Consider the following 66,357-nt stretch of genomic DNA (forward strand, 5'->3'; position numbering starts at 1 on the left):
AAACAGTTACCTGTTTGCACATCTGTCTGGCTTTCATTTTGCAGTTGTGTCAAATTAAACTCAACTCACTCTTGTGTGAGATATCCTGCTCTTCAGTTGCTAAATGCTCCACTGTGTTCACAAGCTGTTTTCCTGCTTTGACTGTGTGCTGTTTTAGCAGACCACTTAAAGTGTTTTCCAGAGCTTTTTGACTAAAAACAGGGTTTTTTTGGGGGGGAGCAGTGAATCAAAACTGTGGAGCTGCCAGCTTTAAAACCCAAACGGTAAGCTGAAAAATCCTAAAATGAAGTTAAAACAGAGGTTTGTGACTTCTTCCATTAGAGATAAGTGCTATGAAGACTTTCACAGTCCAATATTAAGGTGATCTGTAAATAACAGAAAAAGATTGTCTTTGATGAATATTTATGGGCTTGATTATAATGTAGATTTACTCTGGGTTAGATGTGCCACAATTACATTGCTGGTCTTTTTTATAAACAATTTGGATTGCAGAGTCATTGTGAGAGGTGTCTCTTGGCAACTTCTGACAATGGCTCCTGCCTCCTTGTTCTACTCATCGAAGGTCTTCAGACACATTGCAGAACAGTATTGGCAGTTTGCATGTAAGAGGAATCTAAAGTGGCTGTCATAAGTCCTTGGGCCTTCATGTTGGAAATAACATGAAGCAGAATACTGGGGGTCCTGACATATAGCTGTCCTTTAAGTCAGTTTGGAAAAGAGTCAAAACCATTGCTCTGTGTAGTGCCTTGGCTAGTTTATGACAAAACCAAGAATTATAAAAAACATTTTTATTTCTGTACTACGCTTGACAGCATGACATCAAATGTGAAGTCATTGGCTTGTCACTCGAGCAAAGCAGCTCTAGCAAATAAACAGGAAAATGTCAATTTTACACAGAAGCACAAGTTTAGGATTAGGCAACCAGTTCCTGCAGAGCTAGTCATTCTGACCAGCGATAAGGTTGGACACAGCTGTCACGAGTTAAGTGAGGCCATAACACATTATCACGATGGGCTGAAGTGCATGCAGAGTACAAGAAGAGAAAAACATGGATCTCCTGTAAGAAATAAGATGTCAGACCTCGCTGACATTTTATTTCTTACAGATTGACGGATGTCTTAGTGTTAGTGCTTCTCAATGTGGGGTACAGTTATTAATCGACTTTGGATATGTGGATGGACTTAAGCGCAAACATCATCAATCATAGTGGTACTAAATAAATAACTTTTTTTAATATGAACAAGCATTTTTGAGAGCTAGCAGAAGCTATTTGAAAGCAGCATCCCTCCCAAGAAAAACATTTCCAGAAGTCTTCACCTTGACTGATTTATTAAAACAGGTGTCACCATCATCACGGCGAGCATTCTCATCTGCTCTACTGGGCACACAATGCAAGCCGTTACTAACTATAGTCAGTCGTACTAAAAAGTCATAAGAAAGGTCAGTTAATATAAGACATTTCTAGCTGTTTGCCAGGATTAATGCAGCATGTGAAATATATGACATATGGCCGTGCTTATAGGTCTTTGCTTTGCACAGACATTTTTCATTCATTCTGTGATGAGTCACCTGAAATTTGTGTCAAAGGATCATGAAATCTGGGCTATTTAAAGTAGAGCAGCTAAAGGATTTCTGTGCATATAAAGTGTGTATCTTTTTTTCTCTGCACCACTGAAAAGACAGACGCAAGCACAAGGTTTGAGCTTTTTTTTTTAATGATTTAAAACACTCGTGAACATTCAGTTTGACTGTTTCTGATTTTTATGTCAATAAAGAGGATCGTACTTTTAAACAAGTGTGGATAAAACAAACATTTCTCACTGTTTTGCTCTGCTTTGTCGTACAGAAGCAGTTCGGTGTTGTTGTTTTTTTACCAGGAAAAGACGACAGTTCTGTATTGTGCGTTGAACCGTTAACAGGAAAAAGCTGAAGAAAAAGAAACTTCTGAGCCCCTTTCTCTTTGTGTCTTGGAGCTGTTTAGGAGAGAGGGAGGGGAGGTGCGTGGAGGGGGAGGAGGAGGAGGTAGGTGGAGTAAGGTTGGAGTTCCACACAAGGGGCGAACTGCTGGCAAAGGAGCTGTTTTATACTGTGCTTCTCTAAGCTGTCTATGCCTTCTCTGTTTGTGTTCACTGGGAGTCTGCGTGCACCTGTGTGTTTGAGCACTGGTGTCTGTCATTCCAGTTGGTTGTTTATCAGTGTTGTCATGTTAGCAGCTCATGCAGCAGTCAGTAGGAGAGAAGCAGAACCGGACCTGCTAATAACAAAAACTCAGAGCAAAGGAACGGTGTTTGGAGAGTTTCTGCCTCCATCTTGAGACGAAAGAAATCTGAGGAACAAACTTGCCTAGCTGGAATGAAAGACTGACAACAAGCAGACTTGTGGGGAAAAGGGTAAGTTTCACAAACAGCTAAAGTTACTTCAGGTTGTTTGGTTTGAGCCAGGATCACTGTGAAAGTTTTCACCTTGTTTTTTTTGTTTAGTTTTGTTCCAAATTCTGTTACAAACCTCAGTAAACTGTACAGGATTATGGCAGCGATACACTTTTCTTTGACTTGAGCTTCTGTTTGTGCTCTTTGTGTATCTGTGTGTGCCAACACGTTTGTGGGTGTGTGTTGAATGTTGTGTTGTCTAGTTTGTAGTTAATCTTAGCTGCTCTGCTTCTTTCAGGATATGTCTTCTTTTGCTTTTCATTTGTTGCGACATCTCACATGTCCAGAGGTAAAAAAAAATGTTTTAAAAAAGAACTGCACACACGCAACAGGACAATGTGATGGCTTCACTCCAGAGCAGACAGCATTTACCCCTGCTGGCTTAAATTAAGGCAGTTCACTAGAAAAACATTAATCCATTAACCCTTACTGAAATGATGCTCACATGTTTAAAGCGAAAAAAAAAAAAAAGTGTTGTTGCTAGATTATCTGCATTTGGAGATTTCACCATAGGGCCAGTCTGCATTGTAAAAATGGCCCTTGCCTGACCATGAGCACAAATGACATGATATCACAGCAGGAGTGGATCAGAGAGAACTGCTTTGCTAACTTTTCCAATGATGTTGCTGCTTGTTTAAGGACTATAGTGTAAAACATTATTGGTAGCTTAAATGGATGCCAGCAGACAAGGGCAGAATTGATCAACGTGGCAGCAATGACTATAGAAGGTGGCACGAAAAATTAAAGTTAACTCATGGTTTAGCATCATGTTTTTGAATTGTCTTTTATGCACAGTTATTTAATATGTTGCCCTTAATTATGTAATACTTGATACTTACCAAAACAATCACATATGATGGATTTTGATATCTGTGGGAAAAGTTAGGAATTAAGGATTCGTTCTTTACAGTTCGGTGTGTCTGTGCATTTTGTTTTGATAACGTGTGAGTTTGATCTTTCCTCGGTGTCACACATCATTTCCCCCCGTGAATTCATTCATTTGATAAGCTCCATCACGAGGAGTCATGAAGTAGTGACTAAGTAAAACTGTTGGGGTAATGGGTTAGACCGCCTGACTGTTTAAAATATTGATGCTGCTTGTTGACAGTATATTGATAACTTATAGCAGGAGGAAGCTAATGCCGAAGCAAAGGAAGTTGATATTGCCTTGCTGATATTGTTTCACCCCTAGGTAGGGTTCATATGGTTACAGAAAACTTTTGGTCATGGAATTGGAAAATGGCAAATAAATATACTGGGAAAACTTTTGAAAAGCCAAGACTGAATTTGTGCAGTACCTGGAAAATGCTAAATCAGGTTTCTATTGTTAAGTTATAGGGCATGACTTGAAGGACCAGGACCCAGGATATTAAGTGGAGACTATGTAGACTCATTTGGTGCTCTTAGCATGAGATAGCTAGCTAGCCATGTGAATGTAGATAAGCTTTGGGTGCCTCGAGCATATTAAGTCTCTTCTCCAGAACTGTCTTTTTTTCCCCTTCCTGGTGTGACACCTGCTAGCAGCTGCACCGTTTCCTCTTGCCCACCATGAAGCAAACCATTGTGAGTGATGTGTCCAGAAACTTACCCCAGTTTCCAAAGGAACTGTGGATGCTAAAGGTGGCTAACAGCTACACTAATTTAGCTCTTACTTGATATCTTCTCTGAAGATTGTTCCATCACAAGGTGGGCTATTTTTTCCAACGCTCCTACTGTAGCTTTTTGTTAATTATGGCTACACAATGAATTATCATGGTTTTCAACATTTTCTTTCTATAGACATTTTTCTGGTGTGTTGACCTTAAACGTTTATTTTATATAAAAACACATTATTTTTTATCCATTGGGAGCCTACTTGAAGTCATCCTTGAAGCTCTTTTCTGAACCCAGTGATTTCGGTCATATTTGAGGGCTGCTTATTGACCAAAATGACTGGGTTTGAATCAGAAGTTATAGTGAAGGTAGTCTCTGCCTATATACCCTTAGAAAAATCCAGAAACTATTTTAATGGTCATAATGATATATACTGAGGTGTCAAAACTCATCATTATGGGTACTGGGGAGGTTGTCAAATGTTGTGTTTACGTGGGAAAGAGCTGAGACATATTAAGGTACCACTGTAATAGATTTAATCATTTTTATTTTCATTTTCAATGCAGATATTTTACACAACCATGCATTTCAGAGAATATATGGTGATGAACATTTGCTTAAAAGTCATGGCAGTTTTGCTGTATGAGCCTAATCTGACTCAGCATTGTAATAGAGGACTATGCAACGCTACTCAATTTGCCTTTTCTCCCAAAATTCTGTACATTGTTCTTCCATATAACTTTCAGATTCAGAGAAAGACAGTTGGTAGTTTTATTTATTTTTTTATTATGATGCTGAACAGCCAAACCCATTTCTTACTTTACTTTCTTAATTACATGCACATCTTTTCTCAAGCACACCCCACACATATTAATCTTAATCTTAAATTTAAATGTCATGTAAATTGATGCTTCTTTGGTATGGGAAATAAAAAAAACAACCCATCAACAACATAGTGGCATTTAAAAACTGGTGAGTCTCTTGGATTGTTCAGAGAGACCAAAGAGAGGACTTAATGTTTGTAGCTAAGCTAATGAGCAAGGTAACGTTCATATAATGTTAAAATATTCAATGTCTCTGTGTTTATGAGGGAAGAACCAGAACTTGGTGGTGCTGAAATCAGCTTCTGGGAGGAGCAGTGTGTGAAGAATCCACTCAGTTTATCTTCTTTGAAATTTTGTGGGGATTCATTGAAATTTTCTACATTATATTTGTACACTTACCAGTGACCTCTACGTTAGAGTGCTTTACAGAACAAAAACGATAAGAAGTAGTCATGTTAAGGATGATTAAAAGCGATGAATTCTAGGTTCTGTGTACATGCAGTGCTGAGATGCATAATTAAAGATCGTGAATGCCATGAGCTTGAATGCACTCAGAATGGCTCGACTCAAGTTAATGTCTGTTGTGTGTGATTCTGTTTGACATGCTGTCCAAGGATATCCTGCAGGGAAACAGATTAAAATAGCTCTCCTATTTTTTTTCTCAGGTCTCTTCAATGATTTGCTACTGTTCTTCAAAATACTGACCGGCGTCACCATGACATCCTATTTAGTGCTCACAATAGGGTGTGCTACAAACCTGAGGCAGCTGAAAGTGTAGGACAGGAAGAAAAAAGGAGAGGACATATAGGATGGTGGAGTAACGTCAAGGTATGCTTCAAAATGTGCTTGGTTTCAAACAGAAATGGAGGTACTGTATAGGTATAGTAGTAAAAAAAAATTAGAAAACAGTGTTGGGGGTTGTTGGGAAGAGAAAGGGATCTTTCAGGCTCTGCATGCTTCACATTCTTAGCTGCTGACCTCTGTGGAAAATAATAACAGGCGTACTTGAAGGTCACACCACCACAGCCAGTGGTGGAGTCAGCCTCGTTACTGGCTACAAATTGGATGTTTATAAAGTTATAAAGTGCACTTGTCTTCTCTAATTATCTAATTATAGTGGGATATTACAGTTAGAGATTACTTAAGTTATTTGGAATGATTTTGTTGTTGTGAAACTGTCAAGTACTAAAGGTGTTTGCTCAGTACACTGTGTGGGCTATGAGACAGGACTATTTCTTATAGATGTACAGTAGTGAAGCAATTCTATAGAATGTATGAAGTACCCATCACAAGTGTTTGTCTCAGGTCAAATCATTTTAGGGCTGTAAGGATATCTGGACATATCTTTTTTCCCTAGAAATGTAAAAACTGAAAGCACCGTCACAGACTAAAGTTTAGGTGAAGGTGAAAGAATGTGACAGAGCACCTGTTTTTCCTGCGGTAATCAGCAAGAGGCTTAGGTCTGAAAAGACAGTATCAGGCAGTGATCACACACCATTTCACTAAACGGTTTAGGGTAATCCCTAAACAAACCAAAGGCCAACCAACGCATTAGTGTCTATGAAAACCTCTGCTTGGCTGGTTGCATATGTGGGACATATATCTCTTTAAATATAATCCTGGGGGTTTTGGACAAATAGCTTTGATGTTCTACCTAAATCTTCCCTAAAAGATTTCCTGTATATTTTTTTAATGTGGTTGATTTGATGTATGTATTTGGAAAACTAAACACAAAACATCTGTAGCATCATCAGTTTCCTCCACATCAGAATGACACTCAGAGAGCAAATATTTGAAGGGTAACACTTTTCGTGTGAATTATTATTTGTTGCTATTGTGCAAGTTGTAATCCTCCATAACCTTTCATCTACTTTTCTTACTTTCCCTGCTCCTTGTGTCTGCTGAGGTAATGTTTCGTAAATTTGTGCAGTGATGCAACATGTCATATCATTTTTTTTTTTTTGCTTCTCTTTGCATTAAACAAAGCGATTGCAATGACTGTCATTTCATCTCATTAAGATGAACAAAACTAATTTAATCCAAATTGTGCTGCTGTCAGACTTGTCAAGCTTTAATTGTTATTTTCATATCACAGCCTAGCATAGAAGTGTGTGCAGTCACTTACAAAGAGTAAGATTAGGTCTTGCTCAAGTAAAGCTGTTAGCCATGAATTTTATAAAATTGTTGTTTGGATGTTAAAGCTTGAGTAATCGACACAAGAAATGCTAAAATCCCATTCCGACTTTATAGGTTTAATTTGACTATATGAACACAGACACACTCCTGCTGATTGCTTGTTCTTTAGGTGTTATTTATGCAGTGATTTTTTTTTACATGCAGATCTATGGATTGATTAAAATAAAAGTATCATGCTTTGTAAAGACAGTGGGCTGAAATGAATGGTCTGAACCTGCTCTTTTTTCTTTAGGACAAGCCCTCTTAAAAGGAATAACGCTAATAAACGAACTCCTCGTGTGCCTGCCACACCACATGCCTGCTATCAGTTGTAAAATATGACCGTTTTGCATTCCCTTTTCACTCTTCACCTCGCTCTTTTGACGATCTCATTTCTTTCTCCGTCTACTTTATGTTCTGTTTTCTCTTCCTTTTCTCTCTCTTCCTGTTTGACTTCTAACTGGTTTCTTCACAAATATGTTGTCTGGCTGTTTTGTCTCGCCTTTTGTCTCATTTCACCACGTGGTCGTTGCTGTAAACTGACCCCTGCTCTACTTCACCCTTTTTAAGGCCAAATGGGAAAGCTGTGTATTTATTTAAACGAAGATTTTAATGAAAATCTTAGTTGAATTCTTAAAACATTGGCAATTTTAAATGATGACTTGATATGGAGTAAGTAATACATCACTATATCCTTGCTGCAATGTCTCTAATAATATACACCATATGGACAAAAGTACTGGGCTGCCTACACATTACACCTACGGGAGCTGCTCAGCCATGGAAACCCATGCAGTGATGAATGTGCAAAGTTTTTGTGCTGATGTTAATGCCAGAGGAGGTTTGGAGCTCTGCAGCTATTGAGTCAGCAGAGTGTTGGCAACTTTTACGCACTATGTGCCTCAGCACTCGGTGACCTCACTCTGTAACTTTATGTGGTCTACCACTTTGGGGCTGAGTTACTGTGGTTCCAAAACTCTTCTTATTTGCAGTAACACCACTTACAGCTGATCTCAGAATATCTAGGAGGGAAGAAATTTCACAAACTGACTTGTTGTAACTGTTAAATCCTGTTACGCTCAAACTCAGTGAGATCTTTAGAACGACCCATTCATCCACAAATGTTTGTGAAGGCTGACTGCAAGGCTAGGTGCTTGATTTAACAATACCTGTGGCAACAAGACTCAAAACACCTGAATTCAAAGATTAAGAAGTGTGGCCCAATGCTTTAGCTTTTTTTGAATTTATTCTAAAAACCTGGTAACACACAGACTAGATGAGACTTTTTACTTCCTGCTCCTTTCAAGTTATAGCCCCCCTTTATGTAATGAAGCTGAAAATCCCCCAATTAGAGCATAATTAAGTGGTAAATTTAGTCATTATGGCAGCTTGCGGGATGAATTGCAATGAAATCATTTTTATGGATCTTTCTGATGACTTGTGTTCTGCTTCTGAGAAAGAACTTTTTGTTTTGGGTTAATGTGTATTTAAGCTAGGAAAAGTTTGTAGAGTGGGATTTAATTACAGTTCTCTGTAATATTGAAGTTTTTCCTTTTTAATTGAATTTCTTGGTGATTACTGGAAAAACAAGTACGCTGTGATATATTGAACTCAGCTGACTTTCTTGGAAAAGACAAATCTGTTTGCAATGTTGGATGAAGCAGACAAAATGTACCTATAGGTTAGTAATCTTTAGCTGGAAAAAATGACTGCTTTTATTGTTTCCAATCTGTTGGGTATATTAGGCCTCAGTATGTCATTCCCTTTGAAATGCTGCCTGCTTCTTAGAAAATCTGGCTATTGACGAAAGAACATGACCAAAATAAATAGCACACTGTGAGGGGATTAAGGTTGTTTAAGAGCTTCTAAAATTACAGCCCCCAGAACATATCCAGATGTTGCCTGATCCTCCTCAGGTAACACAAGTGGCAGTGGGGCGGGGTTTAGAGGAGCTAGAGCAGTTCATGCAGAGCACCCCTCAGGTGTGAACGCTTAAGATTTTTGCTGTCCTAGACTCCAGCTGATGTGACTATCATGCAGTATGGAGTTGGCTCTGTGTGTCCTGCTGATCAGCCTTACTATAGAGTAAGGTAGGTCAAGATTTTTCAGTATATTAATCTTTGAAGTTACTCTAAGGTTAGATTCTTAATACGGCAAAAAGCAAAAATTTGTTTTGGTGTAAAAAAAAAAACGAACATAAAAAGAAAATACTGTTGATTTTACAAAGAGAGTGCTGTGTCGAGATTCCGTGTAAGAGGTGGGAACTTGGAGAATTTTACAACTGATTTTCTGAGCAGCACATTTTTTTCTGAGACTTTTTTTCTCAATGCACAAAATATATGGAGAGCAATGTTTAAACCAACAAATAATTTACTAATGTTTGCAACACAAACTTTACTGCTAATTGTACCAATATTTTATTGTTTGCACTTCACCTGGAAATGAACTGACTGCACCTGTGTTTTGATTGGTGAAGATTAGGTGTTAGTGAAGAATTAGTGAGTCTTCTTCATAATTCTAAAACACTCTTTCAGAGTGGGATAGCCTCCAGCCTTCCACACAAAAGAAAACGATAGACAGATTTGTCATTGTACAATTTAGTAGCCAATAGCGTTAGACTTTAATCGGAAGGTCCATTAATCGGAACGTTGGTGGTTTGATCCCTGGCTGCTTCCAGTCTGATTGCTAAATATCCTTGGGCAAGATACTAACCCCAAGTTGGATGCATTTGATACATTGGAGTATGAATGTGTGAGAAAAAGCAAAGAAAAAGTGCTTGTATAAATGGGTGTGAATGGGTGAATGAGGCAATGCGTGCAAAGAGATTTGAGTGCTCAGACTAGAAAAGCACTGTATAAGAACCAGCTCATTTACTATAACTTAGAGAAATCATTTACATAGAGAACAACTTTGAACCAGGGATAAATGTATAACAGAGTGAAGCCATGTAAAAGTTATTGCACATTGCTCTTAATACATCAGTCTCCTCGCTATGGAAACTACTGGTGTTACAGAGATTCTGTCATTCTTCCAGTTGTTCTTCAAGTTGGGCAACATTCTCAGGGTGACAGCTTTTACTTAAAAGAAAAATGTTCTCCATTCTTTAGAGTCTCTTGTGTGATTCAGGACATATGCTTCCGGCAGAAGGAAACAATCTTGTAAGCTAGCATTTTGGTGTATCCACAGACATTCTGGGTGCATTCGTGAAGCCACATAAAGTCACACTACCACCTCTGTGTTTGAGTTGCGGGATAGTGCTCTCCCTGAGCGCTCGCTGTGGTTGTTTTTTCCCCACCTCAAACATGCTGGATCCCATTTGAACCGAACAAATTTATCTTGGTTTCATCTGCATCTGACCAAAGATTGTTCTCCTAATGTTTATCAGATGTCTCTTCATATTCTGTAGCAGAGACCAAACCTGCAAGGTCTTTGTTTGTGTCTTCAGTGTATAGGTTGACATTATGCAATGTCCTCAGACTGTCTGAGCAATTACAGGAACATTAGTAACTCCTCTGCAACGTCTGAAGCACTTCTCAGTTTGTCTAGCATTTTTTCCCCATATGGAGCTATGATGTAGGAGGACAGACAGACAGACAGAGTCTTACAGTCTTACAAAAAATATTGGTTTTTGATTGTTCATAACAGGAACTATGCAACTTTCAATTATTCAGAGGTCAAACCCAGCATGATTGATTTTTATATAGGATGGCAATAGGAAAAGTACTAGGTAACTTTGAAATAGGGTTTACTATTGGAGCGTGGATGGCAGGAGCTTCAGTAATTGCTCAGCTGTCTAGTGTTTAAACAGGAACGGTGACTAAAGTGATGTCCATGATGCTCATGCATTAGTGCCACATGTAAGAAAAACAGAAGAGCATCTCTTTCTCAGCTGACTGAATCGAGGACATTATTAGCCTAGTCAGCAAAAAAAAAAAAAAAGTCCGTTGACTGACACTTACGTACAGAAGGATTTTATAGTAGGATTGCAGTGCATAAACCCCTTTGTTTTAAAGGGGCTATTGTTCATCTTTGCATAAGAATTTTATATAGATCTCTATACATATTAATTGTGAACTACTTTGTATATTGAAACAACATTTAACAACTTAATTTGAGTCTTTCTTTGGTTCTGTTTTGTAACTTGTACATAACTTGTAGTGACTTAACTTTACTAGTTTAAAGTTTTTAATTTTCATATTACCTAAAGTGGGATAGGGCACTAGGAGTAACTGTCTATTATAATTAAAATGGTTCTCCTGCTCTCCGTCTTCTACTGGTAAATATGCAGTGAAACAAAAAGTTGAGAAGAGGTAACTGGCTACACCACACCAAACTAACAAAAACACACACCTTATGTTTTCTCTTATTTTCTTCTCATTGAATATACGTGAGGCACATTTAATATGAATCTGTTAAATTAACCCTTTCACACATAGTGGTCACTACAGTGGGCAGCTATTCAAAGGCTGTTTTCTTGTATTTGCGTCAGTTTTGATGGTATACTTGCACATAAACCACTACATTGGACACTGATGTGTCACTCCATACCCTGCCACCCACTGGTCATTTAATGTTACTATAGATGTATGATGTGTGTCATTGTAATTATTGTTATTTAACCCTGTCAGGGTTTTTTTCTTAAGTATTTTTAATAATCTTTTCATGTCTAAAGATGAATAAAAATACTTAAGAAAAAACTCCTGATTGAGGTTGTCATAATTCATGCATGAAAGGGTTAATACAATAATAGAATAACAAGCTTAAAAGTTGCCATGATTGACAAGCGATTGGTGATTATCTGGACCATCATTGATCCCCAAGACACAGCACTGTATGATTAGATTGCTTCGCAACTAATTGTATTTTTTATGTCTCTATTAAATACGCAGTGACAACAAATAGTTACAAACTAATTCTGTTCCTAAGATGGAATTCAATTACGAAAACATTTACAGTTCTTTAGAAAAAGTATTAAGGAGATGGAAAAAGTCTGAAAAGCTGTCAAAGCCTGGGGTCAAAATGGCTACAAGGACAACGTCAACACAAGAACACAATGTGCAGCTCTTACTAAAAAACATCAAAACACCTGCAGAATTCTGTACAACTTCATAAATCATTTGCTCATTTAACCACTACAAGAAAAACGTTAAGAATGAAATTCTACTTTAAGAGAAAGAAAACACTGGTACCTTAAACCAAAAGGTATTTTGGCATATCTCAAGTTTGTAAAAGACAGACAGAATGTTCCACAAATTTTCTGTGGACGGATGATAAGTTGAAGAACTTTTTTGGCAAAAATGCACAAAGCTATGATATGGATGCAAAAGGCACCACATAAAATCCTGCTCGCACATCCAAGCCATGTTGCTGGGAGCGTCACAGTTTTTCGACTGCCTTGATATCTCAGAGCCTGGACACCTTGCATCAGTTAGGAAGCAATTCATTTTAAATTATATCAATAAAATTTATAGCATGTTGAGGAAGCAGTGCAGGATAATGAGCAAGATGGTTGAAAGGAAACCATAGGAAAAATCAGAGTCCTGATCTTAATCCAAAGAAAATGTAGTCACATGACCTAATGAACTAACACAATAGTCTGTTTTTTAAATATGTGAGCTACCAGGGTGTTTACTGCTAATTTTACAAGCTTATCGTTAGATAAAGCAGCTATTAATCATCTGTGTATTCTCAGTAAGTAATAAGTTCAGTAGAAGAGTTAATCAATTTGCCACGACCTTCTTATTTTACTGCTCTAGGTTATGAAATTAAACTTTCTTCTTTTTCCTTTACTGTCTATTTCTCAAAGTAAGCCTGTGTGTCGTGGGCTGAATCAGCATCTTGAGTGGAAATATAGACCCTTGGGCCAGAGAAGAGGCATTATATCTGCCTGCAGGATGCCCTTGCTGAGTGTGCAAGCTATCTGGAGAAAAAACACAAAAGTGTACATTTCCAAAGATTATCCTTACTTTGAAGAACCTGTGGATGCTATATATACTTTGAAAACTGTATCTGTGTAATTTCATTTTTGCTAAAATCAAGCACAAAACAAAATGTGAAAATGAAATAAGTGGAAGAAAATATGTGGATAGATGACATAAACATACATATTGAAGATTGTTCACCCAGTATCCGTAAGGTCAGTCTCAACATTACACATGCATATAAAGTGTGTTATAAATAACAGTTTGCTCCAGGCTCTTGGTCTGGAGCAAATAATTTTTCTGAAATTCTTTCTAATTATCAGCAGATACAAAAGTGGTACTGTCATCTGCATACATGGCAATGCATAGGTTATAGCAGATGTCCTAAATAGCTGCCCTGATCAACTTTACATTGTCATAATTTTAATGTTTGACAGTAAATCATTAAACAAAATACATGTGCTGTCTCTTGGATTACTAACTCTTCATTCATGTACTGGCTGATGATTTCAATCCATATGCAGACAGTTTAATTAGATGATTTATAAGATTAAAAGCAGCACTACATGTGGAGTGGCACATGTTGGAATTTAGAGTTGATATTGTTTTCAGTCAAACTGAACATTTTTTAACACAATATTCTCCTGGAGTTTACTTAAAACAGACAAAATATAATAGGAGCACCACTTGGTTCAGTAAAAGACTCTTTGGTCATTTGTAAGCATTCACTTTTCAACCATTCCTTTGAAATGCAGTATCTGTGTGCTCAAAGAACACATAAACCAGCTTTGCCACTTAGCTGCTTAAAACATGATCTTTATACTTATTTTTTAGTCAGTTTTGCTTTTATTGGATAGTTGATAGCACAGAGACAAACAGTGATTTATCCTCTCTGTGATCAGAACATTATATGCAAGCAATTTAATGTCCCTGTATATGAAATAATGGCTGTAATGTAACAAATCATGGTCATTTTTGTTGACCTTATGAGACCTATGGCGTACACATTTTCAGTTTGCACACTTGGTTTGAAAGTGACAGTCTGAAGAATTTGCTTTGGGATTCCTTTTTTGTTTTTTATATTGGTGCATAAGGTTTTTAAAAAGCCACAAAGGTTTTAGTTGTGCAGTCAGTACTGGTCTCAGTGTTACGATGGCCTAGCAAAGTGAAAACCACATTTTTGCTTGACAACCAAAGGGTGGTTTGTGCAGCATTAAAAAGCTTTTAGTTAGATTAAGATGCATCGACTGATTGGTGGAATATTATTTTAAACGGAGCCGGAGACACTGCCTTTAGTTTCATTAAAGAGATAATAATAGTACTTTGAAGTAACTTAGCATTATTTCAGAAACTAAAATTGAAAACTAAAAAGGCAAAACAGGTATTATTACCTTTTGTATTTCCTCTAAGTGTTATCAATTTATTTATTTTTTAATTCAAAATAAATCATGTCTACTTCTTCTAAAATTAAAGCTCTTTGTCCTTTTTGTTCTGGTGGCCAGAAAGAATCTTTAATAAATTCACGGCAAATGTTTTCTACAGTTTCAGGGACAGGATAATAATTTGTACTGAATAAGTTAAAACCATTTTTTTTTTTATGTCCCACTCACCAAAAAGCATGTTTTCACACCACCACTTATCCACTTTTCGCACTTTATTTATTTGTTGAAAGGAAGAAAAGTATTTCAAGGATATGTGAGATTTTTTTCCCTCCTCCATCATTGGAGTGGCTTGTTGTTTGTGTTTGACAGCAGTCGGTATGCTGATCCCTGGTAGGGGCAGAGAGAAACAAAGTAAACATACTTGTGCTCGGACATACCTGTTGAGACATTAATGTGCTGTGTTAGCAGTTTTATTGTTAACAGCTGGATCGATGACTAAAAAACAGTCGGACCACTTAAAGGTTACAAAATAAACATTTGTAAATGAGTTTACAGAGTTGGTCCACCCTCTCAACATCTGTTGGATGGATTGATATGAAAATGTGTACGTGTTGGCCCAGAGGTTCATCACTAATGGCTTGGTGACTATGCAGCTAAATATCTCGTGAAATACTTGGTTTGTCATAAATTTTGATATGTGGATAATTCGACACTCTCTGAGGATCAGTTTTAATACATGTTATATCAAAACGTCTGCTAACCGATGATCTCTCCATCTGTACTGTGAAGTGAGGTTAATGAGTCAGTGAGCTATGTTGAGCCTAAAGACATGGCAACGCATACTGCACAGCTTACCTGGTCCGTGGGAGGGTGTGCTGTTTTGGTTTGAAATCATAAGTAGCATTTTCACCAGTTATTTCCCTGAAATTATGCTCTAAGTGCCATAAATGGTCTCATTTGATAAAATGTCTTATGTACGCAAAACTGTTGAGCTACTACTGATTGAACCCATGCAGTACAACTTCATTTCTGTATACTATGTCTTGCGAGGAATGTACTCAATTGATGATGTTGGGTTTGCATAATTTTTTTAATTCAATTTATTTTTTGCTTGAATTTCTTGTTTGAAGCTCTCAGATTAAAAGACTGGTTATTTAGAGATATTTATCACATTTTTTTTTCGCTTTCATGTCTTATCTACCTATATTTTTTTCTCCATATCTCCTGCTAAGTCAGCATTATCACACAGCCTACCCAAGTGGTTTGATTAGTTTGGTACCAAGTGCAAAGTTGTTTGGACCCAATATTTGAGTGGCTACAAGTTATTAAGAATGAGGCCAAGTGTTTAAAAATGCCCGAATATCCTCTTTCTAAGCCTGCCTGATTATTTGCATTTAATTGGCTGCAGCTGTTCTGGTCTCTAAATGAGACTGGTACCTCTGAATTGTGTACCCTTTCACTGTGGGCTGTTTGGATTCATCTGGATGAAAAAAAATCTCAGCTTGTACTCCTTTGTATACTTTATAGATTTGTTTGACATGTAATTGTCTGTGCATGTGACTTCATTTTTTTCCCCATACGTGCAAACAAACATTTGAGTACACACAGTCAAGAAAATACTTCCTACCAACCAGTTAGTGGAACACCGAAGGGCCTCCTGATTCCTGTGTATTTCAGAGAGCTTTACTTTTAGGGCGAGCCTCGCTACTTAGTTAAACAAAAGGGCCTCCATGTTGGTCCTCTAGGTAAACACACTTTCCTGAGAAAACACGGACACAGTTACACTTTAACCTGCCCGGGAGGCCACAACTACATCCTCCCGGACAGTTTAGATCGAACTGGGCTATAGTTCAGACCCTCAGTGAGAATCATGTGCTGCACGTGAAACCATGCAGGCCTGTCAAACAATGGTGCCTTTGACAGCCATGCTCCCCCTCCCTAGTCCACAGTACAGTCAGAGCACTGTCTCTCTAGGGCTTGGATGTCACTCCCCATCTCTGTTGTGCTCCCCTGGAGCTGACCAGCTGGCTTCTAGGCTCTGGGTTGTGAAAAGCAGCAGCACAGAGGAGCTACAGTCAAAGTTTAGCCCGCATTAGCTCTTCAGAGAGGCCAGCAGCAACTCAAGCCAACCAAGTCGAAGTTGTTCCACGTAAATAACCTGATAAGTTCAGCCACTTGAGAGTAGGCTGAGCTGGTCCTTTGACCCACCTGACATAATCTCATCTTTGGCCCCTTAATCCTGCTCTGCAATGCTTTTCACATTTTCACACACATTTTTTTTCCATGCCCTGTGGTGCACTAACCACAGTGTAATATTCCTATACAGAAAATATGCAGAATTTGCTTTCTCAGCATGACAAAAATGTGAATTATAGCCTTTTTTAAGCAATGAACTACAATTAAAATCAGTCCCAGTTAGCAAAGACTGTAGGGATTGTGCAATTGCCTGAGGAAACACAAGTCAGTCAAATTTTAATAAAATGCAGATGGCTAAGCTCAAATGTGTTTCATGCTCTGGATTCTCAAGTATCCACAAGGCATTGCAGCATTATCTGTTAAACATGTTAACAATTGTTCAGCTCTATAAGTCGCTGGCGTGCAGTACAGGTACTGCATATTGTGTCTAACTCACAGGTCATTCTAACTACATGCAGTAATGTCGCTTGTTGAAGTATATCTGCCTGTAATGCAAAATAGAGAGAAGAAAGCATATTACTGTGCCTCCATTACTGCACAAACAAAGGTTTGAGTGTGCTTTGAAGCCATTGTGACTGGAGACATTTTTGTACACTCAGAATGAAGTGGCTGACTGAAGTCTCAAGCCTGAACAGATTTCAACATTAGGAACACTGAATAAGGCATTCTTATCTCTCTGCTAGATGATGGACATATAGGCAAGCGATGAGAGTTATATGATGTTATAGTTATGCAGAGCTGCCACCTCCCCCAGGCAGCGGCGGTCATGTAAACAGACAACGCTCTAGAGGAATGCTGGACTCTGTGACCTCCCGCCCCGACTGCTGTTACAGTGCACTGAGTTCAGTTAAAGCAGCCCTCCCCACGCTGCGCCTCCCCAGAGCTCCGCCTCGCCCAACCCTAGTCTGAGGCCCCTCAGGGTGGAAAAAACACACCTCTTTCACCCAACACCGCAGCCTGTTCACATATACATATACACGTACGTGAACGGACACACACAGAAAGACAAGTGGCTCTTTTCTTTGCCATCCCAGCCGTCAGGACATCAAGCTCGGGTTTCAGGCTGCCTTGTTCTTTGGTTAAATGTACTTGGTCCTCCTTTTATTCCTTCGTTCCTGTAGAGTTAAAAAATAATCATGGGTATACTGTTCAGTCCTATATTTTCAGGCTTAGTTGTTTCTTTTTTTTGGTAACTGCAAAATTTAATTGTAAAATAAGCCTGTCCCTGACACTAAGGAGCTCTAAGACATTCTTTCCTCTTACCAGTCACTATTTCAAGTTCGCTAACTGATAACGCTGACCTCAATTTTTGTTAGAAAATAGAACCACATGAATTTAAAAAAAAAATTACTTTTGTGAAAGCTTGTTTTTCTGATTAAACTCTTTCCCCGCTTTAAATAAACATTCAGTGAAATGTGGTTTGGGAGGCGTATACTACAGTGTCAAGCAGACACTGCCATCTGCTGGAGTGCAAATTGAGGTGAAAGAGCAGGTCAGCAAGGATGAAGGCTCTAAGATGCTGGTTTGTAAAGTCAAACAGACTTACATCTGACAAAGTACTGAGCAGCAGAGGAAAAGCAAGACAGACACTGAGAGCCACATCTAACAGAAATTCACTCTGTTTCTCAGTCACACACGAGTTGTAACCCCGCTAAGATCCCTTGAATAAATCAAGTCAGTCAGAGGGAAGACCTAGTTAAAACGTAGCATGAAGCTGAGCTGCAGCTGCTTATATGTCATGGTTTATGAATCTTAAGTGGATTTTGTAATTGATTGCAGAAGCAGAGTGATGATTATCGCTTTGCTGCAACTCGTCACATTAAACACGAGAGGCCTAACACATGTATGCGTTACTTGTGCACACAGTTAGACATGTGGATGCACACATACACAGACGCACACGCACACACACTCACACACACACAATCACAGTTAGCCGTTGTCTGAGGAAATGAGGAGCTGTCTGGTGCCATAGCAACCAATGCGGATATCCCACCCTTCTAGAGCAAGACAGAAAAAAAAACAACAAAAAAACAAAAGTGGCAATGAGAGATTGACAAGGCCCTAATGAGATCCCTGCTACAGAGATTATCTATCTATTTATCTGTCTGTTTGTCTCATCTAGCTACTGTCTGTCTTGTGGTCAGGCAGTTTATCACAGACCGAATGGGAAAAGTAGAAAACGTTAAACCACAGCTACGGCAACATCAAGAAATTTTAGGAAACAAAATGTAAGGAACAGAATAGCCACGCGTGGGTGAGAAAAGAGGTGAGCGCACACTGATGTGGAAGGAGAGAAATGAAACAAGGCAAGACGAAAAATGCTCAGACTACTCTCTGGGGCACGTCTGTCTGTTGTGAGCACTGAGCCATTGCCTAAAAACACAGACACTGCCGCAGTCTGCATCAGCCTCCCTTTCACCGCCGTGGCTCCCGTTTGAACTGCGCTCATATGTAATACTATTATTCTGGCCCATATACCAGGTTACATAACACTCCGAGCCAAATCCTGACCTCAATCTGCAAAACAGTCACTCTTGCACTGATCAGAAGGTTAGACTCCTTATGAGCACTGACGTATGTGGAGCACAGCAACAAAAAAATAGTCAAGACGTCACAGGACTGTTAATAGCCAAAGTTTGCTGGTTTGGAACTACCTACTCTGCATATGAGCTAATGATCATTGTTAATAATTATTTTTTTCCCTTCTGTAGGTGGCTTTAAGAACTTCTGGAATGGATGGAGAGACCCAACTGCGTTACCCCCCACCCGGTAAGTTGAGCCCTTATCGAGCCTCACTTCCTGGGCTGGCCTGCAGGTGGAAGTCACACCCACGGCTATGCACGCCACAAACAACATCCCTGTTGGAAAAAGACTCCACTCCCATTTACTTTTCCTATCTATCAAGTCTGTGTGATGTGATAATCATTGTTTGTGGCCACTTCATATCAGTAGTTCAGCATGAGTGATAGTCTGTGTGTCTGTGTGGTGCTGATGCTATTTATGTCAACAGTGTATGGCAGAAGACCACAAGAAGTGACTCACAGCACTGACATGACCTAAATCTTTTTTTTTCTTTACTGCAGTGTCATTGTGTTGTCTTTGTGTGAAGCAGCCAGCTTTGCTCACACTGTTGGGCTTTGATGTGCTGCCCTGAAGTGAGTGTGGAACATGTCAGTGAAACTGTAGAGTCAGAGAGATGGCTGAATGAGACTCGAGAGAGGCCGTGACTTTGACTTGTGTGAAAAAGCGCTTTATAGATTAAAATAAATGTGTCTCTTGTTAGACTGCTAGTCAGGGATCATCGTAGGGGAGGTAACCCCTTAGTACAAATTCAACTTTTTCCCTAAAGATATATTTCATCCTCACATGACCTAGTTTTGCCATTTTAATAATTCTTTGTGGATGAATTTACAGCCCTTGAAAAATCTTAGCAGAGGTGCCTCAGTCCTCCACTGCACCTTTACACTCGGTCCACCTGTGAATGAAGTTTATTGAAAATCATTCGGCCGTTCATCTGCCTCCATGCTGTTGTTCTGTTACCTGGCGTGGGCCGGAGTGCCTCCTTCTCCTCTTCAGGAGTGCAGCGGCTGCAGCCCCACCTGACGCACTTATCTGCTTGCCTACTGATCTACGCCTTGGCCCGAGGAGATGGATGGAGTGGGGATTGGACTACCAGCCAATAACAGTCCTCATTCTGACAGCACTGAAGTGACTTGACACATGTATTCAGCCAATCAGAGAACACTGCAGCAAAGGAAGAAGGAGCCGTTAAAAAAAGGGGGGTGTCTCTGGTGTCCTGTGCTTTCACAGGTTTTGCAAGTCACAGCTAAATTGCAAAACTGAAATCAAACCAAGTTGTGCGGTTATTAACTAGCACGTTAAACTTCACCATGGCACTACTAGATGGGATTATTCATAATCAATACTGTCTTTGAATATAAGGCCTGTAGATGATAGCAAAATGTTGGTTTTATGCTACATTGTTTGAAAGTAATCACTGCAGCTATTAATAGGCTTATATGAGCAACACATCCCTGTCACACTGTTGCTCTTGACTGCAGTGGCTAAAGCACCATGGTTTGCTTTTCACTTTTGAGACATTTGAAAAGGTTGGTTTTGATTTTTGTTGGTTATCATTCACTCATTCATAGCTTGGATTCACTCTTGGCTTATCTGGATCTAAAAAGAGAACTGTCTCCCAGCAATGATGATGCATATAAAGGAAAGAAAAGCTTTCATCTGTGGGGCCTTTAGGTATATTCACCACCTCAGATATATGGAATGCCGTCCTAAAGAATCAACCCAGGATACAGGTTGTTATCTTTAGAGTCTGTAAAGTCAGTTACCGCAGTAAAAGGTCTATTACCTTGTCTGACACAGCGTGGCAGTGCCGTCTTAACGGCTGCAGACACATGCCACATATCAGTGTCCAGCCGGCAGAGGACCTCTCTATTAGTGTGCCCCTAACTGCACATGTTACAGTCCCCTTATCGGTCAATATTCCCTGGGAGCTTAGATGAGAGGTGGTTGTCTTGAGTTTTTATCTTGCAGTGCTGGTTGCCGATTGTGTTCGAATGATTTTTGTGTTTTAACCAGATGGATACACGTTTATTTTTCACCAACGTGATGTGTGATATGTAAGTAGGGTGTGGTCTAGTTGGCATCTGTCGGTTTATATTTAAGTACAATATTTTAAAAAAGTAATAAATAATCAACGCTGCTTTTTATTACTCAGAAATATGTAATACATTAGCAGTATGAGCATACGCGCTTTATTGAGAGGTGATCTCGTGTGGTCACCGACTTTATAACCTTTGAAAAGGATATTTTCTGATATTAGTTTTTAGCTGAATATTAATGTAACATGTTAAATAAAATTTCAACAAACTTTTGTGGAAAGTTCAGCTGTGTGGTTAGAAAAACAAACAAGTAATTAGTTTGTGTTGTGAGTCTGGATCAGGATGCAGGTCAAGGATTATTTTTAATGAATTTTTTAACACTGAGATATGACAAAATTAAAAAAAAAAGAAGCATTTTGCTTTTGCTTCATGAGCTGTTACTCAGTGAAAATAGTCTAGACCATGTATGACTGGGTTATTTTGACGCAGGTTATCAGTGTTTCGGAATTCTTTGTTTTGTTATCCTGGCTTTTTGGAAAAATGTTCCTTCCATGAGCCTTGTAGGGTTTACTTTAAAGTCACGATATGTCCGTGTTTTTTTTTTTTTTGTCTATAAAAAACCTCCAAAGTTTCAGTTCTTGGGACGAAAGTCACAACAGCCGGTCCAATAATCCTTTGGTTCAGAACCTATAAAATCTACTTTTAAGTGACATATTATCATCTTCCGAACAACCATATTTATATTCCTGTTTCCTTTTGTGCTTGAAGACTTACGTTGAAAAAGGTCATGTGGTACCTGGGCCCCAGGATATAAGTTTATTTGTCTGCGTGTTGTTTTCTCTGTCTATATGAAAGGTAAAGCACTGATTTTTTTTTTAAAAAAAGAAAAAGCTTCTAAAAAAGTTGCTTATTAGATCCATGTTTAGTTTGCTTCAGCCAAACCAGTTTCTTTCTGTTACATTTTAATGGGAAAGCACTCACAGGCTTATTCACCATTGGATCTAGTGCTGGGTGTATTGAAAACATTTGTATTTAAAAAGTTAAAATGTTAGATTAAAAGATCGAAAACACCTCCTAGTCTCTTACTTAAATTGTCATTTAAGCAGAGATTCACCTCTCTGTAATATCTTACGTTACTGTTTCTGCAGACCAGCATGAATTCATTACTCTGCACAGTTCTGCATGTTTACATGACTCATTTACAGACTGTAAATAATCCGTTCAAAATGAAGGGCTACAAAATTACAATTTGAGTTCTTTTTTTCATCTAGAAAATAAATTTCTTGAATTGCTTCATAGCAACATTGTTATATTTTACAGGTAAAACAATCACAGGACAGTCTGTATATACAGTGCAGTCTCTCATTCAGAACGTGTTGATATTTAATGATTTCTGCATATCTGTGTGACTTCAGTATTCAGGTACCGATCAGAAATTAACATGGTTTTTGATTTTATCCCGTGACCGCATCAGTATTCACATTGATGATCAGCTCTTTTAAAATTGCATTGTGAGAGCCTGCAGACTGTAGTAGCTCGACTCACTGTGTGTATCTTTTTCCTCCCTCCATCCTTCCAAGCCTTACAGCCACAGTTCATGACTCACAAGGTACTCTGTGTGTGTGTTTTCTGTTTTATTTGTGTGCCTGAGCGTCTGAATATACTGGAAAAGGCAATAGTGGACACAGTCCTGTATGGACTCTCAACTCTCAAAAAAGACATACCGTATTATTCCAGATTAGGAAATCTATGTGCTTTAGTGATCGAGGATATGATTCAGTGTTCTTTGGGCGGTGTTAATGTGGTTGAATGACCAGTGTTTTTCATGTGGCCTCAAGAAGTGAAAGTGCGACTGAGTCATCAAATAGAGACACAATAGAACAGGAAACCACAGTGGTGCCTACACACCCTAGTGCCGTAAGCACACAGTTGGGTTACTTGATTGCTAAATTTGAAGAATTTTGCTTGCTCATTATGGCTTTCCACTGTTCAGAGTCATGTCTCACGTGTTTGGAAAGACACACCCAACAAGTGGTCTGATTTATTGCTTTGGAAACAAAAGCATTTGTTTTAAAGAGAGATGTGCGGTGTTGAATCTTTCAGGCGAATTACTCACCTACATTTGAAAAAGACAGCAATTGTGCTTTTTTAGTGTTAACTGTGGATGAATATGTATCCAAGAGAATTGAAGTAGAAGAAGAAAAAAAATAGTACTGTACTGGCCCACATGGTGAATAGTGATTTATATTTTAGGATTAGACAGTCAAGTAAAAGTCAGGTGAAACAGAGAGGAAAATTAGTGAGATTGCCGAGAACTACTGCTGTTATTTCCAAAATGCGGCGTATCAAAATGATTAGACTGCATGCAAAAGTCCTACAGGAGAGAGGGAGAATATGTCAGCTACACAGATGTAACTTTACATGTTACTCTGAACATGTCACATGCAGAAGAATGGGTTTTAAAGATTTTAAAGATTAGTTCCCTATAGGAAATAAATTAATCTCAAGAACTTCCTTTTCAAAATAATACAACATATAAAATGAAATGAGATTTTCCGGACAATTTACAGACCATTTTTACTCTATATTATGTCTTTATAGGGCTGAGTGGCATCAACTATACCTATATGCCTTAAAGCTTAGATGTGTGAATGATTTAAAATTAGAATTAAAGGGCTGTTCCTATTTGTTGAATAAAAATAGCGAAGGATGACTTGGAGTCTGCTACTGATAATTATCGTGATTCTCCTTGAATTTAGCTTGCGGTCAGGCAGGGGAATCCTGCATGCAAATGTTAATTGCTTCTTGTTTGCTGTCTTAATCTGGCTTTCATTCTTCCTGACCAATTACTGTCATTTCAGAGGTTCAGATTATTGGCTCTCCTTTCCCTCCTCCACAGCAGACATGTGTAACAGTCTGGTAATGTGTGTGTAATATTTGGCATTTTCCAAACTAGGGTGATCCGCTTGTTGTTTATTAAAATGACTCAGTGGGTCAGCTTCCAGAGAGTGATGTCCAAAATGAAAAAGAGCAACTTGTTTGAGGTGAAAGGCGTGACCACACGCTGTAAGATGCAGTGTCTGTGACATCACCCACAGGTTTGTGAAGGGAGGTTTTCACGCCAGGATCTGGGTTAGCCAGCCCAAATTTAGGCAAAGAGGAGGTGCATGGAAGGATAAGCAATAATGACTGACTGTGAGAGGCTGAGACGCCTGCCTGTCAACAAAGACACTAGAAAGACGCTCTAGATTTAGGAGTCTATTGGTCTTTGAGAGCCTGTCACCTGTCCTGAATCTAAGAGAAACAGTTATCAAAATTAAGCATAATTAATTTTGTTAAGAGGGTAAACCTCTCTGCTTTAAGAATTTGCCAGACCTGCTGTGTGTTTTCAGATTCTGCCATATTTAGATTCGAATTTTGGTGACTGTTAAGTTACGTGCAGGTGACGTGCGTTGAACGTGACACACAAAACAAACGCAAATAGGTGGGATGATGAAGTGAACATAATAAACAGGAAAATCAAAACGACTGGGACTTTTAATAAATGTTTTTTTTACACCCCCATAGATGTTAATAAGTGCTGTATGTCCGATTGGCACACCCATTACGGAGGAGATAGGTTACACACAGATGTAGATGTGCTACAATCATTATAGTAAGATATATTGTTTTCTGTAATAAAAATCACAAAATGAAATCTTTGCTAATAGGCAGCCGGTATGGTAACACCTAAAGGCAGCCTTTCATGGGCAGATATTTTAAATTCCATAAATTAAATAGCATTTGGTTTCTGAGATTCAAAGACTGCATGTTTAGAATTAACAGGTTTTTTTTTTTTTTTTTTTTTTGTTTTTTAATTGAAGGCTGGAAAATTTACCCAAAGTAAAGTTTACAAAGCAAGTTACAACTGTGCTATGCATGTGCAAATTTATAGGTTATGGCTTTACGAATGGCTCAGTCTAATGTGTGACACTATCATGTTAGAATAGAATAGAATAGAATTCAACTTTATTGTCATTGCACATGCACAGGTACAGGGCAACGAAATGCAGTTTGCATCCATCCAGAAAGTGCTTTAGTCGTGATATAGATATACTACAATATAAATTAGCAATAATAGAGATGTGTAAGTATATTACAGAAATGTAAGTATATTACAGAAATGGGTCTGTTATGGTATGTTATAATGTACACAGTGTGAAGTATGTTATGAATATTCTATAACTATAAGTATGTACAGGCTGTAGTGAGTACAAGCTATGTACAGGCTATGAACAGGATATAAATATGAAATAAAAACTATACAGAAATCTGAGATATACAGTTATACAGAAATGTGAACTATGTAAGTTATAAACAGTTGTGGGATTAAAAATTATCGTATGTACAGAATGATTATCTACACAGAACTATACAGTAGTGGTAAAGTGCTAGTGGTTGTGGGTGTGTGTATGTTCAGTCCATGAGTTTAACGTGGGTCAGATGTCAGGAGGCAGAGTTCAGGAGTCTGACAGCTGTGGGGAAGAAGCTGTTCCGGTACCTGGTGGTCTTAGTCCGGAGGCTCCTGTAGCGCCTCCCAGAGGGCAGGAGGGTGAAGAGTCCATGTGATGGGTGACTGGGGTCTTTGATGATTTTCCCAGCCCTTTTCAGACACCGCTTCCTGTAGATGTCCTTTATGGCAGGAAGTGGTGCTCCGGCGATGCGCTGGGCAGTTTTCACGACCCTCTGCAACGCCTTCCGGTCCGAGGCAGAGCAGTTCCCGTACCAGACTGTTATACAGTTGGTCAGGATGCTCTCGATGGTGCAGCGATAGAAGTTCACCAGGATGTCTGAGGATGTTTCCCCTGCAATATCTGAACAAATGCCATTCTAATGAGCACTAGCGACGCAATTACCAAAGAAGAAATTATGGTAAAATATCTTCTTTGTAATGTCTCTGCTAACACGAAGTAGTAGATGTGAAGTTTACTGTATGGGGTTAGTGTAGTTCTGTTGTTCTTGCATGGTTTAGGCTGACTGTGCAAGACTGTCTGGTTAGTCGCTCCTCAGTTTGATGCATGTCTGACTTCAGTACTTCAAGTCCTTCACCTGTAATCCTCATTTAGTGCCATGTGATCCTTTTATCCTTTTTACACCAATGGTGTGATTTGTTTCTGTCGTGTAACAGTGGGTAGAATTTTAATAGAAACGCACTGTTATTGTGCTTAATGTTTGATCTTTGACTTTTTCCACTTTTTTGATATGATCTTTAGCAGCTGCCCAAATAGCATAATTGTGTGCACAGTTGCACAAACTCTCTTGATGATTCACTGAGACATTTGGTGCAAATTAAGTTGTGCCACAAATATGACTCCCAAAATAATACTTGAACAGAGCAATTTAGATCCAGTCACAGCTGAAGCATACTTTACACACAGATAGATTGATCTCTCCGTCATGTGCTTGGCTCATTGGTTGCTGAGGTCCTGTGGTAATAATTACTTGGTGAAACTTGGTGTAAAGTGCACAGTGTTTTAAATTACCAAGAATAATTTAATGATTAGTTCTAGTGCTTATTCATATCTATAAAGTAGTTGGGTCCTCAAGGTTTCTGGATAGTGACACTTTCTCTGTAATTTCGCCTCTGTTTGCAACCACAGTGGATTTTAAGTCAAATAATCAAGATGAGATTCAAGTGCAGGTCAATTCACGTTTAATTCAAGAGGTTTTACCAAAGTTTTAAATGAAAGGTTTACACTTCCACAATTTCAGAAGGTCAAAATTAATTGGACAAACTAACCTAAATTTAAATACAAGATTCGCTTTCTCCCCCTAAAAGGGAGGGTGTGTGCAGTCGGTTCCATTTGTTTGTCTGTCTGTTTGTTAGTTGTATGGCATCCACAGTTTTCATTATATTGTGTTCAAATTTTGTGTGATGGTAGATAACAACATCTTAGGCTGATTTCATTTTGGCAAAAATTGGGTCAAGGTCAGTAAAAACTGACAGTCATTTATGGATCCTCTGCAAACTTCACAACAATATACTAGAACCTGCAGGACGTGAATCCTTCAGATGACTAAGCATTTAACCTTGACCTTCATTGTTAGCGCCCGTGGTCAAAGTTGACCTTGAAAAAAAATATCAAGAAACCATATCGAGTCATATATCATATGAGAGGGCATGAAGAGAGCGGTACGATACACTTTTTATTTTTTCAATGTAATGCCCTGTGACATCACAATGACGCCATAAAGTTTCGCAAAATCACACACTGCATAAATATATGTTAACATTTACATTTTTACAGTTTAGAAAAGCCAAAGATTTCAGCCAATTCTGTAAAGATAATAAAATACACTATTTTAATATGTAATGCTTTTAGGTCATAGAGCAAATTTACAAATCCTTTACTGCCTTGACTGCTTGCCTGAACCCTAGAAACCAAATTTAGTTTTCTCCTTTGAGATGCTCCAGGCCTTTACTACAGCCGCCTTAAGTTTCTGTTTGTGCATCTCACTGACCTCGGTTTGAAAAGCGTGCTCTGTCAGGTGACTGACTTGAATGTTGGAGAATATTATGTTTCTTTACTTTAAGAAACTCTTGGGTTGCTTTTGCTCTAAACTTTAGATCATTATCTGTTTGCACTGTGAAGCTCTGTTTGATCAGTTTTGCAGCATTTGGTGAAATCTGAGCAAAGAGTATTGCTCTGTACACTTTATAATTCACCCTGATGCTTCTTCTATCTGCAGTCACATCATCAATAAACACTACTGGTGTGGTTCCAGTCACAGCCATGCATGCCCATGCCATAGCATGTTTGACATGTTTGACAGATGATGCGGTGTGTTTCAGATCATGAGCTGCTCTCCTTCTCCAAATTTTTCTCTTTCCATCATTCTGGTACAAATTAATATCGGTTTCAACTCTCCACATTATATTTTCCAGAGCTGTGCGGTCTCTTTTCAGATGTTTTCTGACAAAGTCTAATCTGACCTTCTTTTTCTTGATTGTACCCAATGCCTGTTTCTTCTTGGCACTTACTTCCTTGAGAGTGTTCTCGACTCAGTTAGATGTCGTGAAGTTGTTTTTCCTGATATAATTCTATATCAAGCACTAAAGTTGTTTTCTGTGATCTTTCATGCTTTTGCATTTTGCTGAGCTGGCCACTGCATATGTGGATTGACGATAAGGCCACTCCTGAACTTTCTGCTACCTCTCTGATAAGTTTATGTTGGTTTTTTAGCCTAATCCAGCCTCCTGTCACACCTGCATATCTTTGGATCTCATATTGAGAGTTCCAGTGAACCACTACCAAATGCAAGATCAACACTTGGAATCAGCTCCATAGCTTTTATATCCTTAATCTGTCTTGGGATAACAAGGGACCAGGCCTCACCTGGCCATGAAACAGCTTGTCAACTTTCCAGTTACTTTATCTGAAAATAGGGGACGGTGTAGAAATATGGCTTACTTCTTAAACACCGGTGATATCTTTGTTAAATCCCTTAAATTAAAGCTCACATTCGACTGTTTGTTTTAATATTCACTGTGGGACCATACCAAGATATAAATTGCATAGTCGTGTCTTTCAGTGTTATAAGATGACAGTGTAAAATCAGACTACTTTAGCAGATTTTAAAATGTTTGCTCTGTTTTCCGTGGATAAAATGGGATCATTCTAAGCAGTAATGCTGTTAATTTAAAAGAAAATGCATCAAACAACTTAATCGTCTCCTGAAATGCTTTCGCACAATATTACATGTCAGATGGAGTCTATCTATTAGACCGGTCCTTCTGTAAAGCTGGCAAGAGACTTGTGGCCATCCCATCGTTAAGTGGGGAATTAAAAATCCTGAGAAGTTGTTAATCGCCACAGTCATTCAGATTCCATATAGGCTCTACACGGCTGAGGACATCTATGAGCTGTGGAAGGGGCATGGTCCTGGGGAAACTGGGCCAATGCTATTGGACCCAATAGTGTTTAATTAGAGGGAGAGCTTGGCAGGGACCGATGAAGGAGAAAGGCTCTCAGGATGTTAGTCCAGGGTGAGAGGGTTCGCACACAAAACAGTGGCTTTTCATCACTGCATGACTCACTCAGTTTGTGTGTAAAGTATAGTGCATGTGCGTATGTGTGCGCATGTAGGGGGTGGGGGGAGAGAGAAAGTGAGAAAATGTGTATGTGTGCTTGTACTGTTTCCGTGTGTGTGTGTGTGTGTGTGTGTGTGTGTGTGTGTGTGTGTGTGTGTGTGTGTGTGTGTTTCTTACCTCACTGCTCAGGCATTCCAGTAGAGAAAGTGGTGTGAAGTGAAAGAGTGGCTCTCACAGTGTGGGTATTCATGGATCGGGCCCCCGTGGGCCAGTCAGGGCTCCAATGTTCACAGACAAAGCCTCTCCAGCCGGACCCAGACACACTCATATAGAAAGGGGAGCAACAGAAGGAGAGGAACGCAGAAGAGGGAGACAAGGTAACAAGGGGAGAGAAAATTGGAGAAGGGGTGCGAGGGGGGCAACAGGAGAATGTCTGTTGGCAGCTCCCTTCTCCCAGGAATGCAGGTGTGATCGGTTACCATCTATAAGTGGACCAACTCAAATATTTTCTGCTCTGAGCTACAGCCTGGAGTTTTGTTTGGGAAAAATCTAAATGGATGCCTGTCTTTTTTGAATATTGTGTTTCAGATTTCCTAAGGGTTAAACCCGAGATGCTTTGTAGTGCCTCTCATCTTTACTGTACCTTTACTTTAAATAACTGTTACACTGGAAACCACTTGCTAACCCCATATTCATCGGCACCTTTGTCCTTTTCTTTCTCTCCCTGCTGCCGTCGGACTCCATAAATCTCTCTCTCCCTTCTGAGGAAGTGGCTCCTCCCTTTCTTTTTACATCAGCCAATCCTCTCCCTCTCCCAGTCCTCTCTACTCCCACCAGCATTAAGCCAGCAGCTTGAGCTCTTAGGATTCCATGAAAGTTTATTCCACTTGGCCGTCCCGTCACTGCTCCCCCTGCCCTGGCCCCTTCCCTAGATCGGGTAGCCTGGTTCACTGTGTCCTTAAACAACCCGTGTGCATGTACAGGAAAGGGGCCCCGAAGTAGGGAGGCCCATCTCTAATCCTTACTTTTCGAAGAGACAGACTCACACTGGAAAGTCTTTATACTGGCTTCTCTTTATTTATTTCTGGCTACAGTCATCACACAGTCTAATTACCACAGTCATCAATAACAGTATTATCTGGTAGAACAGATGTGGTAAAACAATATAATACAGACTGCTTAGCAACTGATAGGAATCATTTAGAAAAGATATAAAAATATACATCCTGAAGAGAGATGTTTTTCTTCCATAGATCTTTTCATGTTAATATCTGGAATATACAAATATTTTTTGTTTTCCTTTTTGGACAGTTTAAGAAAGAACCCCTACAGTCCAGTATTCACAAGGCGTTTGTGATGCTTTATAACAACTTTTACGTTCCCCATGGAAATCTCAATTGAAGGGCTCTCGTGCATCATGACTTTTATATCGAATTTGCATTTTTAAAGAAATCAGGTGCAATTTTCTTTGAGATACATTACGTATTTCTTAAATACATTTATCTCATATTGAGCTGTAGCTCTCCTCCTGCTTGCAAACGTGGAGCCCTTATCAGTGTTAGAATGGATGGGTGGGTGGCACCTGCTACCATGAAATTGATGGCCCTGTCCTGAAGGTGCGTAGTCACACAAATTGTGAGTGGACAGCAGCCAAGAAATGGCCAGAAGACAGATGATATTCGATATTTGAAGTTAAATTAATCATGAGTGCATTGATATGCAACAAAAGCAGCAGATTATGAATTAAAAATTTGTATTTTTTGAAGCTTTCCTGAAATGTATTGTTTACAAAAGTATATTGCTCAGTTTGTCATCAGTTAAGAATTTGTGGGGGCGTGGTAGTAACGTGGAAGATAAGATTTTGCCAGTTACGGCTGTGAAAGCATAAAGTAACAAGGATACTTCCCGTTAGACCTTGTTAAAATATTTTCCCGTGAGTTGGACAGAGCATCTGGTTTGTTAGAATTCCTCGCCATTAGAATTCCTTACTGAGACAAGAATTGTCTCTGAGCCATGAATTCACCAAACTGCTGAAAACTGGAATAAAAAAAAAATCACCAAGGTCACAGCACTGGCACAAAAATAAGACTTGCAATATGCACACCTCAAAAGTTTGATTACAGGCTGGTTAAACGAATGTGCTGGCATTAACAATAAGCTGTTTTTGAATGATTCTGTTGACAACTAAATGCGTAAACCTACTATAATGAATGGAACACCGTTCGATTTGTGCAGATGTTTTAGGGTCTACTTGCACTGATTTGATTACACTTTAGTGAGAAATAGTAATAATAGTTGATAAATTAATCAGGATATGGCAGTAAAACTCACAGTAGTTATAAAGATGCATAAAGATGACTAAAAATATACCTAGTTATATTGGAAGGTATAATTAACTCAATGCATTTAATGATATTTAATCTTCCTGTTATGGATGGTGCTTTGATAACTTCTAAAATCTGTAGATGAAGCATACATGATGTGACTTCAGTTTCTGTGTATACAGAACCTACAGGTGGATGTTGGGTGTAGGTATGCCTTGTAAAATCCTAAATTGGGCAGCTAAAGCGGGGGTGGAACATTTGAGAAAGGGTGTGATGCAGTAAGTGGTGTAGGATGCTGTCTGCCTGAGCTGTCTTAAACTGCTATAGCTACACCCCGTGTTTAGAGATGTAGCTATTTATACTGGGTATAGCTGTAAAACCAGGAAAGCCAGAAACCACAGTTACAAATCACCTATCCAACAATGATGGGCAACTTCAGATGAACTGTTCTACAATACAAAACAGGCGCAATCACTCTTTTACATTATAAACTAGGGCATGAATGGATGGCTATTAAATATGAGTATACTGAAGGCACAGTAGACACACTGTCATATGGCTCTATGATCCCAGTGACTCCTCATCCCCTCAAATCCCTGATGAGCTAGAAGCCATGACCCTGGCATCTGCCAGCCGTAGCAGAAGAAGCAGGAAGCTATGACTGAGTCACACCTAGACAGATGCTGCGTATGACAAAGTCTCAGCAGTGAAACTGCCAGCACGCTCACTGCTACTGAAACTCTCACAGGGCAAGATGAATCGTTAAACATCGATCCTGACTTCTTTGGCTCCAAACTACACTAAATTATGCGAAGCAGCTGCTTTACATATTTGGATCACCCTATAAGGTTTCTGTTTGGTCTAAAACTGCTGTAAAATGTGGTCGTCTGAGACGTTCCTCAGTGATATTTTACAGTATTTTTTGAGTATGTCCTAAAAAGGGATACTATTTAAAAGACAGCAATAGTTGTGTTAGACCTTAAACTCGTGTTGAAATTCTGTCCTTCAGATGAACAAAGCACTTAGAGATGCCTGAGAGAACGCCTGGTCAGTCACTCTGTACTCCTGCTGGTATGTGTTGTGGAGGTAAAGCTGATTTCGGATGCAATCTTTGTGGAAGACTTTGTCTTTTTTGCAGCAGTGTTCAAGTTGATACTGTATACGTCTGAGATGGAAGTAGCCAAGCAAACAAGCATCACACTCAAATTTAGCAACAAGCATTTAAAAGGTGCTGTTTAAAGTCGTAAAAATACAAAACATTTGAGGCGATTACTAAACATAAATGAAGGCTTTTACACACCCATACAGGACTTTTTATTGGATTCCCATGCTTGTGTTTTTAAAATATATGTGTCTAACTTGTTGGATTATTCAGGATTGGGGAAACTAGTATCGCATTAAGCAGGAAACATGGTTCCTGAAAAAATTCTTCAAATTATAAGATGCAAATGGATATCCAGTGAGATATGAGATCTAGCAACACTAACGATCATGTAAAAAAATAGAAGTAGCAGAGACAAACAAATCAAATGTCTGACTGACAAGATTTAAACAGACACACTTCTTTAGCTGTATAAAATGTTAATGTTACTCATTGGATTTTGCTATGGTTACGGTATAAACCTAAATACAAATGCTTGCTTTTTAAGAAGAGGTTTACTCTAGCTTTCCATTGACTGCACTGAACACAAAAATGTCAGAAATACTTCCAAGTCATCGCAGCCAGGGCGAATTCAACCACCCCAGTGTGTCAGACAACACTTTCTCCAGTTAACCAGGTTTGAAGACTTTATTTTCCTAAATAAGTTCTTTGGTTTTTAACATCTGTGCTGCACTAATTTTTTTCCCAAAGTTGCAATTATTTATTGTTAGAAATTGCGGTATCACTCCTGACAGTTAAATGTTTTGTGAATTTAGATTTTACTCCTCGCAGTTCAAGTCTTTCTATCTGCGAACACCAGAATTTAGATAGAGGGTTCTGTCTATGATTAAATAAAGATTCATGTTTAGTTTTTAGTCACATGGATTTAAAAATCTAAGTAATGAGATTATGACTTTATTTTTTTCTGATAGCCACTCTGATTGTACACTGTGTGGAGGCCAATATATGAATATTTAAATATACGCACATGTATTTTCCCATCTTTAGTTTGCTGTGTGTGTGAGCAGGTATGCATTTATTTGTATCCGTGCGTGCAGTGGTGCATGCATGCGAGTTAAGTTTGATGTGCGTAAGTGAAGCTGTTTGTCTCGTTCTGTCCTGTGTGTTCAGAAATCTCCTTTTGCTGCAGACAGTCTGGGGTGCAGAAACGGTGCGGGGCGTGGGGGAGGTAGGCAGCGGACATGGCGGCAGGCCAGAATCAATTGGCAGTGTAATGAGATGGCCTGGTGCCAGGTAACCATGGAGCTACCCTCTTTGCCTGTCTCCCAGTGCAGAGTTCAAAATTAAACTGAATGAATGAGAGAGAGAGGGGAGGGGGGGAAGGAGGGCAGGGAAATGAGGGTCTGAAACGGCAGGAGTGGAGGGTGAGAGAAAGAAAGAAACGGCAAAAGAGGAGGGTGGCTGATGAGGGGCTGTGTACTATTTCTAAGCTCCGCTGTAAAATCTAACTTGAGCCCTTATTTTTGAAAAAAAGGAGGATGGAGGGGGTAAACTCAATATCCAGCCAGGGTTTTTATACTCTGGAATATCTCAAAATGCTGTTTCTATCCGTCTTCATTTTGCTTCAGTGCGCTGCCAGTGAAAAGTAGACTTTTAAGGGAAGAACAAGTGCACTCCACATAGCAAAAAAGAAATTAGACTCCATGAGTTTTTATCCTTGATGTTGTCCACGTTGAGCGGCTTCCTTCCTTTTGCGGGTCTAAAAGCATTTCTTTCTTTAATTTCCCTGTAAATCTTTGCATTTCTTCACCCCCCCTCACAGACCCCCACACTCTTCTTCCTGTCACAGAAGATGTGTTAATATTGAGCATTTGGCTGCTTTCTTAAAGTGATTAGTTCAAGTCAGTGGATCCTTCAGATGAATAGAAATTAAGTAATTAATAGAGTAATTACATCTTTTTCTTCTTCCTACAGCCTTTACCCCTGCTATGTCATTGTGCTTGCTCTTTTTTTGTATCTCTTCCTGCACATCATCTTCAAGAAGCAGTGTGCCACATTGGGTAGTTTTTCAGTTCTGCTTTGGCTGACGTATACAATGGTGAAACACTGGTGTACAACCATGATTACCCCAACTGAAGATCTGCCAAAACCTTTTATTAAAATAATTATAACACCGAATGTGAAAATGCCACATTTCAAAGGCTCTTAGTTTATAATCTGCATTGATTTAAATGTGTTAAGTGAAAAACAAAGTGCAAATTAAACAACTTTTTGTTTTTGTTTTTGAATGATTCGCACTATGAAGGCAATAATGTCAAACAAATGAAGGAACATTTGCAGAGTCCATCACCAATCCGAAACTCTTTATAAACTTGTTTCCAGTGACAACAATTGAGTTTTCTGCACTAAAGCTTACATCTTCAGTGTGTTAGAAACTGGCCAAACCTGGCTGAAACAGGGCAGAGCAAGCCACATATCACCAACATTTCTGCAACAAGCCACTACTTTTTATGTGGTGATGAAAGTAAATAGATGCTATATTTGTGTTGCCGCCTGTCCTGATATGACCTGCGCTTTCACTGGGATGTCGTCTTCATTTTCTAGCATATTTAGAGAGGGGGAGCGCTTGATGTCCTATCTGCACGGTACACCCTGTACAGTAGAAAAGCATGCTCAACAGTAGGCCTCATAGCCTGCGAAAAACGGCCAGGCACTCTCCGCTGAAATGGCCCAGACTTTGAGACTTTTGAGTGCACATTGACAGAGAGACGAGACAGTGGGCCAAGATGTCTGTGGTGTGGATTAATGGGGAGGACTGGAGAAAGGGTGCCGCAGTTGTGCGTGAGCAGAATATTTGATGGGGGAAGCGAGAGGAGGGAACAGTGAGGGACAAGCAATTGAAAGAAATGGGTGAGATGAAAGGGGGAAAAGATATAAAAATTGGACTGCAACATTCAGAAGCAAAGATGTACAAGTGTGAATGAAAAAATATAGTAAAAAAAAATATATGTTGCTGCTGTCTCATGTATCCCACTGGTTCTTTATCCTGCTCTCTCCTGCATGAGTGCGTCTTTTCCACATTCATCCTGCTGCACTGGGTTGATTATGGGGATGAATTCTCCATGAAGGCCGTCCTCACGGACACCTGAAATATGCATCCTAGTGATGTTAAGTAGAGAGTTATTGCTAAATATGTTAAAGTCAAAAAATAAAAAAAAAACAAGAATACACGCAGAAAAGCAGAGAACGAACAGTTAATTTTTGTGGGTACTAAGTGAAGCAAATGTCGACAAACTGTCATATAAAACACTTTATTTATGAAAATTATGACGAATTCTTTAATCGTCTGCACATCTTTAATCATTAAGCTATTTTATTAACTTTTATTAACTTGCTTTTGTGTACCCAATGCCCTTATCTGCTTTTATTTGACTCAACCAGCAATAATTTTCCAAAAAAAGACACAATTTTGGGGGGCTTGAAACATGATATTTGCATGAATGTATGTACTTGAGTAAGCTTATTATGTTCTGTAACATTATTTAACAAGATTATACCAAACCAAATTACAAATCCTACACAACATTGTTTTTATTTCACTTTTATATATAGATTTGACCTAAAATCTCAGCCTGAACCCTAAACCCTGGTGGATTTCACAAGTGTTACTGCAAGTCTGTGGAAGTTCATGAGAAAATACATTCGGAGTGGGCGGTTATTTTATATTTTGACTGCTATATCCAAAAATTAAAATCACCCATTTTTTATTTTTTAGGTACTCATGAAAGGATCGTTATTATGTATAATGCTATTAGACAAGACAAGAATCATGGCTGACATCACTGGACCATCCTTTTACTGTGGGAAGCACTAGCTGCCAAGAAGTCACTTAGTGCCAGTAACAGGAGTGACTTAGGGTGATATATAGGTTCTTGTAGAAACTTCCGCATCACAGACGCAGCTATGACTCAACTGTGAATCATAGCCTTAACATGATTAGACATTTACCAATGAAGTAACAAAAGAAGTGAGAGTGAACTATTGATGTTGCCTTTCCTGTAATCTTCCACATATCAATATTTGAATAATACACAGTATATAATTCTGTCCCTTTAAACATTTGAATGGGTTAAACATATTATAAATAATATATTAGGCCTGATTAGTTTCATGTTTACATTTTAGTCCACTGATGTAATGAATTCAAAGGTAGCAGTGGTATTGTTCAGGTTTCAGTGTTCTTATCAGCACATTCTTTCCAAATAAAAATATTTCAGCTTATCTTAAAAATGCTGTGGCTTTACAACATGGATGCAATAACAGTTTAAACAGTGCATCATGATCCTGAGTGTTGTAAGAGATCTGAGTAATAAATACCCCCTGTGATGTGTAAATATTAATGCATTTTAAGGTGTTTTACATACTTTAAGCTTGTAATGAGATTAAACTCCAGCAGCCTGTTAAGGGCCTGTCTTAAAAAATGCACAATGGAGTAAAAGTGCAGAAAAGAAAACCAGTGTGAAGTTTTGATTCAATAATCCTACAGGTTCAGTTTTAACACCCCAATTATAATGCTGAATGGTGTTTTAAGCCCAGTGGATATCAAGAACTATAGCTAGCATGCCATTATAGTAGAGTATTTAAAAAGGTCATTATGTTTTAATAAAAACCTCATTCCTGAGGTGGAAAATACAAGTTGGTTGAATGTACAGCATCCAAAGAGGCTACCGACAGACCGGTGCAGCAGGACAATAATAAGGGGGCGTATTATAAGGAGTCAGTTAAAAGGTCATAAAATCTAATTAAAACAATGAAATCCAGTTTTAATCTATGTGTCTAAGACCTGGATTATGCAGCGCACTTGTCACTGCATTCACTGACATAATGTTACCATATGAAAAATGTTGGTAATGATTTTTTGCCTATTGTTGGCAGCCCTCTTTCTCTTCCCCACTTTCCCAGGCTCTGAGAGTGGCTTTAAGGGGTTACCTTGTTAGAGGTTTGGGGTTATGCCCATGTCGCTCGCTCTGTTTTCTCCAACCTTCTGTTTTTGGAGAGGCCCTTCTCTGTGTCGGCACCGTGACAGGGTTCTTGGCAATATCCTGAAAGTCAAATCTGTTCATTTAGATTCAAGTGGTGACCATGGAGCAGACAGCAGCCCATTGGCATGCTGTGGCAAAACTAGTATCCAGGGCAGTTAATATCCTGAACCCAACATTTGTCCTTTTTCATAACACTAACAAGCTGATATGCATGGAGGGGATCCGTATGTGTGTGTGTGTGTGTGTGTGTGTGTTAGTTTTATTTTTAAGTATGCCGCATACTCAGGCTGTCTGTGCAGTTTTTACCAGATTAAATTTTGCTTTTAAATTAGCTTATTCTGCAGAGGTCAGGGTCAGATACAGCAGCATCTTGTTGTTTTTCTAATCTCTTGCTTTAGGAAACTTTGGTTGGGTGGTTGCTTATTGGTATGAGCTTCACTGAACACGCTTCCAGTGAGCAAGAATGTGAGGCAGCCATTTTAAAATCTGAAATGGTTCTTCCAGTGCTGGTGAAGATGACCTCACTGGGAGGTCAGTTCCTCGGATTTATGTTGGGTATATTATGGATATGATTAGTGATTTGTGTAAAACCAATGTAGACGCACATCTGCTGAGACTGAGAGTGATAAAAAACAAGTGTATAGATTTAACCCGGAAAATTTTCAGATGGCTTCACTAAAATAACTGCAGCATCTTTACTAATTTGGTTATTAAATATGATGTCTGTAAAATAAAATTCCTTGCCCTTTTGAATGTTTCTAGTAGAATTTTGGCTTTGTATCAGATAGGTAGTGCTTTTTATGCATCGTGACTGCAAGCGGCCAATAAACAGCCTTCAGATACTCCACTAGAAATACACAAATGTAAATGTAGTACTACTGACTGCAGCAGCCATGCTGTTTAACTACTGTACCGGTGTGACGTCAAGAGTGGCGCTGAGCCTGAGTTCAGATAGTCACGAGAGGAGACTGTTCAAGATAATCAGTGATGTTTTTATTTGAAATCTGGGATTCAAGACGATAAAAGTGAGAATATAGCATAAGATTACATTTTGTTTTTAAAAACACTGAATTTATATAATATAGTAAAATATCCATTATTGATATGTACATATTTTTAAAATAGAAATTATATAGTGGTTGAGCAAAAGTCACCTGTCCTGTGAGGCATCCGAGAGCATTTTTTTAAAACAGCAAAAAAAAAAAAACAACAACAACAACAACTTGCAGAGCATCAGGATTCGAGCATGTGCACGACGAACAGTAAACCACATGAACCTCACTCATTTACAGTTGTAGCTTTCCCCTCCCCACGGTGGCCCGAAAAGAGTTTCCTATGGACCGACAACACAGCTGTACGCCATTCGTCCGGTCTGAAAGACGGCTAACGGGACAAAGGGCACGAGTGAGGAGAGGGAAACGAGGGAGAGATGCTCGCTGAATCGCCCAGCCCACCCCTGTGCAGGACGGGGAGCACCTCTCTTCCTCTCTGCTCATAGCTGCTTTCTCCCGGCCCTCAGCCATTTTGGAGAGAGCAAAAAGTGGCTGCTTTCTCTCTCCCTCTCTCACTACGTGGCATAGCTTTAGAAAGGTTTCGGCTGCTGTGTTTGTAGCAGCAGAGAAGACACACTTTGCAGCTTGCACTTTGGGAGATATTATGTTTGCAGAGAAAAAATTCTGACGCGAAAACAAAACCCTTCCATCTCGACTTTTTATTTTTTAATGAATTTTTCCTTTTTTTTTGGTTTCCCTTGAATTCAGCTGCTAAGCCTCTCTCCTCCTTGCTGTGCACTTTTCACTCATGCTGTTTCCTTTTCTTTAATAACTTGCGCTGTAGTTTTGGTGGCCGGTCCATTCCCTCTTTTCTTTTTTAAAGTCATGTTTTCTCATCTCTCAATTTGATTTTTTTTTTATGTAACAGAGTTCAAGACAAAGGGATATGTCCATATTTTGGCAGCACTAAGAAGAGACAGAGCAGCAGCCAAGGATCCTGCTGGGATCCAAAAAAGCCAAGCAGAATGAAGCACCAAAAAAAAAAAAGAAAACACCACCCTTTCCTTTGCTTGGTCAGAAATTCCACTTTCTCTGTAGCCAGCCCTGCGCTGCGACTCCTCCTCATCCACATCTTACGGCATTCAACCTTTTGCCATTTCTCTCTTGCCGTACCTTTTTTTTTAAAGCCGATTTGAGGTTTTTGTACCCCGGAAAATGGGGACTGGACAACGGGTTATGAGTGCGTAACTAGGAGAGAACAAGGGGATGTTTTCTTCTTACTTTCGGTTGTGATTTAGCTTTTTTTTCTGCTATTAGTGTTATTATTGTTGTGCTTCTTATAGTTTTTAGTCGTTTGTGTTTTTAAGGGTGTGCTTGGATCACCACGTGTTTGTGTGGTTTTGGGAATGTGTGTGAACGGGTGTATACTCTCTGTGAATGTTAGACTTGCTGCTCTGTTCCCAATCAGTTTGTGATGATTTACATTCTGCTTTTTTTGTTGTTGTTTTGTTTTGGGTTTTTTTTACATTTTTATTTTAGGTTTCTTGATTTCTCCTAAAGCGTTGGCCTACACTTCTCTTCGAGCCTGACTTCATCTGAGTGTAGAGGACGTTTGACCACCAGGTCCAGCTTATGCCTTACTGGTATGTTGGCGATTTACGAAACTTACAGTTTTCTTTTTGTGGAAGCGGTTCAAAATAGGGTCTAACCCACACATTGCGATGCGTACGTGATTTTTATATTTTTTTTAAAAACTTTGCTTATTTTTCGATGGTGTTCGCTTTATGTTTTCTCTCCAGAAAAATTTTTAAGGACCAGAGAATTGAATTATTGAATTTAATTTATTAGGTCACTGCAAATTAGTATCACTTTTATTTTTATAATTAAAAAAAATACTTTGTATTTGGCAGCGGAGCGATTAAATGTGATTTGTAGTCTTTATTTTGTCTTATTTAAGAATATATAACTGCATGTGCTGGATGTGTTGTAGTATTTGCTTTTGCTGCTCTGTTGGAGACGTGGTACTTGTTTTTATTTTAATTATAGTGTGATATTTCATAAAAAGTCGTGCAGCGCAAAAATGCCTTTTTATTCAGTGCAAATTCATTTTCTTTAGTAAAATATTTCCTAGCGATGTGCGTTCTTGTGTTCAGATGTAAAACTATTTACAGTATACTATTCTGACATTTCAAAATTATACCTCAAAAGAATGTGATCAGTGGGGTAAACACACAAACACCGCATCTATTACAGTCATGTGCCCTGGCCTATTCTGTGTACCATGGCCTAATTTCCACGCTCATCTCTATTAGATGCTTAAAAAGGACACATTGTATATTCCCACACTGAAGCAATCTTAATAAGTACAAGAAGTGAAAAATACATGAAAGGATTGATACTCAACGCGTGGATTTTTCTTTAAATATTGTAAAAGTGAACGCTGAAATAGACTAAACTTTTTAATGTTGATGCTTGTTTTAGTTGCAGAAAGACCTACATGCAATGAAAGCTGTGCCATGTTGAGCCTTATCAGCGTTACAGTGTTGTCCATTGTGGTTTGAACACCCAGTGAGAGGAGTGCTATGATGAATCAGTGGAGCTGAAAGCTTCAGACAGTAGAATGACTTGTCTGCTTAAATGTTTGTTGATTTCTCTGCTTCTTATCCGCTCTTAAAGTGTTAATGCCAGCTGCCACGAACCCGTAGATCCGAACTTGTGGTGACTGGCTGCACAAGCTCGTATCTATAGGTATGTGTCTTCCTGGTAAAAACAGCATCTGCCCAGTGCTTTTAAGAAAGGCGACTAGATCACTGGAATTATTTTGGAAGCAGGTTTTGACTGGATAACCATAAAGAGTGGCATTTCTTATTCCTTGATTCCCACAATTAAACAGCACTGACCCTGTGTGACCCTGTATCCTAGGATGCAGGATATTCTCTACCAAACTTATCCCACGTGTGCCGCCTCGATGCAGTGACCCCACCCAAATTTGTGGGTTGGGCTAAATGACGATGTGTCAGAACATTGTACATGACAGACTATCTTTGGCCTCTAGGTCAGTGTTGCAGTTAAGTAAGGAGGACAACTTATTGGTGAAATTTTTCTTCAGTTTCTGGTAAAATAAAATTACATTGCCTGTGGTAGTTTTGAACTGGCTGCCCGGCCCTGCAAGGCAGCCATGCTGCAGCTTCCTCCAGTGTTCCGCAGGTTGAGGTAGTAGGTTGTATAGTTCAGAGTGACACCACAGGAGATAACTGTACAGCCTCCTAGCTTTCCCTGAGGAAACACCACACGCTCTGTACACTGATGGATTATTTCATAAACGCCAAGATCTGTGCAATATTTGTGTATGAGAGTTTTATCGCCTGGTTGTAAACACAGCTTCTCTGTCAGGTGGTTTTGTGTCTGTTTCTTAATACTCTGAAATTTCTTCTGTTTAATTCAAAGTGTTGTTTTGGGGGGTTTTGTTTTCTCTTTTAAGCAGATATGGGAAGAGATAAAGATATTTTGCTAAAGACTTGCATGAACATGGCAAACACTGCATCTCGTTTGACACTTGGAAAACAAAGTTGAAACAATGACAGCACAGATTAGGGAGGGGGGGCAAAGAGAAATCATTTCAAAATATGAGGAAAAGCACTAGCATGCTGCTGCAGTGATGTTTGCGGGACGCTCTAATGAAGGAGATGCCACTGAAGGGAAACACACCATACAGCCGCAGGGGAAGAACAAGGTCTTGGCGGCCAATTATGCACAAAGTTCACTTTCACTTAACCAAAACGATATACTTCCTCTGCGCAGCTATGTGGTAAAGACACTGCTGTGATCAAAACAGCCAGTAACAACTTTCACTGCTTCAAACCAAGAAAACCACAGGCCCCTGAAATTATCTAGGTTCCTGACTGCAATTTAGAAATGCGCTGAATTACTTCTTAATTTTGGCTGTGTTCAATTTCTCGGGCTTCGTCTCAGACCGTGTGACCTTTATCTGCTCTTCAGGCATATTTTCGTTGCATACTTTTGATCTCTGTTGGATACTACATTTTTTTAAACTCCCACTTTAAGGTGTTGGAATAGACACTGCCAAATATGCATACACAAGAAATTAATGTAAAGAAAGTGTTGTTATTTAATTTGTTTTAACTGTTTGGTGGGTGTCTAAGAAATATGGATCTTTATGAGTACAAACAATTTTTAGTTGTCCTGCCATAAAAGTATTTAACTTGCACGTTTTCTTTTAAGCCTGAACTGTAAATATACATTAGACACCCGATATAGCGCTGCTAGGTTAGAGATGGTATCCTACTCCTGTAGTGCGGTATGCTGCTGTGTGCAGATGTGTAGTGCAGGGAGTGTCATGGTGATGAAAGACTGTTTCCACTTAAACTCTATGCTCTCTGTCCCAAGGCCACCGGGTTCGATAGAGGTGGGGTAAGGAGCTCTTTGGGCCAGAATGAAGAAGGGGCCCTTGGTACGGGGCAGCTTTTGCAAGAGCGCAAGCATTCAGTTACAGTAGATACAACGTGAATCGACTGTTGGGTTTTTCACTGTGCCTAATTATCCTTGCTTACTTTTTTTCCCCCCTCACCCTTGTTCTAGAAAAGCGTATTCACACTTCTTTCTGTGCTCGGTGGTTTGTTGTTGCCATGTGGTAGTGCATTACATTATACAGCAGGAGGCATAAAGGAGCTCTCCCTGACTGACCCCCCACCCAGCACACACGGCCCACCCTCGCTGTGGAATCTGTGCAGGTTTTTTGTCTTCTTTGGAAATTTCTATAAATAGTCCCGGTTGACTCTTGTCGTGTTAGTGTGCGGAGACAAGGTGGAAGTAAAACTGAGCATAAATGAAGGGACCCTTTGCCGCACTGAAGTGCACGTGATGCCTTTCAGACATCGTGACATGTGATGTCCGCGAGCAAGGAGAGATGCCTTAAAAGTGAATTTTCGATTTAAAAAAAAACAACGAAGAAGAAGAAAGAAAAGAACGAGGCTCTAGTGATACAGGGAGAAAAACAGCAAAATGTAAATGAGAGCTGAAGAAGTGAGAACTGTCTGCCTGATTTATTATTTTTAAATTGACTTCAGAATAAAAGAGAGACCTATTTAAACCAGCAGGGGGAAAGGGGTGGGGGGCGATAACGTTGGGACCACACAGGCCATTTTTCTGCTGTCACTGATCTCAGCCTATTGTGCGCTGTCCGTCAGAAGAACCCTGGTAATTCCCTCTGCTCCCCATTTGTCTCGCTTTCCTACCATCTTGTCTCGTGTCTTTCCCCCCCCCCTCTTTTTTTTTACAAGCCTTTTCCACTGCTTTACAGTGACTAATACTGATAAAATATAAGACCACCGCACCACCAGGCTTCCAGTTACATTTCCTTTGAAGCTCCCTGAACTGGTGCGTTCACTCTCTCTTGCTCCCTCCTTTTCTCTTGTTCCCACCCTCCTTTTCTCCATGAAACGCACGCTGTAATACCCAGTCACTCACAGACACAGAGGGCGAGAGACACAGGAACAGAATACTGGACATGCTACTGGAGCAGGATTTTTTTTTTGTTTGCCTTAAATGAAAAAGGAGCTTGAAAGAGACATTGTAAGATAAAACTGTAACTTCCTATTTGACTGTCTTTGCCTTCTCGTTGTGCTACTGTATGCTTTTGTTCTCTTCACGTCTCTCTCCCTCATTTCTCTACCTTCCCTTATCTCTCTTTCTCCATATACTAGGCCTTTTGTCTGTGTAATTTCAGCTGTGGGGAGGGAAATGAATGGGTGATATTTATTTCCTTTCCCACCCTGCTACTGCCGTTTTGATGCTATATGTAACAAACAGAAAAAAAAAGGGGGCAAGCAGAGGCTCTTCAGTTTTTCAGCCCTGGGGACTTGAGCCTGCAATCTATGAAGCCTGGAAGGCAAAGGAGGGAAAGAAAATACAGAGGCACAGACACAGACCGAGAGGTGTGATACAGCGAGACTAAAGCACCAATCAAGAGCAGAAAGAAAATGTGAGACAGATGGAGCCAAGAGACGGACAGACAGACAGACAGAGGAAGAAAAAGATGGGTAGTAGTGTCACATGGAGAAAGGGCTGAGCAGCAGTAGGCAGAGGAACTACAGCAACAGGCGTTACACATTTTTTCCTATTATTCACTGCTGTCGCTGTTTTGGCACACTGTGTCTCAGTCTTTTTTTTTTTTTCACAGCTACTAACCAGATCTGCCAAATTCTGACGGTAACCTGAACATCCTTCTTGTTTTTGATTTCTCATGTAAAGCTGTGACTCATGTGGGGGAAGCTTTGGGGAAAGCTGAGATTGTACATTATTGAATGTGTGGGGCGATGAATGCGTGCTTTAGTACAGTGGAGCTCTTTTTAGTTAAAAATCAGACATCTGGGGGGTTAAAATATTACTTTATCACTCTCTAAAATCCTGTTTTTCTCTTTCTGTATGGCTTCCTGTCATTTGCTCTTATTCTCTTGTATTAGTCAGCATATGTGTGTAACATTACTGGGCCGTGGTTTTGCTGTTTATTTTTGTGATTTTTACTGTTGGACCCAAGCTAAACAGAATATTTTTTCAATTCTTATGCTGGTTTCTTTTTCATGGATTGTTTTTGATTTATTATTGTGCATTTTTCCCTCCCCTGTAATACTAAATGTATTGTTGTCTCAGTCACCCTCGCTGCTTTTCTATTCTATTCTCTTTTTTTCCTCATGTTCACCTACATTAAACCTTTAACCCAACACCTGCCCTCCCTTCCATCTCTCCCTTCATGTCTCTGTCTCCTTCTCTTTCTCTCTCTCCGGCTGCACATGGTACAGTCTTGCATGTCTGAGCAGCAGACGGCTAGACGGCAGCAATCTGCTAGAGCAGGCTCATGTGCTAGTCCAAATGATCCATTCAACAAAGCCTGAGCTAGCAGCACTAAAATCTTCCTCTATTCTTCTCTCCAGCATTCATTTTTTTCTCCCCTCTCTCTCTCCGATTTGTGCCCGGCTACATCCTCTCTCCCTTTGCTAGGCTGACCGGCACAGGCGTACAGAGAAGACTGCGGCAGCCTCCGCCACCTCGGTCAGCTGGGTGAGTTTTTTCTTCTTTTTTCTTTTCTCCTTCCTTGCATCTCATCTTACCGCTCCTCCCAGCCTCTTATTCCTCCTCCTCCTCCTCCTCTTCATCTTGTGGGTAGTCAGATTTTATTCTGCGACCTGACAAATGAGCTTTCCCTCCATAAAGTCAAAGCGGCATGATTGACAGGTGCAGTCTCAGAGGACTGACAAGCCTGGCATGTCACGAGATCTCACTGGCATAGAGGGAGTAAGTGGTAAGGAGCTTGGACTTTTTTAGTGTTAAGGGTGTATTTTTATCAGCGTGAGACACTGGCGTCAATTTTTAGTCTCTGCTGCTGTAGTCGTCTGGCTGCTGCTGCTGCTGCTGCTGCTGTATGCGTTCACAGTGCGGGGTTTGGGGAAAAATCAAAGATGTTTTACACAGATTATTATTCTAGGTTTGGTCAGGTTGTGACAGGGAGGCAGAGCTATCCTTATGATTAGTGATGGTAAAGTGCTTTCTGATTGGGTGTGTATGGCTAGAGTACAGTGTGCACAGCATGAGTCTGTTCAGTTATCATAAGATTATATATGGTTAGGTTTTATGTTACATTTTCAGTGTGTTCTTACTGATGCATATCGATCTTTTGACTCGTATAAAGATTTTGTTTGTAAATGTGATCATGGATGAGCTAAATGCTAAAGCATGGTGGGGTTGTGCATTTTACCGAGACCAGACTCGACTTAAGGGGCAAAACTGAGACTTAAGGTAGAGCGTCGCACAAATCGAGGGATAGAGGGAGCTGTTTCAGTCTCAGCCACAGTGCTCGTGCAGCAGATGATCTACTGTACGCTGCACAGAAAAGGCCAGACCCCCCCAAAAAAGAGCAATCTGTACCTCTCTCATTCCCTGAGACCCTAACTTGTGACGTTTTGCTGTGATGTGCACGGGTTGGGTTCTTGGGAGCTGCGAGGGGCACTCACACATCTCTAACTCAGAACAAAAAAAGGAAAAGGCTTAACATGGCGGAAAGACACAAAGCACGATGAAGAAGGAACAGTTTCGCCTTTTTATTTGTTTGGTTTTTTTAAAGCTACACACGCTGACATAAGGTTCATTCGATCCACGAATAGTGCAAAAATAAAGCGCGAAGGGAATGAAAAATACGAACATTGGGTTTCTTTCAGGATATTGAGAGTCTGAGAGCCAGAGGCAGGCACAGTGTGCAGGGCACTGGGTGGGGGAGAGGGCGGGGGAGTGGGATAGATAGAGGAATGTGGGTATAAGGGACATGTGACTGAGATGGAGGGACGTCCAGATGAGGTGGGGTGACATGGTGAAAACACCCACATTTACAAAATCCTTGGTACAATGAATGAATGAGGAATTTGTGAGTTAGGTTACACCCTCAGTGACTAATGTTGCACATGCTAGCACAGACAAACCGCACAAGAACCGCACCTTGCTGTTAAACCCTGCGTCATAAACCGTATAGTCATACATTTAAAGAAACATGATGCTGACAAAATAAATGTAATTTATACGCAGCGGGGAGGAAAATTATAATATAAAGAGCATAACTTGAACACACAGTGCAAAATGCCCTTTCAATAGAATGAAAGTCAGTGCTTTAGGGTATTTTATTTCCACTACTCAATCCACAGGCTTTTCATGCCTTATCTTGAGAGCAGCACAAAGTACTAGTGAGAGCGTGACTCTGAAAGCTCAGTACACTTGTGTTTGACCTCATGAAAATAATCGTCTTCCTTTTTCTATTATATCATCTATACCTACCCTTACGTGCATTCGGCCCGCTGTGTTTTTTCTCTTCTTCTTACAAGCGAGTGTGAAGATAATGGTGCAAAACAGTATTACACAGTCGAGTGGGAATTGTAAGACACCTTGGCGTGCATGTCATAAGGTGACCCCCTCATCAGCTATGGATGAAAGCACAATTGTAGCAGCTCTCAGGTGCATTAAAAGGCTTTTATATAGTTTGTTCTGTGTTTTAATGGGCGTCATTGGAGAGTAGGATGAGTGTGGCAGAACTGCTCCCTGTTTGACGCATGCATGACAACTTCAGGTGTTAAACTGCTAACATATAGTCCTCTTATGTTATATGTTTTCTATAACTAACATCCTTTGTGGCAAAATATGCACAAACGTGAGTCTGTTTGCGTTGTCGATCGGCGAACGCAGTAACGGCTTCGTTCTTCCTCTCCTTTTATCCATACTTGGATGTCCCCCTTTTGCATATCTCCTTCCTCCTCCTCCTCACCCGCTGTGAAGTTGCTGCAAGTTTTCCAGGGAGCTTCAGCAGCATTTGAACCGGGATACCGTTTGATGTTTTGTCCTCATTCTTTCATTAGCGTGGATGGGATGTGATTATGTGCTTGAAGGACAGGTAGCTTTGAGCTCCGATTCTTTTTCTGAACGTTAATTTGAAGCTATGTTTCACCATTTCTGACTCTAGCAGCTTTTTTTTCCTTTTTGGTCCATACAGCATCCTTGAGGAATTTCGAGATTCATTAAATCAGGCATTTTTACTATGCGGTCAAACACTCTTAATGAGCAATGACTTCTGTAAATGTGCAACTCATTTGCATTGTCACGCACTTCATATCTTATTGAGAGCTTTTGTCCTCTGCCTGGTTTCAGTTTACTGTGTGAGGATGAAGCTGGAAGTAAGGATGCAAGCAGCATGTGATGCAAGTTTGCCAAGTTTCTATGAGGGTAAAGAAGCAGAGCATGCTGATAAATAATTAACTACCCTGTAGAGTAAAATCTGACTTGCTGATTTCTTGAAGATGTTTTATCTTTTGTTAACTTGAATCCATGTGAGCTTGCCACTGCTGCAGACAGCTCCATGTAATCATATTGAGGAGTTTTCGCTGTAATTGTTTGTTTAGGATGAGAAAACACTTTTATTCTCAGTATTATCCCAACACTGTGATTTCCCATGTGTCTACAGAATATGCCCGCCACACACTGGATGCACATGGACGTTGTTTTCTGAGCTGATCTGGTCACTCAGTCATGGCCTTCATTTAGCCCCAGAACAATCAATGAATATCGGGCTTGAGCATCTAGTCCATCTATTTGATCCAAATTAATTCCTAGATGGGCGTCCATTGGACTAAATATAACTGTACAAATATGATCACACCTCACCCCGCACAAACTGATTGGAAAGGGTCAGAAAGAACAACTTTGCCAGACGTCTCAACAACTTTAAAACATGAAAGGTAAGAGTAGCTTCTTTAGGTCAGAGGGAAAGAAAAGACACTTAGAAAAACGTTCCTTTACATGCAAACTTAGTTGAAAAGAGAATGATGAAAAGATGTCTTTTCAGGCCATTGAAAAGATATTTCTATGCATATAGACCTACCGAGTAATTTTCTGTTCTTTACAAGTCTAAAAGACATTTAAATAGTACACAGCTAGGATTTCATCATTTAAAATCTAGTTGAATAGTGAAAGTGCTGTAGATGACTAGATTGTATAGTTGCAATAAGATACACATATATACATGTCCTAGGTGTGCTGTGACCCCTGCTTTGGGCTATAGCAACCTGGAAATGTTTTGTATATGCCTGTATAGCATGTAGAAGCTAAATGTGGTTCACCTTTAAACCAGTTATTAAATGACTCCCTTTTTTTTCCACTGTAAATACACATTTAACAGTGCTTTGGTGAAAATATGTTATATAATAATGTTTGGTGCTACATCTATCCTTGACTGTAGCTCTGCAATCAGCAAACTATTTTAGCACATTCAGTAGATTTCAGGTGTGCGTGTTACATATTGACACTTGTTTCTATTCCTGCTCAACTCTGCTGGTGAGCTCAAGTCTTGAATTTGAATTTGAAAGGTGCGGTTGAGTTTATTTGTCTATCAGTCTGAGTCTTTGGAGATCAATTCCTAGTTGGAAATAGGATCAAATTTTCAAAGGGATGTGTCTTAAGGTTGGTTACCTTTCACCTTTCACTTTTCAATCACATCTCGATGTTTCTTCGAACCCTGCAAACATGAACTTTTTAAGTTTTTTTCCTGGGTGGGTAAGGAGTCTGTTTATTCTTCTGGTTTTGTTTTTTAAATGTAAATGTAGTAATGTGATTTTTTCTCAGTTTTGTGGGGATTCCTGCATGGATCGGTGCATTTGCAGCAGTAGGTTATGGTGTCAGTGTTTACTTTGTTCAGCACAAACATGGAAAGGAAGACTTTAGACAGGCGGCGAGAAGGAAGAAAGACTAGTTGTAGAGTGATCGCAGGCACGACTCATGTTTGAGTGTTTTCTGCCATATATGCTTTTACATATATATATATATATATATATATATATATATATATATATATATATATATATATATATATATATATATATAAAAGAGGCTGACTGACAGTAATTAACAAAAAAGAAAATTTTTTTACATTAAACTTAAAGCTGAACACTGTATGTACTGTATCTGATTGGTGTCATTCACTCACAGTTGTAGGCACACCATGTTTTTTAGCCAGTCCTCTATGCATAATTATAATTTAATCAAAGCAGTAGTGCTGTGTGATGCTGAAAATGTTGGTACTTATCCAATGCCAAATAAATCCAGGCCGCATACTGCCGATACCAGTACTAGTACTTTTAATCTGTGAAGGCAGATTGTAGAGGGGAGAGCAGTGTGTCATCCTTTATGAGAAGAATCCTCAATTTGATAATTCTGAATGCATTTTAAATAACTAAATAACTCAGATTCTTACTTTCCACAATAATTATCTAACGCAGTAAAACACACATTTTCAGCTTTTCATGCATTTTGAAATTTTTGAAGACCCTGAATGCAAATTTGACTGTCTCTAAAGCGTCAACCTCTGTTGTTTAAATGTGCTTTAGGCTCTAAATAAAATAGATATGGCAGTCAACAAAAAAAGGTTCCAACATTTTTCATAGTGCATGTTTGAGGTATATATTTTTATTTCTAAAAAAATTATTTATTTAACACAATTAGCGGGCTACGTACTGAACTTAGAGGATAGAAACAAGTATCGATGCTATATCGCTGGTATCGGTATCAATCTGATACCGATACCAGCGCTGGTATCAATACTATTGATATTTGGATCGATCCGTCAACCTTTACAAAACAGGTTTAGTGATGTTTAGTGATTTAGTGAAGCAGCAGGTAACAGTTCCTTGAGGTTTATGTATAATTTAAAGGTGCTGAATGAAGAGCTGATACTGTAAGTTACAAAACCATACACTGTACACTTACTGTACTGTAAAACCCTTTAAATCTGATCAATTTAGAGGGGTTTTTTAAAACTTTTTTTTTAATCTCTAAATATGTGAATAAACGTGTCTAATGTGAGTTATTAGTATATGTTGGGAACTGCAGACGTATCAGCTCTATATCTTTCTTCACCAGCCATTTCCTGCTCTCCCCCCTTGCGCTGTGACCTCACTGCTGCACTCTGAGTCCTGAGATGCCCTCTGATCGCTAGATGAGAGGCAGGACTTGAATTCAGCTTACTCTTTGTCTGCTGGTTGTTACACTAGCTGCTCCAACAGCAGCAGGAGCAGGTGTGTCTACCTCCTGTGCCATTCCTCCCCCCCACCTCTTCCTGTTCCTTCATCACTGCAGTACGGCAGCTCTGTCTGGGAGGCAGCCATTCCATTGTTCTCGCACCCCCCTCTACCTATGAGTGCTCCTGTAGGTGCTGGTGCCGCTCTGCCCGCCCCACCCCACCCTGTGGAACAGGCTGGCTCCAAATCACTGTTATACTTTTCACTTACGTGCCCTGAGTAGGTTACGCTTATGTCTTTCTGTCTCTTCTCTCCCTGGACAGAGCTTGCTACACTCGCTGCTGCACACCGCCGCCATCTTGTTACTGCCTGTGCTACTGGTCTGCCTGCCTTTGCTGCACTCAAACCAAATCATCAAACTCAGCCTGCGGTTGTTTCCATGCCACTCCTGTTTGTGCGCAGCTTTGTCACAACACAGTGCTGCGCCCCAGCTACCGGACACATGTCGTTGCTGCACAGAAGCAGACACACCTGGAACTTTTATCTGGGTGTTTCTTTAATAGCTGCCACAGATTGGATGCTGCAGACGGTGTTGTCAGCATCTCTCAAACCATCAGTAAGATCTGTACCATTGTAATACACACTATGCCCGATGTAGATTTAGCTAAGGACTTGACATGCCGTACACCATTAAAACAAGTAAAAATAAGTGAAATGTTAATTTACAAATTTACAAATGATTCAAAGTGGCATGTCTTCTTTGCAGGATTTAAGAAAACTGCTCCCGTCGAAGAAAATCAATAACCACAATCTGTCCCTTATTCTGTGTATATATTTTTCTCCAGAGCCCATATGCCTGAGCACATATAATGTATATGCTATCTTTGTGAGCGTGTGTGCTGTAAAGAGAGTGGGAAAGAGAAAGGAGGGGAGTGAGAGAGAAAGAGAAAGAGGGAGGAATCAAGCGTCGGTAAGAAAGTCTTCCTAATTCTGTTTGGCAGAAACTGTGCTGTTTAACCATATGTGCAGAGAGCAGGCTTTGCACATGCTCAGAATGACTCAGGGGACACGACTTTCACATGTCTCAACGCAATTAGATTAACTAATAGATAATTTTCCAGCAAATATAAATAAGTTACAATGAAGTCATAAATAATTTAAAAAGTGTGCACTCTACCTTGAATTATTTTTGTTGGACCAACAGTATGAGGTTAAAACATGGCAATTAGAAGGAGAGCGGGATACAAACACAGCAAGTATATTCCAGCTTATGGAAATCTTATTGCTGTATTTAACTGTGCTTTGGTGAAAAACAAGTGGAAGTGTGTAGGTGGAGGCCAGAGTGATACAGCAGTGAGTTCAGAAGGTCTTCAATCCTCTAAGACTATATGCCAAGAAGACACCATGCTAATGAAATCATAAAGACGGTGAAGAAAACAAGCTGTCCCTGGAGAATACATCCATGCATCGGAGGTTGCCAGTTTTACTTTACTTGTGTCTGGGTATACATGTACTGTAGCTTCGCAGTGATACTGTATTTATAAGGTCAAAGGCTGCTTTGCTTCAGGGTTAAAATGCTCTCAGCCTTTATCTTATGATACCTTCATCAGGTCAGTGAAGATGACCCTTTGCCCCACCAGCTGAGTGGGACAGCGGGTTACAAGAGGTATGCATATCACAGTAATATTTATTATGTGTAACAAGGAAGAAAATTTAAAAAAGAAAAAGAATTTAAATCACTATGAAATACAGGGTACAATTAGAATTAGATAGAAAAGATCAAGATGCAATTAACGTTCATACTTTAAATATTGGACAGAAATATGACGTTGAATAATTTTGGCCACTTTTATACACAGTCCGCCATCTTTAGGTGCTTAAATGCAGTCGAACGAACGCTCATTATAAATTGGGGGTGGTTTCAGTTACAGAACCAGCAGTTCTGGCCTATTCAGAGAGCTCAGGTGGTGGAGCAGGTTTGGGCAAGACACTGAACCCCTAGTTGCTCTCGATGGCAGATGAGCTGTCTGAACACGTGTGGCCTTTAAATGCCGATCGTCTAAAATCTGTACTTTTAATACTTTGTCAGGAATCATTTGCAGGCAGTCTGATTTCTGAAACCTTCTGATATTAATGCTTCTGCGTTTCTGCAGTTGTTTGTTTACCCGTCTTGTCATCAGGGAGTGAAATTCATACTCAGTCAGACTGAGATTGGCCGAGAAAGTTAAATTGTCTGCATTGTGGTTGACTATAATCAATGCAGACATTGCTTGTCCTCATTGTGTAAGGATGGAATCATTAGAAATATATACCGTGGACTCATTACCAGTCTATCACACGGCTAATACAGAACACTTGCAGTCCATCAGCTAAGAATGGCTGCACAATTAGATCCCATTTAGAGGAATTATTCACTGTCAAAAAGTCCAATTTATGCAGAAAGCATATAAGAGCAATTATGAATTTCTTACTGGAAGGTAAGCTCCATACTAGAACATCACAATACAAGTTCGTAGAGCTTGTCCAATGAAATAATTCATTATAATCCAAAGTGAGCCTTCAGTCAGCCTGGGAGTTGTCCTGCTATGTTTTTATGATCCAGTTAACAGAAATAAAGCCCTCAACTCTCCGGCTTGAGTAATGACGTAAGCAGTTAACGATTGGAAGAATTTCTTTTGGACAAGAGCGGAGGACGTTGATCATTCAGGGTCAACAATGAGCGCCTCGTTTGTTCTTTTTTTTCCCATTTGTGGTATAAATAGAAGCAGTTCAGCCTTCAGTGGAGAGTTTGTGGAGCATACTTACTGACTGTCGAATGCAAAGATGTTGCATTCTTTATTATTCCATATCAACTGTCCTGGAATCCATTCCACCATTTCCCAGAATTACAGTCCACAAAGTATGTAAATCCCAGCTGCTGTGAATGGGTGTAGAATCCCAAGGTTTGTGCATGTGAACTATTCATTCTTCCTCTTTTTCTGACTGCCGATGCAGTCAAAGCATGGCTTCTTATAAAGAGTTACAGGTGTATCTGGGCTCGCCTTCTTGTTACATATGTAATGCACAGCTGTCAAAAGTAAATAAAGTAAAAATCACAAACTTCCTTTGTCAGGTGTTCATATTTAATTGCTCCTTCAGAAATAAATGCAAAATCTTTGGAAAACAGGATAATCTGCTAACAAGTGCCATTTCCTCACCCAGAGGATCCATACTTGAGACTTTGTTTCTCCCAGAATAAAATTTTTCCTCATTTTCAGTGAGGAACCAACCAAAAACCAAAAGGTTTTGACATTCATTGTTCTCCCAGAAGATGCATCTGCAGGCAATCCCTAACTTTCTCCTCTAGTGCTACCAGCACAATGATGTAGGGGTGTATGTGGTTTTAAAATTCATAAGTCACCAAATACTGGATGGATTTCCATTAAAGTTTGTGCCGATATTCATATCCTTCAGTGTACCTGTCTGCATTTTTTTTTTTAAAGTGTCCAGTGTTCCAGTATTTTGGCTTGCGATTAAACAACTGCAAAGCTAGTGATTTGCTGCATTACTTACATATTGCAGTCATGAATAAGAGAAGAGACTAGCCTTTCCTGGTAGACTGCAGTGAATTATCTTCACAGCAGCAGAGTAGACATAGATTGCATGACATGGTGCAGTTTGCACATGGAATGCAGAAAGATTTCAGGCACTGAGTGATGAAGGCCAGATGTTTGAGTTATGCATAGGAAGTCAGTGGTCTACAGTTGCTACCGAGTACTGTATGAAACGATGATGCCAGAAACCATCGCCGGTATATACCATGTAATTAAATTTAAGGAAGCCCACTCACATATTACAGCTTGTATAGAAAAGCAATACATGTTCCAGGTTTGAAAAAAACAGACATCAAAAAACATTACATAAACACAAGTGCCTAAATAAAAATAGAAACGGTATATGAGTAAGAGGTGTTGCTTATGATTCACCTGGTTACAGTTTGCATAGCAACTAATTCAGTTTTTTTTTATGTATATATAAAGTTTTGCTCAAAAGTAAAAAATAAGAAAACCTTAAGAGAGTCTGAAAGATTGTTGTGAATGCTGTGGATTTAATGATTGGTCAAAAATAAATAAAACATAAATATAAGTCAGGTCATTATATCGATATCTTCAATTTTGTCCTTCATTTGTAGATGTTACGGAAATTGATCTTTTTAAACTCGGAGAAAAGAAACAAGTTCAAAAGAGGACTCGTTTACCAGAAAATATTCCTTACACATTGATTTGCAGCACGCAGTGTGGTTACATTATTCATCTATAGACACCCAGCAACAGTAAATATATACTGAAACTTATCTCCTCCTCCTATAGACGGTTTTCTCTTGTTCTTTCTCCCTCCTTTTTGTCTCCTTGTCTTGCACACAGTTACACATGCACACTCCCAGCCTGTCTGCGTCTCACACTCAAACACGCACACACACACACACACACACACACACACACCGTCTTTTGTTTGGAGTCAGACGGCATTGAAGGCAGATCCTGTGGCCCTTCTGAGGAGAATGTTAATATGCCCGCTCTGGTCTCTCTGGGGACGCAGAGAATGGACTCGGGCTGCTAATGCACTGTCACACTAACCCCACTAAGTATTCTCACAGTTAGCAACAGCAGCGCTGCTCCCAGAACTGAAACGTATTTAACTAGACTCGCAACCTACTGAATCGTAAAGACTTACTTTAGATTGTCCTTTCACAAATAACTGCCTCATTTGCCCACCTTTCTGTGTCTGCAAACAGAGATATGGCAGGTGGGCTATTTGTTGAGTGCAGTTAGACTTATTTCACTTTCATTAGCACTTTATTTATGTGGACTCATCAGGGGCAGTTTGCTCCCCCACACTGAGGTAGGCTTAATGGATTATACTAACGACCTATACAAGCATACGGTATTCAGTTACATGCAGAGTTTAAACAAGTCAAATTATCTTTGAAGAGTTTGGGCTCGGTATCAGTTTTTGCTAACTTTGGCTAAAGGACGTATTTTTGCTTGTGGTTCAGTGAAATCCTGCTACTTGAACTGTGGTCAGCTGAGTGGAAGGAAATGTTCCCCACTTACCAAGCCAAACTGGTGTGAGGAGTAACTATTTTTTTCATTTAGATAATTAACAATTTTGCTATATAAGAGCATTAAAAATGAAAACTAAAATGATAACATTTACTTCATGTTGTATATTGGCTGTGGTTATTGTGTCCATGTGCTTGTGTCCTGTGGATCACAGAGATTCAACTTTGTCTAGAATCAGTCATGCAGTTACAGTCAAAGGATATTTAAGGTTTTACTATATAAACTATGTATTATATTATCATGGATTAAATATATTTTATAGTTACTAGATAAGACTTTTTATTTCGTGAGCAGTGTTTTCCTTTGATAATGCTGGTTTAGTACTTTAAAAATCTAAACTATGATCAGGATCCTGTTACTCACTACTTTTCAAGCTGTCTCATGCAGTGAGCAGACTGTGGATCATTGGCATTGCTGCCTTGATTTCAGGTGTCAACGTGCATCAACATGCGTCAGCGCTTTAGAAAAGCACGGTTTGCTTCCTAGGGTCTTGACTACTCAACAAGTCCTCTGACAAACCGATTATATTGTGTCTTTTTAAAATCTGACACAACCCATGTAGGCATTCCTGAAGCAACATATAGGAGTAGTGCTAAAAAAACAAATCCACCTCACCTTTGACCAGGAAAGCAGAGTTTGACTCTTATCTGAGACAACTTTCACTTGTGGTTTGCTTTCATGTTCACTTATTTGTTACGAGAGGATTCAGGGTCACCTAAACCAGCCTTAACTGTAAGCTTTATCAAAAAGTAAAGTTTCAAGCCAAATCACTGACATTGTAATTTTAGTTAAAATATACATAAATAAAATAATTTTAATATGTTAAAACATTTTTCAAATTTCAACATGCTGTAGACCCTTCTGGAAGCGGAAGAAAAAAGATGAAAAGATAACGAGGCTGGCAAATTGGAGAACATTGCCAAACTCTCCACTCTCTTTTCTAAAACTCAAATATTTTTCGCACACCTGAAGCCGCTAACAGCATCCTCCATGATAATTACTGTCTGTGCTGTTATGACCTATTTTAGGTTTGAGATGCTTCTTTTCAGACTATTTAGTTACTGGTTTTAAACCCAGTTTGCAACCCAAATATCAATTCAAGTCATGGTGGAATTTTTAGCACCCATTCATTTACAGGCCGTTTTGCATTAATAATCGTGTTTTGTCGTTATTGGTAAACTTTTCAGCTCTGTGCTGTGTGTTGCAGTTTTTGCTTTTACAAGTTCATTACTTTTCCTCCTGTTTTCTGGCTGTGAGCAAGGAAAATGCAGCATTGCACTATCTGTCCCGCTCCCCACCCCATCTTGCTCCCCAACTCTAGTCCTTTCATAATGAATGGCAAGGTGCTATAATAGCATTCAGGTTGCCATAGAAATGAGACTGGGGCCTGCATGTGATTCCCCCCCTCCTTCTTTTTTTTTCTTATTTTGGAGTGAGGACTGAGGACTCTGAGGCAAACTCTTCCTAAGCCCATCTTTACAGTCAGCTTGACATTTTACCTCCTTTCTGCTGCTGGGCCAATCTGATCTGATTTGTTAAGTTAATGTAAGTCATGCAAGCAATAGAACACATTCCTTCAAGATCCAACAGTGTTTTTCACTCATTGCTTGCACCTTAAACAGTCTGGATAGTTTTATCCCACATAAATGAAGCTGATCTGTGGCAATGCAACTTCAAAATTAGCCTGATCTCACTGTCATTAGCTGCGATGTGATTTTTCTGGCTTTGTTCGCAGACACTATTGTTTTATTTTCTTTAATAATAATGGATTGGATTTCATATAGCGCTTTTCAAGGCACCCAAAGCGCTTTACAATGCCATTATTCATTCACTCTCACATTCACACACTGGTGGAGGCAAGCTACGGTTGTAGCCACAGCTGCCCTGGGGCAGACTGACAGAGGCGAGGCTGCCATATCGCGCCATCGGCCCCTCTGGCCAACACCAGTAGGCGGTAGGGTAAAGTGTCTTGCCCAAGGACACAACGACCAGGACAGAGAGCCCGGGGATCGAACCGGCGACCTTCCAGTAGCAGATACGCTTCCCAACCCCCTGAGCCACGGTCGCCCCAGTCTTTAGCCAGACTTTCTCCTACTTCCTGCTCATACAACAACTTTATGGTTTTTTCCACTTAACTTAAGTAAACATGTTTCATTATATAGACGAATGGAAATTATCCAGATTGTCACAACCCTGTTGATTTAGTCTGTGTAGGTTCTCAGTCATACAGGTCATGGTAATCAAAGGAGCTTGGAAAGAAAAGCCACTGGACTCATTTATGCTTCTTCAAAGTCACTGGTACAGATATGTGGATGACACCTGGGTCAAAATAGAAAACCCAAGAAGTAGAATCCTTCACTGTTCACATCAACTTTGTGGATAGAAACATAAAGTTCATCAGGGAAGATACAAAGGATAAGAGTTTGCCATTTCTGGACTGTGCGGTGTAAGGTTTACCGGAAGCCCCCCCCCCACACACGGACCAGTACCTACTATTTGACTCCCACCACCTTCTGGAACAAAAACCTGGAGTAATCAGGACCCTACAACACCGGTTAGAAAATGTTCCCTCTAAGCCAGAAAAGAAAAAGAGGGAACACACACATGCAAAGAAAGCTCTTAAAACATGTGGTTATCCTAATTGGGCTTTCATCAAATCAGCAAAGATGCACAAAAAAGAAGCGCAGACACCAGCTGGGGAGAAACAGAAGGACAAACGGAACAACATTGTCATCCCTTATTTAGCAAGTTTATGCAGAGAGGAGTGCTCAGACACTGGAGAAACCAAACAGCCACAAATGGAAAGAAGCCATCTATGTCCGCTGTGAACGGCCATCTTTGAACAGAGACGGTCGGTTACGACACCGACTGTCTGCCACCTACAATCCAGTTTTGAGATCCCTTCCCTGACGCCGTAACGCCCACTCACATCTTGCGTCAGTTGATCTCTATAGGTCACATGATATGATGAGACAAGGCCTCACAATGGTTTCACATGAAACCTCTGCTGATAATGACCCACACCCTTTTTCACATCTTGGCTCATGTGACGAGGAACATGATCAATAGCGGGTCAACGACTCTCTTAAGGAACAACTAGGGCTTAAATACCTGGGACTGTCCACCATTTGGTCCTAGAATTGAAGAAGCTTCTTGGATTGGTAAAACATCTTCAAGAAACTTAGAGAAGTCCAGTGGCTTTTCTTTCCAAGCTCCTTAGATTACCCGTTGATTTAGATTGATTCTGACTGACCAACATATGCAAGGTGGTAAGAACAAACTTTACCAGTGAACACATTTTGTAAATCCAGTGATAATTTTGCTTGTACATTTATTTCTTGGACAGGGTAAGAACATTTCTATACACACTATTCGCTAGGCCTAATATGATTATGGATACATATAATGTGAATACAAGAAAATGTAAAAAGCAAATTTTGAACAAAATGAAGTGGAAGTGGATGTGCATGTAAATTTAGCCAAAGGTCAGATTGTGCAATGCTCTGAGAAATTGCAAAAAACCTTCAGAGCTCCATCTCAGACTCTCCAGGCATTAGTTAGCATATTAAATGTTAAAGTTCATGACATTACAATCAGAAAAAGACTGAAAAGTATGGCTTGTTTGGAAATGTTGTCAGAAGAAAGATTCTTCTCTTTGAAAAGAACATTGCAGTACAGCTGTAATTTGCAACAGTGTATTTCTCCGAAGTTGAGATGTTTGGGCATAATGCACAGTGCCATGTTTGGTGAAAACCAAACGCAGCAAAGACCTCATATCGACTCAACCATAGTAGAGGGATGGTGATTTGGTCTTCCTTTCGAGCCACAGAACCTGAGCACCTTGCACACATTAAGTCGCCCATGAATTCCTCTGTATATCAAAGCAATGTGAGGCCATCTGTCCGACAGCTACAGCTTGGCCAAAACTGGGTCATGAAACAAGACAATGATCCCAGTCCCATACAGATGCATACAGATCCCAACACCAGCAAATCTACAAAAGAATGGCTGAAACAGAAAAGAATCAGGTGTTGCAGCCCAGTCAAAGTCCAGATGTCAACCAAATTGAAATGGTGTGGCGAGCCCTTGAGAGTGCTGTGCATAAATGAACTGGCCGCAATGAACTGAGAGTGGGACAAAATGTCTCTACCACAAGGTGAGAGGGATAAACTCATAGAAAATGATTACTTCAAATTATTGCTGCTAAAGGTGGTTATACAAGCTGTTGACTCATTAGGTCTGCTTAGTTTTTTACACTGCTTTTGCATTTTTATTCATTTATTTTTTGGGTCTGAGATGTATTTACTGAATTTTAGGACCTGGCAAAAACCAGATGATTTATTTCTAAGTTCAGAAAACATTCACTTCAGGCGCATTTATAAGCATCATTTAATATCAGTTACACAAACAAATAAAAAAATATATCTCCAATGCTTTGTAAAACCAAAAGTAGATTATAAATAAAGATTAATTCATAATAATTTATAATATTAATAAACACTGGTCAACACTGAATTGTAAATGTTTCTGCTTTCACCTTCGTCAGCCTCAAACCAAGAGCTTAAACAATGCAATCATGACAGTCAAATCTGTTGCCAGTTTACTATTCTGTTTGTTTCAACTAGTGAATTATTCTCCTTTCGCATCTTCATATTTAATGTTGACAAGGGAAAAACAATCTCAAGTGGATATTGGTTCTTCCTGGTTCACATTCCCCTTTACTCCCCTCTGCCCTGCAGTGTTTCCAACGGTACGTTTAACGTTTGGTGTGCTGCCAGCGCCTTTTTCATTTTTGATTTTTCATTTCTCTGTTTGGTTGTTCAGTACTAGTCTAGCTGTTCTAAAAGCCATTTAGTGAGCTATGCAAACATTTATTTTATTCAAATACAAACAAAATGGGAAAAAGTAAACCATTTAACTACTGCAGTTGTCTCATTCCATGGTGAAATGTCCCTCTCTGCAGCCACAAATTCTGTTTACTCACTGAATAAACGTCAGTTTTACTGGTGACCACTGGCATCAAGGGTTGTAGGTTGTAGACCAATTCAAGCTTCTGAAGCAGACTTCATAAACAAAAAGAAAGCTTTATTGAGGTGATGCAGGTAATCCAAAACGCAGCAACAAATAAAATAAATAACAAATTCCTCAGCACACAAACACGAGACGGCAGAGAAGAACATAGTATGACTCATCAAAGAACTCACGAAAACCGAGGCTTTAAATAGATACAGTAGGTAATCACGAGATAGGAAACACCAGAGTAATGAGACACAGCTGAAACTAATTAAGACAACAACAAGCGATGAAACATTAATGGCGAGGCACAAGAGACAGAGGACTAACAGAATAAATCAGGAGCTAACTAAAAGGTGAAGCATGTAATACAGAGAAAGACTTGACAACAAGGCTCAGGATGACACCATGGAGGCTAGACCAAACTAACACTAAAACACTGATTACAAAAGAAACAAGAACTAAAATTAAATGGAGTCGAGAGATTAAGCAGAAACTAGAGACAATAAGCACAACCATTAAAAAAAATCCTTCCTATAATTACAGAAATAAACTTTAAAACTATAAACAAAAAAATCTCAACAGAAAACTTAAAATAGCCAAACAAAACCCACAGACAAGTGGTCTCAAAATTGTTTAATGAACATTTAGTTGTCTCATTTTTCTTTCAAAACGCCTCTAAACAGGGTTTTTTAATTTAATTTTTAGCCTTACTGAACACCTTGAAATCAATTTTTATAAAACAACTGCAAAAACTTCTTGTTAAATTATAGTACATCTGCTGCCAAGATATACAAAGCAAGCTAAAAGTACCGAAAACTAATAGGCCCAACTTAAAAGATGATACAAAAATGCTTTCACTATAGCCAATTTTCCCCTTCATAATCACTGTACAGTGGGTTATTTTATTTTTATTTATTTATTTATTTATTTTTACAACTCACACTTCAGGATTGTTAGCTTAAAATGAGAGGGATGGCTGTTTGCACTGAGAATATGAGAGTAGAGATATAGTCCCTCGCTTATAAGATAAATAAACACAAATTTGTGTTGTTGTTACCTCTGGAATTTTTTTAACAGAATTATGACAGTTAATGCAGTTTGCTGTGCAGTGCAGCAATTGAAGAAATTTGTACATGAGGTTTGGTGAGTGTATTTCTCCTTTTTTTATTTGTATTTGATACAAATCATTAGATATCTGCATCTGTGTTTTGCACTAAAACTTAAGCTAATTAACGAAGCTGCTAGTTAGCAGTGATGCCACTGTGGCTACATCCATCTTACATATACAGTCCTAGTTAAAAACAGCAGTAAAGAGAAAGCTGTGTGCATGACTACAACCTCAACATTGCCAGATAAATGTGTAAAATAAAAGCTATGATAAAGTAAGGTGTCTGAAAACAACTTGCTTCTCCCTCACACAATATATCTGTTTCTCCCTTTACAAAGGTAACTGTAGGTCTCGCTGAGCAGAATGAGAGCCTGATATAAGCATCCAATTCAAACGTAACCAAGGTTGAAATATCTGCCAGGATAAAAACCTGGTTCATCATTTTGATAATGTAACCTATTTTTTAAACTCGGTCTGCTTTTATTTGCAGGCCACTGAATAAAATCAAGGAATTTAGTTGTGTGCAATCTGAAATTAAAAGAAGTGCGTTGGTGAATGTCACACAGAACAAACTCTCACTCCAAGAGGCATCTTTCATTCATCTAGCATTTACAATAGAGAAGATGCAAGCACAGAGCGAGGGGACTAGAGTTTAACACAGAAGCAGTGTAACCTTTGAAATGTTGTTTTATTTACAGAAGGCTCAAAGAAATGGCTCAGATCTCAGGGGTTTGGTGTATATTTCTCAAATCATTTTTATGATTTTTCAGGCTATTGGTTGTAATATTATTCATACACCCAGGTCAGATTTATAGCAGTACAAACAGATTACCCATTGCTCTGACTCTGTGTCGGAGTAGCTAGTCAGACTTTAGGAGCTTTCTCTGTGGCCTGCTTAACTGTTGTGTTGGTGTTAAAGGCCACATGCTTCACAGCTGTGACAAACAGTCTCTGGATGGCAAGTAGGATGTACGCTACCACCTGAGGAAACTTTTCCAAATTGCTAAAACCAGCTTGTAAGACATTTTTTCACACATGCTTTTCCAACAGCTCAACAAGCAAACAGTTTGACCTAAACTCTGTTATTTTTCAGTTCAATACAGTTTTATTTATATAGTGTCAAATCACACCAACAGTTGTCTGAAGATGATTTATATTGTAAAGTAAGGATCCTACAATAACAGGGAGAAAGGTTTTATGGCCCCATGTCACGCAGAACTTAGCTCAAATGGTATGTGAAGATGAAAAAGTATAAATATGATCTTTCGAGAACTTTTGAAGCACGACCCGCGTTCAGTAAAATACCTCCGTTATGAAATACTATCTCTAAGCATCAAATAATCCAATCCCCTGCTGAGGATGAGGATAAAGGAATTATCCGTGCAGAGGGTAAGACTGCTGAGAGGAAAGGTGGGATACCAGCATGAGCAATATGAATTAAAGTAATAGCAGTTTATGCATACAGAAATTACAGGTGATGAATGGATTCCACATTGTATCCAGATGTTCAGAAGCTTCCGATGTTTACGTTTAAATAGAAACAGAAGCAAATCATTTCAAGTGAACCAAAATTAGCCGAACTACATGTAAACTGAATGCGACGCACATGAAATACATTGAAATGAAGAGATTAAATAACAGGTTGAAGTCGTAGGAACAATAGCCCTTCTGTTTTTTCCTCAGCCATAAACAGATGTTAACGTTGCTGAGGAGACCGATAATGAACAGGCCAATAATAAAAACTACTGATAGTTAGAACTGAATTGTTGTTTCATTTATTTAAATAAAGTTGTCTTATGAAACAAAGATTTAATGTCATTTTATCTTAATGCTATTTTAGCTGTGTGTGTTTACCAGCGGTCATCTGCTCTGCATGTTAAATAAAGTCTTAAAAACCCACTGTGACCCTGACTGTCAGAAGTGCATGTTCGATTTGGCGCTTGTGCAGTCTTACCTTTGCACAGTAACCGACCACAGGTTTGTACCTTGATGGCTAGCGAGCCATGAGACAGCCCCACCGAGGAGTCTCCGTGTTTCTGTCATGGACTTGTTTTTCGCAGGTCTTTGTGGCCATTGCAACCAAAGGCTCTTTTGGCCAAAATCCACGTGGCACAAAAAGGCCGCAGCATTCCTGATGTCTGTGGCTAATCTGTGGTGTCAGCTTGTGTTAATGCCGCACCGCCACATTTGAGGACACACAGGGCCGGGGAATATTAAAAACTCCCATCAGCAGCATTCCTCCAGAAGAGGGCGGGTCTGACGAGAGCAAGGGTCACCTAAGGTTAAACTCCGGTTGTCTGTTAGAGCAACTCCTACTCCAATGGTTTGCTCCACTGGACAGAAGGTGGGGCCGAAGCAAGACGGAGGGAACGCACTTCAAAGAGCGAGTGCTGTCTTCTTGTCCGTCTTCATTGAAACTGGGCAAAACGAGCTTCGTGGGGGATTTTTTCCCTGCTGTTGGACAATTTAGATACTCGACCGAAGATGCTGAAAAGGACACGAGGTCAAATGGGTACTTAATTATCTTCATCTTGACACGCCAGACACTTTCCGCATCCCACCCCAATTGACCTATAATGACCATGAGATATTGTTCTGCTAAATTTGAGAAGTCTAGCAAGTGTAAGGTCGGACTGTTGCTATAATTGCCACATGTCAAATTTCACACAGCCATGACACTTTTGAGTGCGGGCATTTCTCTTCAGGTATTCAGCCCTGCAGCTTTCAAGCCTAATTTGAATACACAGACTGAGTTAGCAGGCATGGGGGAAAAAAAGACAGCTTTTTATCTCTAGCACAGCAAACTGCGGCCCATAACAAGTCATACGATAGCCGAAAAATTCAAGTCATTTCTGGTTGTTTCAGGCTGCTGTGCAGACATGTAACATGTGCTCTGCTCTCCCTAACTCCCAGAGGGGCAAGGACAGGAATGCATTTGGGGTCAGGGGTCGGACACGTGCACTGCTGTAGCCTGGCAACAGGTGCTGTGCGAAAACCGCAGCCAAGTCATTAAAGAGTACAGCAATCCTTCAATTAGGCCAAACATTTTCTTCGGTTTCATCTGACATGACAGAATTTGCTCCTGTCTTTTATCTGTTCTGTAGTAATACTGCATATGAACATATTCAGCTGCCTTTATTATTCTGTTTTCTGTTGAGACTCTTTAAACAAGCCAAGCTGTAGCTGGAACATCTGCACAGAAAGAGAAGCTCATAGCTGAGAGGTTGGTAGTGTCTCGGGGAAATGATAGCTCTGTGCCAAGGTATTCCTTCCCTCCTGAGAGAGGCCCCGCCATTCAGCGCTGTGAGGTCAACAAGTACAGACCATTACCCACAATGCCCTTGAACAGAAAGAAAAAAACAAAAAAACTAAATATTCAGGGCTGTTCCTTTAAGATGGTAAGATGGGAGCTGCCTGAATTCACTCAGAGGCATGGCTGCAGCCAAGATGGAGAAGAGGAGGGAGAGGGAGGAAAAGGCAGGAAGGAAGAAAACAAAGATGTTCCCTCGATGTGGAAAGGGACAGACTCGTGCTTCTCTGCTTCTTCTGCAACACTGTAAAGTTGCAATTATTCATATTGTAAAATTATAGGTGTCAGTTTGCTGATTGCTTCGCTCGCAGAGAAGGAGTCTTGTTGCTAGGAGAGGAGAGAATCAGCCTTCTCTTATTGGCCGCTAGGATGCGAAAGATGGCCCAATGAGAGCCCTGCCCTGAGCAGCAGCGCAATAGTAGAGCTACCCCCACATGCAGACCTGATTAATATGTCAGACATGTTTTATGGGTTAACGTGAATCAGGCTGGATGTATTGAAAACACTGCAGCAGGGGTTTAGTGTACGGGTATTTGCTTTTTGTGTGCAAGTCTACAGAACACGCATGCCAGGGAACTGCCAGGC

The 66,357-nt window shown here is 39.6% G+C and overlaps 1 long non-coding RNA gene across 1 annotated transcript; it reads left to right on the plus strand.

Moving 5' to 3' along the window:
* The first annotated feature begins 2,071 nt into the window (after window positions 1-2,071).
* Window positions 2,072-40,506, plus strand: LOC120442202. The gene is made up of 4 exons (XR_005614568.1): window positions 2,072-2,390; window positions 5,512-5,674; window positions 19,235-19,292; window positions 40,213-40,506. It is a non-coding gene; the product is annotated as an uncharacterized LOC120442202 (long non-coding RNA).
* Window positions 40,507-66,357: the final 25,851 nt, after the last annotated feature.

The sequence above is a fragment of the Oreochromis aureus genome, linkage group 10 (genome assembly GCF_013358895.1).
Source record: "Oreochromis aureus strain Israel breed Guangdong linkage group 10, ZZ_aureus, whole genome shotgun sequence".
Lineage (NCBI taxonomy): Eukaryota > Metazoa > Chordata > Actinopteri > Cichliformes > Cichlidae > Oreochromis > Oreochromis aureus.